Source organism: Medicago truncatula, chromosome 6 (assembly GCF_003473485.1).
Source record: "Medicago truncatula cultivar Jemalong A17 chromosome 6, MtrunA17r5.0-ANR, whole genome shotgun sequence".
NCBI classification, from domain to species: Eukaryota; Viridiplantae; Streptophyta; class Magnoliopsida; order Fabales; family Fabaceae; genus Medicago; species Medicago truncatula.
Window position 1 is genome coordinate 20,898,698 of NC_053047.1, and position 72,089 is coordinate 20,970,786.

Below are 72,089 nucleotides of genomic sequence, written 5' to 3' on the forward strand. Positions count from 1 at the left end.
GAGTTTTTGCTTAGCTGATGCGTATATTGCTCTTGTGAAACTCTGTGTCTTCAGTCCCTTATATAGAGGTCTGAGAGAGACGTTGAATTGCTAGCACATCCAAAATAGAGTCGTTTGAAGCTTTGATAATTCACCATTGATCCTTTTCCTGATATGGTTATTGTCCTATGAAGGATCAATTTCAAATACGTTCCCAATGTGTATAAACATTGTCTGCAGGCAGAGCTGTTATTCTTGTCTTTTAGTAGAGACAAAAACAGAGTAGTGCAGATAGTGGTTGTACACTTCGTACAAACGCACTATGTCAACGCTCCTTGAGGAATAAGCATCCAATGCTTTTCAAAATAGATGTTGTTAAATTTCCAAGTCTGCTGCAATTTTCTGGCAAGCTTGAATCCTTGAAACAACTTTTGAAGCTTTAGGTTGAGCTTCTGGTGATCTGCAGCTTCTAATGAACTTGCTTCTGATGAACTTGCATCTGATGAACTTGCTTCTGACGAACTTGCTTCTAATGACGTCATCACTTCAGAAGCACTTTGTCTTCAGGAGCACTTCAAACTTCAGACGTAGTTTTCTTCAGACGCTATAAGCTTCCCTTTTTGTTGATGTATATGCTCTTTAATTGTTCTTCCAAGACCAAAAATAGATATCAATTTTTTTTTTTCTATAGTTCTGTACACTTAAAACAAATATTAGCGTGTCCAATTGACAATCTTAAATACTTTGTTATCATCAAAACTCTTAAGGATTATTATTGTTAAACACATTTTGTTCCAACAATCTCCCCCTTTTTCATGATGACAAACAATAGTATTTAAAATGTTCAATTGTTGTTAATCTAATTAACACGTTGACTCTTTGGGTAGGAGGTTTGTAAGCTCCCCTTGAGTCAAATAGTACTTTAAGGTGAGTTTTGTAAGCTCCCCTGAGTTCTATCCATGTTAATTAAATTCATCATTAAGTTCAAAACAATACTTAGAATAATCTCACAATAAATAGACTAAGAGTTCAGATTAAGGTCCTATTAATTTAACTTGATTAGCATTAAATTAATGGGACTCAGAGCCTTTAAATACTATACATTTACTCCCCCTTTTGTCATCAACAAAAAGTTTAAAATAAAGACAAAAGGAAAGATATGAGAAAATTCTGTAATAGTACCAAATGAAGGTAAAAAAAAAACAGTAATTAGCTACATTCAGAAGCAATCAATAAAAGAGAAAAAGGTTATTTCAGAAGAAGTTGTCATGTATTCATATAAAACAGAGCAAACAATCAGAGTAACAACTGTTCAGAAGAATAAATTTAGAAGTAAAAAAAAAATGTGCAACTAAGGTTGGGCTTGTTTAGAGGCTGCTGCCATCAAATATTTTACATGTTCTGATAGTTTCTTCAACTCTTCTGCTTTCTTAGAAACAACATCTTCCAGAACCTCTGTCTTCTGTTTCATCATCTTTTGCTTGGTCTTCAGCTTGAGTAGACAGAAGCTTCTGCTTCATTTGCTGGAAGATCTTAGCATCCCTTGTGACATACTCGCTTTCTGAAAAGAAACGAGCATTAGCTAGGAAGAGAAGTGGACCTTTAGCTTTCTCAGCTTTGTGAATTGCTGCCAGATGCCTCTTAAGAACCATAGCCTGAGTTCTTAGGCATTTTTGACTGATTCTGTCCAGCAACTCAACAACTTTCTTCTTCAGGCTCATCCATTGATCCTCATAGTGGATGGAAAGTATAGGAACTTTTATGAGGAGAACAAGTTCTTTTACCTCATCACTGATCCTTAGCAACTCATTGTCAATATATTCAGACTCTAGAATATTTGGTAATGGTTGTTGGATGATTATGGTTTGAGAAGATGATGGTTGGTCAGAAGCAATTTGTTGTTCAGGGATAATTTCATTCTAGGTTGATGTTAGGTTGATGATATGAGGTTGGGTTTCAGGGTTATTTTAGGGTTGGTTCTGAAATTCAATATGAACTTCAGGTTCTTCTTCTATAATGGGGCTTGGTGGTTGTTGATTTTCTAGAACAATCTTTTTAGGGACTGTTTTAGAGGCTTTTTGTGGGGTTATACACATCTAACCACCTAAATGTTTTTCTAGAGAAAACAGGGTTAATGGAGAGGATGGTTGTGGTTTGTTAGAAGAAGGGGGTTGAGATGATGATGGTTCAGTGGATTCATCACTGGGTATAATGTTAAGAGCTTGAATTATAGGTGGTGGGAAGGGATGATCAGCTGGCAATCTTTTACAGATTTCAATTCTCTTTTCAGAGAGGCTGATTATCCTTTCATCAACACTAGGAATGAAAGGTTCAAGAGAGGATGTTTGTGGTAGGTTAGAAGTTTTAGTTATTTTGGATTTGGGGAGAGGCTTTTTGTAACGCTGACTTAAAGGAATGTCATCTAAGTCAGTGGAAGATGATGATGAGGATGGGGAAGAACGTTGAGTCTGAATATTGACATGAGCTTTTAGATCAGATGAATTACTTGAGAGAAGAGCTTCTGATCCAACAACTTCTGATGCAGACCCTGAAGCAGTAGCTTCTAATATGTCGTTTCCTCTCGTCAGAGCCTCTTGTAACAGACCAGTTGCTTCCTTAACTGTCTATTCTTCAACTTCAGCAGATAAAGCCAGGATCTCAGCAGCTTTCTCAGCACCTTGAGAACCACACTCAATAAGCCCTGCAACTTTGAGTCTTTCATCTCGTTCCAACTTGTACTGCTCAGCCAGCTGTTTTTTTGAGCTATAGCATTAACAACATATTCCTTGGCCATACATGCTAAAGTAGGAGTGACTACCATCATTGGTGACACTATTTCCAGAGGCTGTTTAGCCTTTTTCTTCCTTGGCTCCAAAACATGCTCTTCTTCTTTTCCATTCTCTTCATCCACCCATTCTTCAACAGCTTCTTCAAAAACTTCCTTGATATCTTTATTTCCTTTGATTCTCCTCTTCTTGGAACCTTCAGGATTAGGATTAGAAGCCGTATCAGGAGCTGTAGAAGCTTCAGTCTTAGCAACTTTTGCTCTTTTGGATTTGGGGGCTGGAGCATCTTCCTTCTCAGTAATCTTTGTCCTTTTTCCTTTGACCTTGAGATGGGCTCCTCTCATTGTGTCAGGAATAGACGCAAGGCTGATTATCTCACCAGTCTCCTTGAAGTGAGCAGAGATAAACTGATACAGAACCTCAGGATTTTCTCTTTTGAGATGGAGTAAGGATGTTGGAAACTTTTTTGAGAAATCTTCCACCAACTTTTAAAGGAAGGTACGATCCTGATGGAGCTCAGAATTGGCTCAAAGAGGTTGAGAGAATCTTCAGGGTCATGCAATGCAGTGAGGTTCAGAAGGTGCGTTTTGGTACGCAAATCTTGGCCGAAGAGGCAGATGACTGGTGGGTGGGTGAGCTTCCAATTCTTGAGAACGGAGGAGAACCTGTGACCTAGGATGTGTTTAGGAGGGAGTTTCTGAACAGGTACTTTCCAGAAGATGTCCATGGAAAGAAGGAGATCGAGTTTCTCGAATTGAAACAGGAAGATATGTCAGTAACTAGGTGAGCTTGCTAAATTTTATCCACATTACACTGCCGAGACTGCTGAGTTCTCCAAGTGCATAAAGTTTGAGAATGGTCTGCGTGCTGATATTAAGCGGGCCATTGGTTATCAGAAGATTAGGCAATTTTCTGAATTGGTGAGCAGTTGTAGAATCTACGAAGAGGATACCAAAGCTCATTACAAGGTTATGAGTGAGCGGAGGAACAAAGGCCAGCAAGGTCGTTCGAAGCCCTACAGTGCTCCTGCTGACAAAGGGAAGCAAAGATTGAATGATGAGAGGAGACCTAAGAGAAGAGATGTTCCTACTGAGATTGTTTGCTACAAGTGTGGTGAGAAGGGCCACAAGAGTAATGTTTGCAATGGTGATGAGAAGAAGTGCTTCCGATGTGGGAAGAAAGGGCATACGATAGCGGAATGCAAGCATGGTGATATTGTTTGCTTCAATTGTGACGAAGAAGGTCATCTTAGTTCGCAGTGCAGGAAGCCTAAGAAGGCTCAGGCAGGTGGAAAGTTGTTTGCATTGACTGGTACGCAAACATTTAATGAGGACCGACTTATCAGAGGTACTTGTTTCTTTAATAGTACTCCTTTAATTGTTATTATTGATACTGGTGCTACACATTGTTTCATTGCTGTTGATTGTGCATATAAGTTGGGTCTGGTCATGTCAAGTATGAGTAGAGAAATGGTTGTTGAAACTCCAGCTAAGGGTTTAGTAACTACTTCTCTTGTTTGTTTGAGTTGTCTGTTGTCTATGTTTGGTAGAGATTTTGAAGTTGATCTAGTATGTTTGCCTGACGGGTATGGATGTAATCTTTGGGATGAACTGGTTGGAGTATAACCATGTTCATATGAATTGTTTTAGTAAGACGATGCATTTTTCTTCTGCTGAGGAAGATAGTAAAGCTGATTTCTTGACTACTAAACAGCTGAAGCAGTTAGAACGTGATAGGATCTTAATGTTTTCTTTAATGACATATTTGGCTGTAGAAAACCAAGCTATGATTGATAGGCTGCCAATTGTGTGTGAATTTCCATAAGTTTTTCCTGATGAAATTTCTGATGTGCCAGCAATGAGGGAAGTTGAATTTTCAATTGATCTTGTTCCGGGTACGAAGCCTGTGTCGATGGCGCCTTACCGTATGTCAACGTCTGAGTTAGAAGAGTTGAAGAAACAGTTGGAGGATTTACTTGATAAGAAGTTTGTAACACTTGCTGTTTGGTTTTTATCATAAAGGGAAATATCTGAAATTTGCTAAAATAAGAAAAAGGTAAAAATATTAAAATTGGTATAAATGGAATTTTGGAGATTTGTTTTGAAACCACAATGAATAAGAATCCCTGTATACAACAATCATTGTCATGTGCCAACAAGAGACCAATCATCATATATATATTTTGAAATCAGTGTTCAAGAACATAGTTTCAGAGTACGGCCTTTAGGACACGATATGGACATTACGAATATTCAGTGATGCCTTTCGGTGTTACTAATGCGCCTGGTGTGTTTATGGAGTACATGAATATGCTTATTTGGATCGGTTTGTGGTTGTTTTTATTGATGACATCTTGATTTATTCTAAGTCTGAAGAAGAGCATGCAGAGCATTTAAAGATTGTGTTGCAAGTGTTGAAGGTAAAGAAGTTGTATGCCAAGTTGTCCAAATGTGAATTCTGGTTAAGTGAAGTAAGTTTTCTTGGCCATATTATTTCTGGTAGTAGTATTGTAGTAGACCCGTCAAAAATTGATGCAGTATCACAATGGGAGACTCTGAAGTCAGTTACAGAGATTAGAAGTTTTATAGGTTTGGCTGGTTATTACCGTAGATTTATAGAAGGATTTTCGAAGTTGGCACTTGCATTGACTCAGTTGACCTGTAAAGGTAAAGCTTTTGTGTGGGATGCTTAGTGTGAGAATAGTTTCAATGAGTTGAAGCAACGGTTGACGACGGCTCCAATTTTAATTTTACCAAATCCAGATGAACCTTTTGTTGTATATTGTGATGCGTCCAAGTTGGGCTTAGGTGGTGTGCTTACGCAAGATGGCAAGGTGGTAGCTTATGCTTCGAGACAGTTGAGAATTCATGATCGGAATTATCCTACGCATGATTTAGAGTTGGCTGCTGTGGTTTTTGTGTTGAAAATTTGGAGGCATTATTTGTACGGCCCCATATTTGAAGTGTTTAGTGACCACAAGAGTTTGAAATATTTCTTTGATAAAAAAGAATTGAATATGAGGCACCGAAGGTGGCTTGGATTGTTGAAGGACTATGATTTTGGTTTGAATTATCATCCAAGTAAAGCTAATGTTGTTGCAGATGCTTTGAGCAGGAAGACGTTGAATATGTCTGCTATGATGGTTAAAGAGTTTGAGTTGCTTGAACAGTTTAGAGACTTGAGTCTAGTTTGTGAGTTGTCGCCTCAAAGTGTGAAGTTAGGTATGTTGAAGATCAGCAGAGAGTTCTTGAATAGTATTAAAGAAGCGCAGAAAGTTGATGTTAAGTTTGTGGACTTGTTGGTTGCTAGTAATCAAACTGAAGATGGTGACTTCCAGGTTGATGATCAAGGTGTGTTGAGATTCCGAGGCAGAATTCGTATTCCTGATAATGATGAGTTGAAAAAGTTGATTTTAGAAGAAAGTCACAGAAGTAGCTTAAGTATTCATCCGGGAGCTACAAAGATGTATCATGACTTGAAGAAATTGTTTTGGTGGTCCGGATTGAAACGTGATGTTGCACAGTTTGTATATGCATGTTTGATTTGTCAGAAATCTAAAGTTGATCATTAGAAGCCTGCTGGGTTGTTGACACCATTAGATGTGCCGGAGTGGAAATGGGATAGTATATCCTTCTTATTGATTCCATTTCCCTCATTTGTTTTTCCATAACCTATGCTTTGCTAAAACAGGAAGTATCTGTTCATTCTTATTTCCTTTGAAGTGGTGGATTTTTGTTGAGAAGGAAAAGAGATTGGACGAGATGCCATTGTCTTAAACTAGTCAAATAAACAAGCACTAATCGAAAATCAAAGATTGATCCGGTATCCTCCCATGATTTGTTATCTCGATCGGTATATATGATACTAAGCATTGATTAAATTGATATTACTTATTGAATTGCTCAGTTTAGAGAAGCCTTGTCGAGCAATTGACTATCGTATATTTTTTTTGATCAAATTTTCGTAAATTAGTGATTATATTAATATTTAGGGTTTGAACTCTAAATACCCGACTTAAAACTAATTGACATCTCTTAGTTCACCAATCGAATTACCTACTTAACAAGAAATTCATCATCATACAATTATTTATGTACATGATAAAAAATCTTAAAGTAAAGACGAAAATAAAAATTCTACCACCTTGAAGCTTAATTGGAGGATAAAATTTAAAAGCTAGCAAAGTTGAAGCTCAAATTCAACCTGGTCTAGATCCTATCACCATGATCATAAATCAAATTCAAATTCAGATTAGTTAGAGAGAGAGAGAGGGAGAGAGAGAGAGAGTGAGACCTTTAGAGAGGAAGAAGAGGAAGGGGGAGGTTTGCAAGGAGAATGAACATATGTGCCATCTTTTTCCGCCACTTTGGGTTTCACGACTTCTTTCCCTTTTCTCTGACTCATCACGAATCACTTGTATGCGTATATTTTTGTGAATGACAAGGATGCTAATGTGATTTTAAGAATTACAAGTTTTTGATTGATTTTCTGCCCCTTAAAAGAAAATCAATGACCCGTTTCACCAACATTGAATTTTATTAATCAAAAAGCCCTAGTTTTACAAGTTTTTTTTTTTTCATGTAGCGTTGTCACACCATGTCACTTGCAGTCGTGAGACAGCTGCCTTGACCACCACGTGTCGCACATTAACTCATCCAATAGTAATTATGTCAATCCTTTGGTCAACAAGTTTTTTTGTTGGCCTCTAGGCGTGTGGGGAATAAATTCACCCAAAGCATTAATTCTGGCAATGCGTTAGTTAACAATCAAACCCATTACCTGTAGTTGCGAGATTCTCTCGGGCTTCCATGTGTCCATGTGAGTTTGAAAATTGCGAAAAAAATAATAGAGTGACTCTAATGGTTTACAAACCACGCTCCTTTGACCTACAACACATACTTCTCTAACCCTGGGATATCAAACGCTTGAGCAATAATAAGCATTCAATAAACATAAGTATTAACATTGAGTGCAAAAGAATAATTGAACACAAAGAAAACAGATAGAGAGAAAGAGAAAGAGCATACACAAACAATTTATACTGGTTCCTCCCACAACATAGGAGTAGTCCAGTCCCCTAGCATTTCCAAGGAATTTCATTATTATCTCACATATATTAAAATTGCTCAAGAACTCTTCCAAGAGACTTCCAAATGCTCAAGCACTCTTGCAAGAGACTTCTCATGCTCAAGATCACTAACAATAGACTTCCACTGCTCAAGGACAACTCCAAGAGACTTCTATTGCTCATGTATGCAGGAAAGAAACTTCATGTGCTCAATGTTAACCCAAAGAGACTTTTATTATTTCTCAATCACAAGTGAAAAAGAATTTTGGTGTTCAAGATTTGCTGACAAGAGACTTATATTTGTTTACACCGGATAAACAATTTTCGGTGTAAATTGAGAAATGTTGAATAGATTCTTTATGATTTCAGATTTCTAAGATTCAAAGTTGAAACGAAAGTCCTAAGTTTATTTGCGCTATTTGATTTGGAGAGTAATGGCACAGTAAAAATATTAGAGTCTTCTTAATCCTCTTCAGGTCTTCAGTTCCATATATAGCCACGGATTTGAGAGACGTTGCAGAGAAGTGCCAGCGCATTAAGAGTCATTGAGAATCTTCGAATCAAGGACGTTGAGCCATTGCATGATATGGATAATTTTGATGGATATTCATTTGAAAATCCTTTGCTGAAATAGGAAGTATCTGTTCATTATTATTTCCTTTTGAAGTAGTGGATTTTTATTGAGAAGGAAAAGAGATTGGAAGAGATGCCATTGTGGTTTATCATCCAATTGTGAACACAAACAATTATCTTAAACTCCGATTTAGATGGCATATCAAAGATGACCGTTCAATTTTTAGGTCTATGTCAAATGTCAATGATCACATGTCTCTGCATCAAATGTCATTTAAGGTTTTGTTCGGGAGTTGAGAGGAAAAAGAGGGAGGACTTTCGAGGAATGGAGAAAAATGGAAAGATAGGGTATCCCTTACTCTCTTTTTTTATATAGTGTTTTTGAAGGGAGTGAAATGAAAAATACTTATGACTGTTTGTTTTTATTTTGAGAAAACTAATGTATTTAAAAATTATTCAAAATCCTCCAAAGTCCCTCGATGCATTTTCCTCCAAGCCTTAGTGACAAAAAAAAAAAAAAAAAATCATACCAATAAAGTATGAGATAAGAACCACCATAAGTTAACAGAAATGATAAAGAACCATCATCAAAACATAATCCAACCCAAAATGAGGAGAAAAGACAATGACGGAATATAATAATAACCAGTATTACAAAAATTATAACTCAGGGTTCGTCCTTGGCAAAGAAACTCTGAGGTAACCTAAAATCTTCTTCATTATTAAGCTCATCGATCTCATCGTCGTCTGATTTCTGAGGTCGAATGATAAACAAATCAAACGTACCATGTTAAAACATAAGCCAGAAACTAACATGTTACTTGAATGTGAATAATTGAAACTTATTGATAGCAATACCAGCATTTCTATGTTGTAGAACCGTCCCACCAATTCAAGGACCTCTTCAGCAGTGAAGTGTCTATCAAAACTGAACGAAGCATATATAGTTGTAAGATCAAACACATCATGATCTCTATAATCAAACATGTTTAAAAGTGGAACGAAGAACAAACCTCCTCTTTAGATATTCCATCAGACCATAAAGGACAAAGTGACGATGTACTCCTTCATGAAATGAATATTAATTGTAAGTATAAAAATGGATGAATCTCAAACCCGAGAAAAAAATATATATAAAGAATTGTGATCTCTTATGAGTTATTACTAGTCTTAAACTATCTAACAAAGAAAAGATTCGCAAGAAAAAAGTGATCATATGGCTTACCACAACTACTCAAATAAACAATATCAAAGATTGATACGGTATCCTCCCATGATTTGTTATGTCGATCGGTATATATAATACCAAGCATTGATTCAATTGATATTACTTATTGAATTGCTCAATTTAGAGAAGCCTTGTCGAGCAATCGACTATCATATATATTTTTTTGTGACCAAATATTCGTAAATTAGTGATTATATTAATTTTTAGGATTTGAACTCTAAACATCCGACTTAAAATTAATTGACATCTCTTAGTTCACCAATCGAATTACCTACTTAACACTAAATTCATCATCATACAATTATTTATGTACATGAAAAAAAAATCTTAAAGTAAAGACGAAAATAAAAATTCTACCACCTTGAAGCTTAATTGGAGGATAAAATTCAAAAGCTAGCAATAGTTGAAGCTCCAATTCAACCTGGTCTAGATCCTATCACCATGATCGTAAATCGAATTAAAATTCAGATAAATTTAAATTGAAATTAAATATGAAAGTTAGAGAGAGAGAGAGAGAGAGAGAGAGAGAGAGAGAGAGAGAGAGAGAGAGAGTGAGACCTTTAGAGAGGAAGAAGAGGAAGGGGGAGGTTTGCAAGGAGAATGAACAGATGTGCCATCTTGTTCCGCCACTTTGGGTTTCACGACTTCTTTCCCTTTTCTCTTACTCATCACGAATCACTTGTATGAGTATATTTTTGTGAATGAGAAGGCTGCTAATGTGATTTTAAGAATTATAAGTTTTTGATTGATTTTCTACCCCTTAAAAGAAAATCAATGACCCGTTTGACCAACATTGACTTTTATTAATCAAAAAGCCCAGGTCTTACAAGTTTTTTTTTTTTTTTTTTTTTTTTTTTTTTTGCATGTAGCGTTGCGCACCATGCCACTTGCAGTTGCGAGACAACCTCCCTAACCAGCACGTGTCGCACATTAATTCATCCAAATAGTAATTATGTCAATCCGTTGGTCAACAAGTTTTTTTGTTGGCCTTTAGGCATGTGGGGAATAAATTCACCCAAAGCATTAATTCTGCCAATGCGTTAGTCAACAATCAAACCCATTACCTATAGTGGCGAGACTCTCTTGGGCTGCCATGTGTCAAAGTGAGTTTGAAATTGCGAAAAAAATAATAGAATGACTCTAATGGATTACAAATTTACAATCCACGTTCCTTTGACCTACAACACATTCTTCTCTACCCTAGGGATATCAAACGCTTGTGCAATAATAAGCATTCAATAAACATAAGTATTAACATTGAACACAGTTGCAAATATGTTTGTTGCATGAATCTTTTCTCAAAATACTAGGAAAATTGGTTTTAGCGATGGTTGGAATCCGTCGCAAAATAGGCTAAAATTCATCGCATACAATTTTCTAACGGAATCTGCTGAAGAAATATCTTACGACTGTTCATATTCCGTTGCAAATATCATTCTTTTTGGCATAAAAATAATTTTGGGAAATTTCCCAATTCATTCTCAAAATACTTTTGTAATATTAGACAAGATAAACCATAAATATCAAAACTTTTAACAAAACAAAATACGTATTAATCACATTAATATTAGATTAAAAAAACCTTTTTGGTTGCATCAAAATATATTGAAATTATTACTAAATAGTATTATAACATTGTACTTGAAACTAAAAGTTATAGTCAAATTCTCAAAATAATATGATAAATAATCAAGTAGGTGGACATGGAGTTGGATCCTAACTCGAAGGATGAGGTCGATATGGAGGTAGATGTGAATGTTCTTGTGAAAAAGACTCCATGAATTTATGGAACTGCTCTCGGAGCAAACATGAATCCTCTTGTGACTGCTCTTGAAGCAAACGTGACTCCTCCTGTGATGCAAGAATCAAATCTTCATGAGTCTTCAACGTCTCTGAAAATTCCGTGTTTTCAGCTTACATTATGGAAATTATAGTCCTCATATACTCATATTCATATGGTGAAAAGATTCAGAAGAGAAAAGTGATCATCTGGCTTAGCACAACTACTCAAATAAACAAGGAAACAAGCACTGATCGAATGTGATGGGTTCATATATGAAAATAAGTTGAATCAATGATGCTCTATTCATTATTGTTCTTGTAGGGTAGCCTCAGCAAATGCTTAATATTCACTTGAAAGGTTCATGGGTAATTGATGATTTTATATTGTTATTACGTAATGTCCAAACTGTAGCTAAATATCCCTTTGCTTAGGGTGTGTTTGAATAAACAACTTAATTTAGCGTTCAATGAATAAATGCATAATATATGAGAACTTATGTTTGAAATATTTCAATAATCAAAGATGAAATATGATTAAATTTTTTTCATTATAAGTTATAAGAATTTTCCTTTGCTATCAAAAGAAACTTACCGATATGAGCTAAAAATAAGATAGACATATCATTAATTGTTTTCATCAGTTGTCTCTTAACACTTTGCACAATACATATGACATTAAACGAATATAAGGATGACATAGAAAAAAGGCAAGAGGTATCGAAATGGGTCTAACTACATTTTCCCCATAGGGCGTGACTGTCAATTACACATAAACTAAAAGATATCATGTATACATGAAGAAACTCGATTTAACTCCTCTAAAGTGACATCTTGCTAAAATTCTTGACGGCAGCCCCTGGTTGTTAGATAACAACATGGTAATTTTGAAGAAAGTTGCGGTTGGAGAGAACCCCTTGATGATGCCAATGAACACCACGGAGATCTGGGCTCAAGTTCATCAGTTACCTTTCGGCTTTATGGATGCTAAAGTTGGTGCATTAGTCCGAAGTCATATCGGAAGGATGGTCAGGTATGACGAGGAAAACAGTATGGTCCGTGGAGGAGATTCATGCGAGTTTGAGTTGAAATTGCCTTGGAGGAGCCGTTGCAGCAAAGTCTCGTGATTGAACGGGAAGAAGGTGAGGATATCAAACTTGTTCTTAAATGTGAGAAATTAGGCAAATTCTGTTTTGTCTGTGGTGCTATAGGCCATACGGAGAATTTTTGCACCGACAAATTTGAAACCAGCTCTGCCAGTAGTGAGAGAAAATGGGGGCTTACCTCCGTGCTGAAAATTCTTCTTCTCGTGGTGGTAGCAAGGTGACGAGTAGATGGATAGTTGACGGCCGGAGCAAGAATTCCAGTGGTCGGAATGACGAAGGTACATCCATTAATGGCATTAAAAGCAGCCATTTAACGGCAATTGATGGTAATTCAAGTCATAAACTTTATTGTCGCATTAAAGTTGGCATTGATGTGCAATCAAGAGCTTTAAAATTTTTCAAATTCATGGAATGTCAACGCTCGGATGGAACGGGGCTGGTAAGTTGGTGGACAGAAATTGATCCAACAGAGGAGATTAATTGTGGGTTCAAGAAAGAAGAGGTCACAACAAAGAAGAAGATTTTTGCTCCGAACCTCACAAAATCGGATCAAATAAACCAAGCATTAGCAGAAGGAATGACGGAGAAGGACGAATTTCTGTATGAAAATGGGGGAGGTGCAAAAGCGCTTTGGAAGCTGATAGATTTGGAGGCCCAACAAAAAAATGCAAGCCCACAAAATTCTATGGTGGGAGACAATCAGAAGGGCCCACGTGGGGCCAAAGGAAAGGAAGAAGAGGAAGGTGTGCTCAGCAGGGTCCCACAAAGGGACAGCCGCCAGACAACACACGCAAAACAAGGTCAGCTTGTCTTGTGTGATAACACTCAACAGCAGGTGGTCCCACAAGGACAGAAATCAGCACAACAATCATTAAGCATTCATTACAAAATGATTGGCACGGATTACATGAGACTTTTTACTAAGGAATTTGCACCAATGCCAACCAATGTCGCTTTTAGTAATAATAATTGTGTCATACAGGTACAGAAGGTGGACCAGCTTCAAACTTTGATGAGTAAAGGCAATAATGACCAATCATCAGCTTTGTCCCCTATCTTTACTACTAATGATTACCGTGCAACTTTTTCCACAAAGGACAAAACCTCTCAGCCAAGCCGGTTAGAAAGGACAAACCTGCAGCAGCTGTACAAACTCATGGGAAGCAGCACAAGCCTCCTCTGTTGTGCAACCCAGTGCAGCCTGGCTCTTTCTTGGCTAGTGCACGTGGGGCCAGCAGAGCTAGTGGACATGAAGAAGAAAATGGGCCCGAAAAAAGGTCCGTAACAGATTTTGCTAAGGAAGGTGAACAACGAAAGGAGGGGCAGAAAGCAGTGGCTGTTTTTAACAATCCAGTTTTTGAAAAAATAACGAATCGGCGGGACCTGATCACCAGGCCTACCGGGACCAATGAGTATTGTAGCATGGAATTGCCGAGGCCTGGGAAACCTGCGTGTAATTCATAAAATCAAATTCCTTGTTCGATATTATAAACCGGATATCCTTTTCCTTACTGAGACTATTGTTGAAGTTAATAAAATCGAGGAATTTCGTTATTTGTTGGGCTATGATTCTTGCTTTGCTCATGATAGTGTTAGTAGAGGAGGGGGTGTTGCTTTATTTTGGCGTAATACAATAAATTGTAGTATAGTCAATTATTCTTCGAATCACATTAGTGCTAAAATTGAAGAAAGTAATGGGAATTGAATTTTTACTGGCTTTTATGGTTACCCGGAAGTTAGTAGAAGAAGAGGCTCTTGGAATTTTCTTCGTCGTCTTGCTAGCAGTATTAATTTACCGTGTTGCCTAATTGGGGATTTTAATGATATTCTTCATGCCGACGAGAAAAAGGGAAGAGTCACTAGACCTAATTGGCTCATCAGAGGTTTTAGGCAAGCTGTTCAAGATGCGAATCTAGTAGATGTTCATATGGAAGGTTATCCGTTCACCTGGTTCAAAAGTTTGGGTACTCCTCATGTTGTAGAAGAAAAGTTGGATAGGGCTTTAACAAATAATTCTTGGATGCAGTTGTTTCCCAATACTAAACTGGAAAATCTGGTTGCTCCATCTTCTGATCACTTCCCAATTGTATTGGATAGAATACCGGTGGTAAGATCTTACAGAGTTAAAAGGTCTTTCAAATTTGAAAATGCTTGGAGAATAGAAGACGGTCTTAATGAGGTGGTCCATAATAGTTGGCTCGGGAGTGCGGGAAATAGTGTCATAAATAAATTATCCACATGTGCAGAAGATTTGATGCATTGGAACAAAACTCATTGCAACAAGCTCCAAAAAGACATTGAAGAATGTCGACATCAGCTTAGTAGAAGTCGTGGTGTTAATGGTATTCAGGATGAGGTTCAGTTCGACAACTTAAGGAAAAAACTAAACCACCTACTTGTTCAGGAGGATATGTACTGGAAACAGAGAGGCAAGACACACTGGCTTCGTGATGGAGATCTGAATACAATGTTTTTTCATACTGCAGCTACTTCGAGAAAGAAAGTTAACAAATTACTTTCTCTTGCAACTGACGAAGGAATCCGTGTTACAGAGGATGCAGGAATGTGATCTATTGCGAAGAATTATTTTGAAGAACTGTTTGAGGGTCAAGAAAGTGTTTGTTCCCCAGTGGTTAACTTGTTGGATCCAGTCTTAGATAATGAAGACAATGACCAGCTAACAACCCCATTTTGTATAAAAGAGTTTAAAGAAGCAATGTTTTCCATGCAACCTGACAAATGCCCGGGACCTGATGGATTCAACCCTGGTTTCTACCAACACTTTTGGTCGGTATGCAGTGATGATATCTATAATAAGTGTTGTCAATGGTTTAATGAAGGGAAATTCTCTCCTTCTTTGAAGTCCAGAAATATAACTCTAATCCCTAAAGGTACTGATAAAAAAACTATGAAAGATTGGAGACCTATAGCTTTATGCAATGTTCTATATAAGTTGTTGACTAAAGTCCTTGCAAATCATCTGAAGAAAGTTCTACACAAGTGTATTGCCGATTCACAATTAGCCTTCGTACCTGGAAGATCCATTCTGGATAACGCTTTAGTAGCTATTGAAGTGGTCCATTATATGAAGACAAAGACAAAAGGAAATGACAAGAGTGTTGCATTGAAGCTAGATATCAGTAAAGCCTATGATAGAATTGACTGGTCCTATCTCAAGGATGTTATGCACAAGATGGGATTATCTGATAAGTGGATTTAATGGCTTATGATGTGTGTAGAAACAGTTGATTATTCAGTTATTGTGAATAAAGAAATGGTGGGACCTATTATTCTAGGACGTGGTCTCAGGCAAGGTGATCCGTTATCTCCTTACTTATTTATTATGTGTGCCGAAGGTCTTTCTGCGTTGATCAGAGATGATGAAAACAGAGAAGATCTCCAAGGTGTACGTATTTGTCGTACTGCACCTAGGGTATCCCATTTACTCTTTGCTGATGATTGCTTCTTCCAAAATGCTAAAGTTGGACACTATTCCTATTATTAATGAGCCATGGATTGGGGAAGGGTCTACTATTCCTCCTATTGGACCTGACATGTTGGCTCTTCAATCTTACTCAGTTGGACACTTAATGGATCAAAATGCTAAAGTTTGGAATGAACAATTGATTCGACAGTTATTTGTAACAGAAACAACCAATAATATCTCTAACACCCCTTTACACCTACAAGTCCACACACATAAGTTGATTTGGAAAGCGAAGAAGAATGGATGTTATTCTGTAAAAAGTGCTTATCGCATGTGTATTGAAGAAATAATTAATAATGATCATCTGCGAAAGCCTGGTTATTGGAGTGGTATATGGAGACTCAAAGTACCTGTAACACCCCGTTTTCCCAATATACAAATTTCTTAAACAATTATCAGAGTAAAACCATAAACGGGATATCACATAGAAACGTAATCCAAAGACAGTTAAGTAATAATTTAACCTTCACAAAATATCTTTAACATAGCAGCGGAAAATCATAAACATATATCAAAAACGTTTTGGCACGCAGGCCCAACAAGTATCTCAAAAGAGTTTATCAAAGCATAATTTATCATGGCAGTTCACGTAAAAGAATGAAGCATGTTATAGTATTAACCCCATCCCGTTACGTATCAGAGCGACCTAGACGACACAGTGAGGCAAGGCCACTCACAGAAGCAACTGCACACTAAGCACGATCACCTGCAAGTTACCCATACGAAGGGCAACATTTTCAAGCAGAAGGGGTGAGATTTCATAATAAAATAACATTAATCAATGTAATTGCGAATCATAAATTAACATTATAATCATTTCTTTATTAACTTTGCATAAATGCTAAACAGTTATCACGTAATCATATATCCAATCATTATAAACAACATAACATAATCAATGAACACTTATCACGTAATCACATATCCATTCATCATCAACAAGGCATCTTAATCATGACAATGTGACAATGCTCCTAGACTCCTTATATGCATGTGGTACCAATCGTCATCATAAGTATTAATATACTTTAATCGTGCGGAGGACAAAGCTCCTATAAAACGTGTGGAGGACAAAGCTCCTAATTTTCGTGGTGAGGACAAAGCTCAATGATATGCTATGCATGGACACATATGAACAAAACAACGTAATCGACTTATCAACATGCATCCAATAATTTGGAGCTAAACTTCATCATATACTTATGCACTTAGTTAAACAACGGAAGCAGCATAAACAAGTCACATATCAAGATGATATCATTATATCAATAGCACATAAATTGCATTATTATCACATCTTCTCATTTTGCATGAATATACAATACAATAGTTCTTATCCAATTAATATTATTATAACTTAAACAACTCTACAGTCTGCATTAAACAACATCACTAGGTCTCATTACCAGTTAGGGGTTCACTCTTGATCAACAAGTGCGACACAGATCGCACAAACACATAATCAAGTTCATCTTGGTTGTACTCGCGAGGCGAGAGCTCTTACTCGCCATGGCGAGTACCACTCAACTCCCAAACTAAGGTCGTTCTGGGTTCCCTCTGATCCTACATTCATTCCTAATCAATACTAGGTATGTTCAGGTACTCAAGGGTATACAAGGTTCAACTAAAAAGGTCGAAACACGAAACATGACATGCTCTCTGCCTGAGCTCGCGAGGCGAGAAAGGGTTGCTCGCCATGGCGAGTTGGACCAAACAACTCGCGAGGCGAAGGAAAGGGGCTCGCGTGGCGAGCGATGAAGTTCATCACTCGCGAGGCGAGGATCATCACTCGCCGTGGCGAGCGATGAACAGAAGCACGGGCAGACTAGGGTTTTTCTCAAAAATCCATCACACAACATGGTTCAAAGCCTAATTTTGATTCCAGAATTCATCCTAAACATATTCTAAGGTTAAAGGACGGTTTCTACATCAATCTAAACAAGTTTTACCTTTTGATCATCAATTTTTAGGGTTTTAACCTAATTCCAAAACTTTTCTAAATCAATCCTAACTTTGTCAGTTAATCATCAGAATTACAACAATCAATGCTATTGAATTACTAGTCTCACCCTTACCTTGAATGAAGAAAATCGCAGCACTCTACCTTGATTCCTCTAGACTTGGCTTTTCTCCCTTCTTCCAAAAGTTTTCACGTACAATGAGTTTCTAAAATATTAGGTCTTCTCCTATTTATATCTTTTTCTAATTACTTATCTTATCTCACTTTCTCCCCCAAAACTATCTAAAATATCAAAACAGCCCTCAACTAAATATTTTATATTATTTTCAAATCTTTATTTTATTTAACAATAAAATAATTCCCATATCATAATCAAATCCTTCAATACTCATAACTTAACACGTCATCGATCAAATCATCAAAATCACCACAAATCATCAAAACATATCAAAATCATGTATATATTATATAATTATAATATAATTGCATGAACTCGATTAAATAACGATTAAACGAAAGTGGGCGTTACAACTCTCCCCCACTTAAAAGATTTTCGTCCTCGAAAATTTACCTTAAGTAAACAACTCTGGATAAGACTCCAGCATCTTACTCTCAAGCTCCCACGTCAAGCTTTCACCAGTCGCTCCCGTCCAAACGACTCTCACGAGAGGTATCTCCTTGCCTCTCAACGTCTTCACTTTACGATCATCAATCCTTACCGGTAAAGTCTCTACCGTAAGGTTGTCTCTAACTTGCACATCGTCACTTTGGATTACATGAGATGGATCCGGAACATACTTTCGAAGTTGCGACACATGGAAAACATTGTGCAAATTCGAAAGGTGCGGCGGTAAACCCACTCGGTAAGCCACCGTTCCAACTCTTTCCAATATCTGATACGGACCAATGAACTTCGGGGTCAACTTCTTTGACTTCAAAGCACGTCCTACACCAGTCATAGGAGTGACTCTCAAAAACACGTGGTCTCCTTCCTGAAATTCAAGATCTTTTCTACGCTTATCATGATAACTCTTTTGTCGACTCTGCGACGCCTTCATTTTCTCTTGGATCATCTGAACTTTCTCAGTAGTTTGCTGAACAATCTCTGGTCCTAAGACCACTCTTTCTCCTGATTCAAACCAACACAACGGAGTTCTGCATCTCCGACCATACAAAGCCTCGAACGGTGCCATTCCAATACTAGAATGATAACTATTATTATAAGTGAACTCGATCAACGGAAGATGACTATCCCAAGTTCCTCCTTGCTCAAGAACACAAATTCTCAACAAATCCTCTAGCGACTGAATTGTCCTCTCCGACTGACCATCTGTCTGTGGATGATACGCCGAACTCAATCTCAACTTCGAACCCAAGGCCTCTTGCAAACTTTTCCAAAATCTAGAAGTAAATCTTGGATCTCTATCTGATACAATGCTCGAAGGAACACCATGCAACTTCACAATCTCCTTGATATAAATCTCTGCCAACTGGGCAACAGGGAAACTAATATTAATAGGTAGAAAATGAGCTGACTTTGTCAACCTATCAACAATAACCCAAATTGCGTCGTTCCCTCTAGGAGTATTTGGCAAACTCGTCACAAAATCCATCGATATACTATCCCATTTCCATTCTGGCACATCTAAAGGTACCATCATTCCAGCAGGTTTCTGATGCTCAACTTTCGACTTCTGACAAACTAAACAGGAATACACAAACTGTGCCACATCTCGTTTCAAACCAGACCACCAGAAAATCTTCTTTAAATCATGATACATCTTCGTAGCTCCCGGATGAATACTCAAGCTACTTCTATGACTCTCTTCAAGAATCATCTTCTTAATCTCTTCATTGTCTGGGATACAAATTCTTCCTCGGAATCTCAACACACCTTGATCATCGATTTTAAAATCACTGTCTTCAGTCTGATCTCTAGCAATCAACAAGTCCACAAACTTTACATCAACTTTCTGTGCTTCCTTGATACTTTTCAGAAATTCACTATCAATCTTCAGCATACCCAGTTTCACACTCTGAGGTGACCATTCGCAAACCAAACTCATATCTCTAAACTGTTCAAGCAATTCGAACTCTCTGACCATCATGGCGGACATATGCAATGTCTTCCTACTCAAGGCATCTGCAACAACATTAGCTTTACCTGGATGATAATTCAACCCAAAGTCATAATCTTTCAACAATTCGAGCCATCTTCGCTGTCTCATATTCAATTCCTTCTGATCGAACAAATACTTCAAACTCTTGTGATCACTAAACACCTCAAACCTCGAACCATACAAATAATGTCTCCATATCTTCAATACAAAGACTACAGCCGCCAACTCGAGATCATGCGTAGGATAATTCTTCTCATGAACTCTCAACTGTCTTGAAGCATAAGCTACCACTTTACCTTCTTGCATAAGTACACCTCCTAAACCCAACTTGGACGCATCACAATAAACCACAAAAGGTTCATCTGACTTCGGCAAAATTAACACTGGAGCAGTTGTCAAACGCTTCTTCAATTCACCGAAACTTTTCTCACAATGGACGTCCCACACAAAAGTTTTACCTTTACAAGTCAACTGTGTTAGCGGAAGAGCTAACTTAGAAAACCCTTCAATAAACCTTCTATAGTAACCAGCTAAACCCAAGAAACTTCTAATTTCAGTAACTGACTTAGGAGTCTCCCACTGTGATACCGCTTCAACTTTAGACGGATCCACTGCAATTCCATCACCAGAAATAACATGGCCTAGAAAACTCACTTCTTTCAACCAGAATTCACACTTAGACAATTTGGCATAAAGTTTCTTCTCTTTCAACACTTGCAAAACAATCTTCAGATGCTCGGCATGTTCTTCTTCAGTCTTGGAGTAAATCAAAATATCGTCGATGAACACAACTACGAACCGATCCAAAAATGCATGGAAGATGCGATTCATATACTCCATAAACACTCCAGGTGCATTGGTAACTCCAAAAGGCATAACTTTATATTCATAGTGACCATAACGCGTTCTGAAAGCTGTCTTCTGCATATCCTCATCCTTTACTTTAATCTGGTGATAACCTGACCTCAAATCAATCTTGTTGAAAACTCGTGCACCCACTAGCTGATCCATCAAATCATCAATTCTCGGAAGTGGATACAAATTCTTGATAGTTACCTTGTTCAACTGTCGATAATCAATACACAACCGCATACTACCATCTTTCTTCTTTACTAGCAAAACCGGCGCTCCCCAAGGTGAAACACTTGGTCTAACAAACTTCTTCTCAAGCAAGTCTTCTAACTGTTTCTTCAACTCAGATAACTCAGAAGCAGACATACGATAAGGTGCCATCGAGACCGGCTTCGTTCCAGGAACAAGATCAATAGAAAACTCAACTTCTCTCTCTGGAGGCACATCAGGAATCTCATCTGGAAAAACTTCAGGAAATTCACACACCACCAGTAACCTGTCAATCACTGCTTGATTCTCAATAGATATAGTAGCCATTAGCGAAAACATCAAGATACCGTCGCGTTCCAGTTGCTTCAGCTGCTTAGTAGATAAAAACTCTGCACCACTTTCCTCTTCGACGGAAGAGAAATGTACTGACTTGCTAAAACAATTAATAAGAACGTGGTTGTACTCTAACCAGTTCATACCCAAAATCACATCCATACCACTCAAAGGTAGACAAACTAAATCCATTTCAAAATCACGACCAAACATAGACAAAGGACATTTCAAACATACGAGAGAAGTAGTCACCGAACCCTTAGCCGGAGTTTCGACAACCATCTCTCCATTCATATCAGACAAATCAAGACCCAAAGCAGAAACACAATCGAAAGCAATAAAACAATGCGTAGCACCAGTATCAATAATAGCAACTAAAGGAGTATTATTAATATAGCAAGTACCTCTGATCAAACGATCCTCGTTCTCTGTCTGAGTCCCAGTCAAAGCAAAGACCCTACCAGTAGTCGGCGCCCTCTTAGGCTGAGTACAGTGTGAACTAATGTGACCCTCTCCATTGCAATTAAAGCACACAATGTCTGTACGATTGCAATCAGCTACAACATGACCTTTCTTGCCACACCGAACACACTTCTTGATTTCCTCAGGGCAGACGTTGCTCTTGTGGCCCTTCTCACCACAATTGAAACACACAATCTCTGCAGCATCCTTCTTCTTAGGCCGCCTAACATCGACCATCTTCTGTTTCCCTTTATCAGCAGGGGCACTGTACGGCTTAGGACGACTCTGCTGTCCCTTGCCCTTCCTTTCATTCACTACCTTATAGTGAGCCTTCGTATCCTCTTCATAGATCCTGCAGCTATTAACCAAATCCTGAAAAACTCTCAGCTGTTGGTATCCAATCGCCCTCTTGATGTCGGGCCTCAAACCGTTCTCGAACTTGATGCATCTCGAGAACTCAGCATTCTCTGCAGTATAGTGCGGATAGAACTTAGACAGCTCCACGAACTTGGCAGCATACTCTATCACGGACATGTTTCCTTGCTTCAATTCAAGGAACTCGATCTCCTTCTTCCCGCGAACATCTTCCGGAAAGTATCTTCTCAGGAACTCTCTCCTGAAAACAGCCCAAGTCACAACAGCTCCCTCCTGCCCAAGGGTAGGCAGAAGAGCAACCCACCAGTCATCAGCTTCCTCGGCCAGCTGATGAGTACCAAACCGCACTTTCTGATCCTCCGTGCACTGCATAACCCGGAAAATCCTCTCAATCTCCTTAAGCCACGTCTGGGCTCCATCAGGGTCATAACGTCCTTTGAAAGTCGGAGGGTTCTTCTTCATGAACGTCTCCAACATCCTAGCTTCAGCATTCGCACCAGCATTCACGTTAGGTTGTTGTCCCACAGCTTGGGCAACAGCTTGTAGAGCAGCAGCTAACGCAGCATCATTCCTTCCAGCCATTTCTGATATTCTACAAAAGTAGCAACAACAACATAAGATAGTAATATAAATATTACTAAGACTCGACACGACTCTCTAATTGACCGGACGGACCGACCTGCTCTAATACCAATTGTAACACCCCGTTTTCCCAATATACAAATTTCTTAAACAATTATCAGAGTAAAACCATAAACGGGATATCACATAGAAACGTAATCCAAAGACAGTTAAGTAATAATTTAACCTTCACAAAATATCTTTAACATAGCAGCGGAAAATCATAAACATATATCAAAAACGTTTTGGCACGCAGGCCCAACAAGTATCTCAAAAGAGTTTATCAAAGCATAATTTATCATGGCAGTTCACGTAAAAGAATGAAGCATGTTATAGTATTAACCCCATCCCGTTACGTATCAGAGCGACCTAGACGACACAGTGAGGCAAGGCCACTCACAGAAGCAACTGCACACTAAGCACGATCACCTGCAAGTTACCCATACGAAGGGCAACATTTTCAAGCAGAAGGGGTGAGATTTCATAATAAAATAACATTAATCAATGTAATTGCGAATCATAAATTAACATTATAATCATTTCTTTATTAACTTTGCATAAATGCTAAACAGTTATCACGTAATCATATATCCAATCATTATAAACAACATAACATAATCAATGAACACTTATCACGTAATCACATATCCATTCATCATCAACAAGGCATCTTAATCATGACAATGTGACAATGCTCCTAGACTCCTTATATGCATGTGGTACCAATCGTCATCATAAGTATTAATATACTTTAATCGTGCGGAGGACAAAGCTCCTATAAAACGTGCGGAGGACAAAGCTCCTAATTTTCGTGGTGAGGACAAAGCTCAATGATATGCTATGCATGGACACATATGAACAAAACAACGTAATCGACTTATCAACATGCATCCAATAATTTGGAGCTAAACTTCATCATATACTTATGCACTTAGTTAAACAACGGAAGCAGCATAAACAAGTCACATATCAAGATGACATCATTATATCAATAGCACATAAATTGCATTATTATCACATCTTCTCATTTTGCATGAATATACAATACAATAGTTCTTATCCAATTAATATTATTATAACTTAAACAACTCTACAGTCTGCATTAAACAACATCACTAGGTCTCATTACCAGTTAGGGGTTCACTCTTGATCAACAAGTGCGACACAGATCGCACAAACACATAATCAAGTTCATCTTGGTTGTACTCGCGAGGCGAGAGCTCTTACTCGCCATGGCGAGTACCACTCAACTCCCAAACTAAGGTCGTTCTGGGTTCCCTCTGATCCTACATTCACTCCTAATCAATACTAGGTATGTTCAGGTACTCAAGGGTATACAAGGTTCAACTAAAAAGGTCGAAACACGAAACATGACATGCTCTCTGCCTGAGCTCGCGAGGCGAGAAAGGGTTGCTCGCCATGGCGAGTTGGACCAAACAACTCGCGAGGCGAAGGAAAGGGGCTCGCGTGGCGAGCGATGAAGTTCATCACTCGCGAGGCGAGGATCATCCCTCGCCGTGGCGAGCGATGAACAGAAGCACGGGCAGACTAGGGTTTTTCTCAAAAATCCATCACACAACATGGTTCAAAGCCTAATTTTGATTCCAGAATTCATCCTAAACATATTCTAAGGTTAAAGGACGGTTTCTACATCAATCTAAACAAGTTTTACCGTTTGATCATCAATTTTTAGGGTTTTAACCTAATTCCAAAACTTTTCTAAATCAATCCTAACTTTGTCAATTAATCATCAGAATTACAACAATCAATGCTATTGAATTACTAGTCTCACCCTTACCTTGAATGAAGAAAATCGCAGCACTCTACCTTGATTCCTCTAGACTTGGCTTTTCTCCCTTCTTCCAAAAGTTTTCACGTACAATGAGTTTCTAAAATATTAGGTCTTCTCCTATTTATATCTTTTTCTAATTACTTATCTTATCTCACTTTCTCCCCCAAAACTATCTAAAATATCAAAACAGCCCTCAACTAAATATTTTATATTATTTTCAAATCTTTATTTTATTTAACAATAAAATAATTCTCATATCATAATCAAATCCTTCAATACTCATAACTTAACACGTCATCGATCAAATCATCAAAATCACCACAAATCATCAAAACATATCAAAATCATGTATATATTATATAATTATAATATAATTGCCTGAACTCGATTAAATAACGATTAAACGAAAGTGGGCGTTACAACTCTCCCCCACTTAAAAGATTTTTGTCCTCGAAAATTTACCTTAAGTAAACAACTCTGGATAAGACTCCAGCATCTTACTCTCAAGCTCCCACGTCAAGCTTTCACCAGTCGCTCCCGTCCAAACGACTCTCACGAGAGGTATCTCCTTGCCTCTCAACGTCTTCACTTTACGATCATCAATCCTTACCGGTAAAGTCTCTACCGTAAGGTTGTCTCTAACTTGCACATCGTCACTTTGGATTACATGAGATGGATCCGAAACATACTTTCGAAGTTGCGACACATGGAAAACATTGTGCAAATTCGAAAGGTGCGGCGGTAAACCCACTCGGTAAGCCACCGTTCCAACTCTTTCCAATATCTGATACGGACCAATGAACTTCGGGGTCAACTTCTTTGACTTCAAAGCACGTCCTACACCAGTCATAGGAGTGACTCTCAAAAACACGTGGTCTCCTTCCTGAAATTCAAGATCTTTTCTACGCTTATCATGATAACTCTTTTGTCGACTCTGCGACGCCTTCATTTTCTCTTGGATCATCTGAACTTTCTCAGTAGTTTGCTGAACAATCTCTGGTCCTAAGACCACTCTTTCTTCTGATTCAAACCAACACAACGGAGTTCTGCATCTCCGACCATACAAAGCCTCGAACGGTGCCATTCCAATACTAGAATGATAACTATTATTATAAGTGAACTCGATCAACGGAAGATGACTATCCCAAGTTCCTCCTTGCTCAAGAACACAAATTCTCAACAAATCCTCTAGCGACTGAATTGTCCTCTCCGACTGACCATCTGTCTGTGGATGATACGCCGAACTCAATCTCAACTTCGAACCCAAGGCCTCTTGCAAACTTTTCCAAAATCTAGAAGTAAATCTTGAATCTCTATCTGATACAATGCTCGAAGGAACACCATGCAACTTCACAATCTCCTTGATATAAATCTCTGCCAACTGGGCAACAGGGAAACTAATATTAATAGGTAGAAAATGAGCTGACTTTGTCAACCTATCAACAATAACCCAAATTGCGTCGTTCCCTCTAGGAGTATTTGGCAAACTCGTCACAAAATCCATCGATATACTATCCCATTTCCATTCTGGCACATCTAAAGGTACCATCATTCCAGCAGGTTTCTGATGCTCAACTTTCGACTTCTGACAAACTAAACAGGAATACACAAACTGTGCCACATCTCGTTTCAAACCAGACCACCAGAAAATCTTCTTTAAATCATGATACATCTTCGTAGCTCCCGGATGAATACTCAAGCTACTTCTATGACTCTCTTCAAGAATCATCTTCTTAATCTCTTCATTGTCTGGGATACAAATTCTTCCTCGGAATCTCAACACACCTTGATCATCGATTTTAAAATCACTGTCTTCAGTCTGATCTCTAGCAATCAACAAGTCCACAAACTTTACATCAACTTTCTGTGCTTCCTTGATACTTTTCAGAAATTCACTATCAATCTTCAGCATACCCAGTTTCACACTCTGAGGTGACCATTCGCAAACCAAACTCATATCTCTAAACTGTTCAAGCAATTCGAACTCTCTGACCATCATGGCGGACATATGCAATGTCTTCCTACTCAAGGCATCTGCAACAACATTAGCTTTACCTGGATGATAATTCAACCCAAAGTCATAATCTTTCAACAATTCGAGCCATCTTCGCTGTCTCATATTCAATTCCTTCTGATCGAACAAATACTTCAAACTCTTGTGATCACTAAACACCTCAAACCTCGAACCATACAAATAATGTCTCCATATCTTCAATACAAAGACTACAGCCGCCAACTCGAGATCATGCGTAGGATAATTCTTCTCATGAACTCTCAACTGTCTTGAAGCATAAGCTACCACTTTACCTTCTTGCATAAGTACACCTCCTAAACCCAACTTGGACGCATCACAATAAACCACAAAAGGTTCATCTGACTTCGGCAAAATTAACACTGGAGCAGTTGTCAAACGCTTCTTCAATTCACCGAAACTTTTCTCACAATGGACGTCCCACACAAAAGTTTTACCTTTACAAGTCAACTGTGTTAGCGGAAGAGCTAACTTAGAAAACCCTTCAATAAACCTTCTATAGTAACCAGCTAAACCCAAGAAACTTCTAATTTCAGTAACTGACTTAGGAGTCTCCCACTGTGATACCGCTTCAACTTTAGACGGATCCACTGCAATTCCATCACCAGAAATAACATGGCCTAGAAAACTCACTTCTTTCAACCAGAATTCACACTTAGACAATTTGGCATAAAGTTTCTTCTCTTTCAACACTTGCAAAACAATCTTCAGATGCTCGGCATGTTCTTCTTCAGTCTTGGAGTAAATCAAAATATCGTCGATGAACACAACTACGAACCGATCCAAAAATGCATGGAAGATGCGATTCATATACTCCATAAACACTCCAGGTGCATTGGTAACTCCAAAAGGCATAACTTTATATTCATAGTGACCATAACGCGTTCTGAAAGCTGTCTTCTGCATATCCTCATCCTTTACTTTAATCTGGTGATAACCTGACCTCAAATCAATCTTGTTGAAAACTCGTGCACCCACTAGCTGATCCATCAAATCATCAATTCTCGGAAGTGGATACAAATTCTTGATAGTTACCTTGTTCAACTGTCGATAATCAATACACAACCGCATACTACCATCTTTCTTCTTTACTAGCAAAACCGGCGCTCCCCAAGGTGAAACACTTGGTCTAACAAACTTCTTCTCAAGCAAGTCTTCTAACTGTTTCTTCAACTCAGATAACTCAGAAGCAGACATACGATAAGGTGCCATCGAGACCGGCTTCGTTCCAGGAACAAGATCAATAGAAAACTCAACTTCTCTCTCTGGAGGCACATCAGGAATCTCATCTGGAAAAACTTCAGGAAATTCACACACCACCAGTAACCTGTCAATCACTGCTTGATTCTCAATAGATATAGTAGCCATTAGCGAAAACATCAAGATACCGTCGCGTTCCAGTTGCTTCAGCTGCTTAGTAGATAAAAACTCTGCACCACTTTCCTCTTCGACGGAAGAGAAATGTACTGACTTGCTAAAACAATTAATAAGAACGTGGTTGTACTCTAACCAGTTCATACCCAAAATCACATCCATACCACTCAAAGGTAGACAAACTAAATCCATTTCAAAATCACGACCAAACATAGACAAAGGACATTTCAAACATACGAGAGAAGTAGTCACCGAACCCTTAGCCGGAGTTTCGACAACCATCTCTCCATTCATATCAGACAAATCAAGACCCAAAGCAGAAACACAATCGAAAGCAATAAAACAATGCGTAGCACCAGTATCAATAATAGCAACTAAAGGAGTATTATTAATATAGCAAGTACCTCTGATCAAACGATCCTCATTCTCTGTCTGAGTCCCAGTCAAAGCAAAGACCCTACCAGTAGTCGGCGCCCTCTTAGGCTGAGTACAGTGTGAACTAATGTGACCCTCTCCATTGCAATTAAAGCACACAATGTCTGTACGATTGCAATCAGCTACAACATGACCTTTCTTGCCACACCGAACACACTTCTTGATTTCCTCAGGGCAGACGTTGCTCTTGTGGCCCTTCTCACCACAATTGAAACACACAATCTCTGCAGCATCCTTCTTCTTAGGCCGCCTAACATCGACCATCTTCTGTTTCCCTTTATCAGCAGGGGCACTGTACGGCTTAGGACGACTCTGCTGTCCCTTGCCCTTCCTTTCATTCACTACCTTATAGTGAGCCTTCGTATCCTCTTCATAGATCCTGCAGCTATTAACCAAATCCTGAAAAACTCTCAGCTGTTGGTATCCAATCGCCCTCTTGATGTCGGGCCTCAAACCGTTCTCGAACTTGATACATCTCGAGAACTCAGCATTCTCTGCAGTATAGTGCGGATAGAACTTAGACAGCTCCACGAACTTGGCAGCATACTCTATCACGGACATGTTTCCTTGCTTCAATTCAAGGAACTCGATCTCCTTCTTCCCGCGAACATCTTCCGGAAAGTATCTTCTCAGGAACTCTCTCCTGAAAACAGCCCAAGTCACAACAGCTCCCTCCTGCCCAAGGGTAGGCAGAAGAGCAACCCACCAGTCATCAGCTTCCTCGGCCAGCTGATGAGTACCAAACCGCACTTTCTGATCCTCCGTGCACTGCATAACCCGGAAAATCCTCTCAATCTCCTTAAGCCACGTCTGGGCTCCATCAGGGTCATAACGTCCTTTGAAAGTCGGAGGGTTCTTCTTCATGAACGTCTCCAACATCCTAGCTTCAGCATTCGCACCAGCATTCACGTTAGGTTGTTGTCCCACAGCTTGGGCAACAACTTGTAGAGCAGCAGCTAACGCAGCATCATTCCTTCCAGCCATTTCTGATATTCTACAAAAGTAGCAACAACAACATAAGATAGTAATATAAATATTACTAAGACTCGACACGACTCTCTAATTGACCGGACGGACCGACCTGCTCTGATACCAATTGTAACACCCCGTTTTCCCAATATACAAATTTCTTAAACAATTATCAGAGTAAAACCATAAACGGGATATCACATAGAAACGTAATCCAAAGACAGTTAAGTAATAATTTAACCTTCACAAAATATCTTTAACATAGCAGCGGAAAATCATAAACATATATCAAAAACGTTTTGGCACGCAGGCCCAACAAGTATCTCAAAAGAGTTTATCAAAGCATAATTTATCATGGCAGTTCACGTAAAAGAATGAAGCATGTTATAGTATTAACCCCATCCCGTTACGTATCAGAGCGACCTAGACGACACAGTGAGGCAAGGCCACTCACAGAAGCAACTACACACTAAGCACGATCACCTGCAAGTTACCCATACGAAGGGCAACATTTTCAAGCAGAAGGGGTGAGATTTCATAATAAAATAACATTAATCAATGTAATTGCGAATCATAAATTAACATTATAATCATTTCTTTATTAACTCTGCATAAATGCTAAACAGTTATCACGTAATCATATATCCAATCATTATAAACAACATAACATAATCAATGAACACTTATCACGTAATCACATATCCATTCATCATCAACAAGGCATCTTAATCATGACAATGTGACAATGCTCCTAGACTCCTTATATGCATGTGGTACCAATCGTCATCATAAGTATTAATATACTTTAATCGTGCGGAGGACAAAGCTCCTATAAAACGTGCGGAGGACAAAGCTCCTAATTTTCGTGGTGAGGACAAAGCTCAATGATATGCTATGCATGGACACATATGAACAAAACAACGTAATCGACTTATCAACATGCATCCAATAATTTGGAGCTAAACTTCATCATATACTTATGCACTTAGTTAAACAACGGAAGCAGCATAAACAAGTCACATATCAAGATGATATCATTATATCAATAGCACATAAATTGCATTATTATCACATCTTCTCATTTTGCATGAATATACAATACAATAGTTCTTATCCAATTAATATTATTATAACTTAAACAACTCTACAGTCTGCATTAAACAACATCACTAGGTCTCATTACCAGTTAGGGGTTCACTCTTGATCAACAAGTGCGACACAGATCGCACAAACACATAATCAAGTTCATCTTGGTTGTACTCGCGAGGCGAGAGCTCTTACTCGCCATGGCGAGTACCACTCAACTCCCAAACTAAGGTCGTTCTGGGTTCCCTCTGATCCTACATTCATTCCTAATCAATACTAGGTATGTTCAGGTACTCAAGGGTATACAAGGTTCAACTAAAAAGGTCGAAACACGAAACATGACATGCTCTCTGCCTGAGCTCGCGAGGCGAGAAAGGGTTGCTCGCCATGGCGAGTTGGACCAAACAACTCGCGAGGCGAAGGAAAGGGGCTCGCGTGGCGAGCGATGAAGTTCATCACTCGCGAGGCGAGGATCATCACTCGCCGTGGCGAGCGATGAACAGAAGCACGGGCAGACTAGGGTTTTTCTCAAAAATCCATCACACAACATGGTTCAAAGCCTAATTTTGATTCCAGAATTCATCCTAAACATATTCTAAGGTTAAAGGACGGTTTCTACATCAATCTAAACAAGTTTTACCGTTTGATCATCAATTTTTAGGGTTTTAACCTAATTCCAAAACTTTTCTAAATCAATCCTAACTTTGTCAATTAATCATCAGAATTACAACAATCAATGCTATTGAATTACTAGTCTCACCCTTACCTTGAATGAAGAAAATCGCAGCACTCTACCTTGATTCCTCTAGACTTGGCTTTTCTCCCTTCTTCCAAAAGTTTTCACGTACAATGAGTTTCTAAAATATTAGGTCTTCTCCTATTTATATCTTTTTCTAATTACTTATCTTATCTCACTTTCTCCCCAAAAACTATCTAAAATATCAAAACAGCCCTCAACTAAATATTTTATATTATTTTCAAATCTTTATTTTATTTAACAATAAAATAATTCCCATATCATAATCAAATCCTTCAATACTCATAACTTAACACGTCATCGATCAAATCATCAAAATCACCACAAATCATCAAAACATATCAAAATCATGTATATATTATATAATTATAATATAATTGCCTGAACTCGATTAAATAACGATTAAACGAAAGTGGGCGTTACAGTACCACCTAAAGTTAAGAGTTTGGTCTAGAGGATTTGTAGGGATTGTTTCCCAACGAGGGTAAAGTTACGAAGCAGAGGCGTTAATTGCCCTTCAGATTGTGTTATGTGTGAAGATCCCCATGAAGACAGTTATCATATATTGTTTCACTGTAAGGCGACTATCGATGTTTGGAATGCGGCCAATGTTTGGCACCTGATATCTCCATCTTTGGACCAGTTTGACAATGCATCAGATATCATATTCCATTTGTTACGAATATTGTCTACAACCCAGATAGAGTGTTGGAATAAGCCCTAATAGCCAATCTATATTGATTGGGTTTGGCTTTGTATCATGATATTGATATAAATATATATTGTGAATATATATAATAACAAGGCATTTCTTTATTGATTTTGTTTTGTTTCAAAATAATAAAGTCCCTAGAATAGTTAGTCCGTTTAATGGAACATTAAGTATAACTTAATTGTGAGACCCCATTAAACATAAGGAAACTATTCTCAAAGTATCCGTAGTCAAGCTTTGTTGAGAAGTGGGATATCATTAAAGCATAGAGACTATTATGTAGGTAGACTGATGATCACATCTCACAGATCATGGATAAAGAGTTATCAAGTCTTCACATAGATATAAATATTAGGAGTAATATTTATATTGGATTGATCCGCCATGAGAATACTACATAGTAAAAGTTATGAAAAGTGTCATAAGATATTCTCATAGTGATAGTGGTGTATTCCACCCTTCGACCTGAAACCACTATGTACCCTAGATGTTGGAGTCGAGTGCTTTGTCACCATTCAAACGTTGTCCGTAACAGGATGACTATAAAGTTGGTTGATGGGTACTCCATGAATCATGCTGAGGGACATGAGTGACCTAGATGGAATTTGCCCCTCCTACATAACAGGAGAAATGTCTACGGGCCCAATATTGAACTAGACAAGGATGGCACGGTCTATGCCTTGTGTTCAATATAGACATGAGGGCAAAAGGGTAATTATACACATGATCATTATCACAGAAAGGTTTCGTCAGATCACATGACATTCTCGTCACTTGGGTAGCAGTGATGTGTTGCTAGATACCGCTCACTGTTTATAATATTAAATATGTGATTTAATATTATTGCCAACGTTACGGGAACCTATAGGGGTCACACACAAAGGACAGATAGATGAGAGAAATAAATAGGTAAGACTTATTTATAAAATAATAAGTGAGACTTATTATTAATTAAATAATTAAATATGATTTTATTATTTAATTTACGAAAAATAGAGAAACGCGGTCCACCGTAAGGTACGGTGTATTTAAGTGTTGTCTTGTTGTCCACACAAGTGATTCTATAAATAGAACCCTTGTGCTGAAGCATTACCAACTTTTTGTGAGTGCTTAACCTAATTCACAAAAGTTGTGAAACCCTAGCCGCCGCTCTCTAAACTTTGTTCTCTCTGAATCTTCGTTGGAATTGGCTAGCACCGGTCATCGGAGAAGTTCTGTTCGTGTGGACTGAGTAGAGGCATCGCTGCTTTGCTTTGCTCGTGATCAGAAATATTTCTTCTACAAAGGTTCTGCTCTTCAAGAGGTAAGTAAACACATGAATCTTAAAGTGTTTAAGTTTCTGTTTGATTTGTGATTAATGATTTAATCAAGATCCGTTTCAATGGGATTTCTTCCGTAAAGAGGATTAAAATTTTGAAAAACCCCTCTTAAAATCCCTTCAGTGGTATCAGAGCATCGGTTGTGGTTAAGTCATTGTATTCAAATCTATTGTGTTTGCCTGTTACACGCTTTCTCGATTTCGAATATGATTCATATGACATGGCATGATGTTTCAATTTTGTATATGTGATATACGTAGGCAAAAATTGTTGATCTAAGAATAATCTGTGTTTTATTTTATGCACGTTTTGGATTTGATTCAAATCTGTTACGAATAAAGAGCATATCCACGAGAAGCCATAAAAATTGTTTTTGTTCTTGGTGTGTACGAGTTTTGATTTTGATTGGTCTTAAAATTGAATCAAAGTGAAAAACGCTAATATTACTCAAAAGGAAAATTGATTCGTGTTTGTAACTTTTATGAAACATTCTATTTTATTTTAACTTTTGTCAAAGCGTTTTTCCGAGAATCAATTTTTGTTTTGTTATGTACTATGTGATAGTGCAATGAACAAACCTGCATCAAAAGGGGGACTATGTGATAGTGCTATCAAAATTGTTTTGAATCCCACAATTTTGATCAAATCGAAAATCACGATATGAAAGCCGGAATGTTTAAAGTCTACTGTTTTAATGAGCAAATGGATTCTATTGTAGGATCTTTACCTATTAAAGTTTATTATTTCAGACCTGAATCAATATTGTTTTATTTGGTCATATCTGAAAGGTTCAAGAATTAAAGTCAAAAATTGAATTTCTTTTGCTTCATATTAGCACACAATCTTTTAAATTTAATTAGGAAATTCAGTTTCCAATTAAGAATAAAATTGGTTTTATAATGGATATCATGTGCAGTTTTGGTAATTGATTTGAAAACGGTTTTCAATTGCCATGAATTGGTATTATAATTGTTATAATACCAAAGATGGATTTTATTTGTTTTTTTTTTTTTTTTTGGTCTTAGATGAAGTGGTAATCCACTGAAAATAAACTCACACACAACTGTGAGGTCCCGGGTTCGAACCCGGGTCATGACGTCCGGCCTTGCAATTTCGGCATTTGCCAGTTGAGCTAGGACTTCTAGACCCAAAGATGGATTTTAAATTGCCAATGAAAGTGCACAGGTTAATTTTGGATCAGCCATACCAAATTATTTTCAAAGTGATTAGATCGAAATGCCATTTGGAAATATCATTTTGTTAAGAAACATTTTCTTTATCGAAAATCCCCCACTTTGAAAGTTAGTTTCTTGGTTGCGGAAACCATGTACTAAAAATGCATGCATCGTGGATATACTAGTTAAAATTGTTTTAGTTATCAATTAATATTATTAATAATAATAAAAATAATAAAAGGTTTATTATTATTTGTTATTAAATGTATGGTGTACGGTTATGACCTTAGATTTTGGTGTTCGATTTATTTAAATACGACTTGCGTGTCGTGATTCATTTTATTATATTTAAATACGACCTGCGTGTCGTGGTTTACTTTAATTATTTTACTTAAGTGTTAAATAATGTAAATGTTCAAGTTGAAGAAAAGACGACGCCAAATGATGATTCCAGTTAGAGAGCTTGTGAAGTTTGCTCGTGGGTCAAAGAAATGTAATAAAATAGTTTATTTAATTCTTACGCGTTAGGAGGTCATAACCATACTACCTAATTTATTTTATGTATGTGATGCATGAAATGTATGTTTAGTTAGCGCATGTATGAGATGTATGCTTAACATGTTTTAGATGTATGTTAGCATGTATATATTTTATATGTTTTATATACTTGCTTTCTATGAGCATGAATGTCATGCATCTTTAAAGACGTGTGTATGAGATACACATGTCAATGAGATTAAACTTAATTAAAATCCTTCAAATATAATATGAAGTAAATTATTTTCCAAAGTATAACACACTTCAAGACTAATATCGAAATGTGTAGTTTTCGCCTCCGCGAGGTGCACTTTCTATACTAGTAAGTTGTGGTGCGGTAATTCTATTTACCGACTGTTATTTTGGATCTAACTTAACGAGATTATTTTAATAAGATTAAAATACATATATTTACTTCAAAAGAATATTAAGTTAATTGCTTTCCAAAGGATGACACCCTTCAAGACTAATATCGAAATGTGTAGGTTTCGCCTCCACGAGGTGCACTTTCTATACTAGTAAGTTGCGGTGCGGTAATTCCATTTACCCGACTGTTATTCTTTGGGTCCAACTTAACTAAATTATTTTAATATGATTAAAATAAATTTAGAAGCAATGTTTGGGAACATCTATATGATAGATTAGAGTAAAGAGTTATTCACTCAAATGATTTGAAAGTTGTATGAGATACAATTGGAAGGAGTTCCTACCTAAATAACTGAGTTTTGAGTACAGCCCCCGTTGACTTAAAGCAAGGTGAAATATGGATTTCAATCCACTAGAAAATCTTCCAATGAGATTTTCCGATTCAAATGTTGAAGGTCATTTGTTTTGAGTAAAATAGTGGGAGCATATTTAATTTAAGACCTAATTAATTATGTTCTTAAATTATGATACATTTATTTTATTTATTTTCTGTATTTAGAATTTCTTTAGCATATGCATTTTATTATACTGTTAAATGTTCTTATGAAGAACAAAATCTTCAAGAAAGAGTTTTTTAATTGGTATTAAGAATTGTTCTTAAGAATGAGAAAAACTGTTAATGTTATCAAAGAGTCAAAATAGAAGTAAGACTTCTTATTTGCCCATATAGTTATAGAAAGTTAAATTTCTACTTCTGCATCATAAGTTGTTATACCCTGTTTTTGGACCTAAAAATACTGGGCCCAATTTCATTTCAAACTTTGTCAATTATCAAATTTCAACTGCACAGTTCAAATTGTCTCTGCCTCGCAGTATTTTCAATCACAATTTTACCTATGTTTTTCTTGCATAAAACCTTTCGAAATGTCTTTACTTGTCTTGTAAGTCATTCAAAAGTGTCTCTGAATCATTACATTGATTTTTCTACAGTTTATTTCAAAATTTGCAAAAAGTCGTACAGAAGGGTATTTTGGTCATTTCCTGCAGTGGGACCCATTTTCATCCTTGTGACTGTCTCTGAGTCTTTTCAGATTGTTTTTAACATTTCATCAGTAAACCTTGTTAAATTCATTTCAAACTTGCATCTGAGTCAGTGACAGGTCAATTTGAATCTGTTTAGGTCATTTTTAGCTCTAGGGGCATTTTGGTCATTTCACACAAAATTTCGGCATAGAGAGGTTACTTTGAAGTACCTCATTTAAGCCATTGGTTCGTTTTAGTCCGTTTTGTCAATTTTATTTTTTTATTTCGCTTTACGTTTGGTCAAATTACGTTTTTTATTCAATTTTATTTTTAATTGCATTTTGGTCCCTCAATTGAGGTCCCAAAATTGCGTTTTTGTCCAAACAATTTTTAATTTCATTTCAGTCCTTACTTTCATTTTTCAGTCCAGTCCATATTTTTTTTAAATTCGCAAATAGGTCCTTCAAGTTAAAGTTACAGGGCAGCCCTTTTTTTTTTCAGTCCAATGCCACATGTCAGCTTTCTATTGGTCCAAGATCACACATGTCAGCTATAAAAACAACACAGTGTCAGATTTTCAGGATCAGATACACAATCATTGAAATCATCACAAACAGATTTTTTTTCTCTCTCCATTCAGTTACAGATCAAAACAGAAAGTTCTCCAAGAACAAGCAAGAACAACCAAAAACCCTAACTGTTTCCAGAACCAGATTCAGCAACAAATTCACCAATTCTTAGAGATTCACTGATGAATCTTCATCATTGAATTGATTCCCCTGCAATTCAAGGTACGAATCCCTCACCGGAGGCGAAGGACTCCAGCACTGATCACAGAGAAGAGGAAAAACGTGAGGAAACGGAAAGCCAGAACCGAATCGCAAAACACAGAGAAGAGGAAAGAAGAAGAAAGCTAGAACCGGAAAGCCAGAAACACAAAGCCGGAAACGCAAAGCTAGAACCGGAAAGTCAGAAACACAAAGCCGGAAACGCAAAACGTGAAGAACCGCAAAGCCAGAATCGCAAAGCACAGCGGAAAGGTAATCCTCTTCACTTTCCTCTTCCTTTTTTCTTCCTTTTGTTTAAAAAAAGTTTTCCTCAAAAGTTCAAACTCAGATCTACTCCGATTGAAACTTTTTTTGAAAAAACTAAGCTCGGATTCGAGAAGTAGAAGAAAAAGGATGTAAGAAAACGAAGGAAATTTTTGAAACAGAGGAGTTTTAAAGCTCCGGCGCGGCGGCGCCACCACCGGCCACCGCGCCGGAAAACCACTGCTCACCGGAGAAGAAGAAGCATATTTCAGAGCTTCTCTCTCTAGGAAACCTTAGAGAGAGAAGTGGTTATGTTTTGTGTTGTTTTTTTGTTGAAAACTCCTTTTATAATGCTTTCTTTTTGTCCGTTCCTATGTGCGCGCGTGTACATTAATTCAGCACTTCATCGCGTTAATAACCATTCGATCTGGATCTTTCCTTGATCTAACGGCTACAACGCGTTGTGATTCTGAATCGTATGTATTTTCTCCTGCGCGAAATTTGGTGCGTCCTCTGTTTGAACCGTTAGATCTTTGATCTAACGGTCACTGTGCTTCCCGCATTTTTACACTATCTTTTATGCTTTTTTCTGGACCCTTTGATCTTTGATCAAATGGCTGTGATGTGATCTTGAGGGCTTGATCTGGACCTCTGGATTCATCCAACGGTCCAGATTAAATCCTGCTGAGTTTTTTTTTAATTGCTTTTTAATTGTGTTTTAAATACCTTTTTTACACTTTCTTGGTGTTTTATGCTTCTAAAAAATTTTCTAAAAATATTTCCCCATCATTTTAATTTTTCCTCTAAGTATTAGAATTTATTTGCTTATTTTTGCATTTATTTCCTTTACTTTGTTCTTTAATTTTTGCTCATTAGAATTCCATATATGTTCTTGATGCATTTTTACATATTGTGATTGATAAATTCTCATGTTTTTACCCCTTTTTATTGCATATTCATTTGGTGCATTTTTCATCATTCCCATTATATTTTTCCTTGTTTCACTAACATTTTGTTCCTTATGTGACTTCACTCATAGCATTTCACTATCTCCTCCACTTTCTTTAGCTTAGCATTTATTTTTGCAAATTTTAATTCATTCGGTGATGTAATTTGTTATCATTGGTTTGTAGCTTGGCAAAGAGGCCATAGAATGTATTTAGGCAATTTTTGTAATATGGACTATGGACACTATGGCGCACCGGCACGCACACACTCACCCTAGATGTATGCCTAGGATTGCATGTGTAGATGTATGGCTATGATTGCGTGGTTAGATGAGCGCTTAGGTTTAAACACTTAGAGAAAATCCAACTTTTTTCCAAAAAATATGCAAACAAATTCGCTTCAAATATTTTTCATAAAAATGGAGTCAAAACTCCAACAATTTTTCACCTTTTATTTTCTTAATAAAATTCTCAAATAAATCTAATCATTTAGACTTTTTTTGCAAAATCACTAAACAAACCCCCACTTTTTCATACTCTAATGCTCATGAAGCCTCTCAATCCCCTTCTTCAAATCATTTTCAAAATTTAAAATCAAACAATTAAAACAAAAAAAAACAACAAGTCTTTTTAGCAAGAACTACGCCGGTTTTGATCCCGTAAAACGGTACGTAGGCAAGGGACTTTAACCCCTCCAAGCCGAAATAAAATCAAATTCTACTTCTTCTCACCCCCATTCTTCACTAATCACACCTTCATTTTTTTACAAATAGTCTCTAAAAATAAAGCGTAGAAATAAACTTAGGAGAACGGTTCTTATGGAATACCATAATCGCTCCGGGTGCCTAACACCTTCCCGTAGCGAAAACGACCCCCGAATTCGGAAAATCAAGGGTTTTTCTCCTTTTACCCTTCCCAAGAAAAAAGAGAGATATCAACGGTCAAAAGGTTCAAGTCCAATTAATGGCTTGGCACCCAAAAACCATGATAACAGAAATGGCGACTTCACTGGGGACACTTTTAGCGGGTCACGCCTAGTTTTCCTTAGTTTATATTTACGCTTTGTCTTATTGCTTACATATGTGAATACTTGTTTACTTTCATTCAACGTGTGGGGTGAGAATATCAAAAGTCCTATACCCGGGCTGAGTGAACTTATGTTTAGGTAGAGATATAATCGACAATTCGATCCGGGGGTTGCCTCGTGTATTGGATTATGCGATCAATCTCACATAGCTGAGGCATTTTGAAGGTGATATTGTCGGCGTGTGTTGTCATGCTTAGGCACTTCACTTTCAATTGTTCGACGAAGCTATGAACCGTAGTTACCAAACCCATCCTAGCCTTTTTAGGACGTAGTGCGGTGGCTAAACCGAGTGTTGTCTCGAGTTTTAGTCGTCACGCGATACTACACTCAAACTAGACCTTCTTTCGAATAAACATGGAACGGACGTTGTCCCGTGCTACCATGATATACGTAAGAGAGGTTGCAGTTTGGGAACTTGATTAGAACCTTGGTTACTATTATCCTAAGCCTTAGTTTACCGGGCACCGTGTCCGCCCTTGGCTCCTCGACTTTAATCTCAACCCTCCATGTTTTCTCTGCAATTAAAAAAACAATCATGCATACATGCATTCATGCATAATTTTTTTCTCATGCATTCATCGAAGGATTGGACAAATTAAAAACTTTGTAAACATTACAGGTATGAATTTGCTTGTTTAGATATTGTTTACAAAACTCCTAATTTGTCTAAAAATCCTTCGATGTCCAAAAACAACTTTTGCATTTGCATTTGTACATATCATGCATCATGTGCATCATTCATCAAGCCACAAGAGGTTTCCAAGTGCTCACTGCCTCCTGGTTCTTCTGCCACAGATTGAAAGGTGGCTCGTGCTCGGAAAGTTTACGAATCAGGCAGAATACACCGGACTAGACTCTACAGAAAGAAGAATTCGGCAGCCATGGAAGAGGAAAATGCTCAGCTCCGCACCGAATTAACTTCTCTGAGGGAAGAATTGGCTAAGGCCAATGACACCATGACTGCTCTGCTAGCCGTCCAGGAACAATCATCCACCGGTTCACCAACAACGACAGCAGCAACAAGCTAGACCTACCTTTCCTCTGATACCAATGCTATATGCTGAGTTGCTCCCGACTCTACTTCTCAGAGGGCACTGCACAATCAGACAGGGGAAGCCTCCACCTGATCCGTTACCTCCCAGGTTCCGGTCTGACCTCAAATGTGATTTCCATCAAGGTGCTTTGGGTCATGATGTCGAAGGATGCTATGCTTTGAAATACATTGTGAAGAAGCTCATTAACCAAGGAAAGTTGACTTTTGAGAACAACGTCCCTCATGTCCTCGACAACCCTCTTCCAAATCACGCTGCTGTGAACATGATTGAGGTATATGAGGAAGCTCCCGGACTTGACGTCCGTAATGTTACAACTCCTCTGGTGCCACTACACATCAAGTTATGCCAAGCCTCTCTGTTTGACCATGATCATGCCAATTGCCAAGAATGATTCTGTAATCCTTTGGGTTGCTGCGTTGTTCAAAATGACATCCAGAGGTTGATGAACAACAATCATTTGACTGTCAGCGACGTCTGTGTGATTGTGCCAGTCTTTCATGATCCGCCCGTCAAGAGCGTGCCTTCAAAAGAGAATGTTGAGCCTCTAGTGATAAGGCTGCCCGGACCAGTACCTTATACTTCTACAAAGGCTATTCCTTACAAGTACAATGCCACATGAATCTTCTACAGTGCTGAGTTTATCAATGCAATTACTGAAGAGGCGACTGGATGTAGTCCTAGGCCTATGTTTGTTATACCAGGAGGCATTGCGAGAAATTGTGATGCCATCAACATTCATTCAATCATGCATGTTTCCGAATAATGTGTCTTGTTGCTTAAGTGTTTTGTTTTTCAAAATAACCATCCTCTCGCTCTGCCCGAAGCGAAAGTGATATTTCTGGAAGGGCGTGTTTGTTTCGGCATCGCCGTTATTAACAAAAATCGTCGTTTCTTTCACGACTTTTATTTTTTTGTGATTTTTTTTTTTCTTCTTCTTTTTTTCTTGGAAATAATGGTAATACCAGAAAAAATCAAAATATCTTTATTTTTCTTATCAATTTCAAAGAACTGCATAAAAGAAAAAAAAAAACATTTTCTAAAATCATTCAACCATTCTATGCAGTTTGAACCATAATAAACCCGTTGAACACAGTAATCCTACGGTTCCTCCAAATTTTGAATTCCCTGTGTATGAAGCCGAAGATGAAGAGGATGATGATATACCATATGAGATCACTCGACTGCTTGAGCAAGAATCAGCATATTGTATGGAACGATGAATGCCAGGAAGCTTTTGATAGCATCAAGAATTACCTGCTGGAACCACCTATCCTTGTCCCTCCCGTGGAAGGAAGGCCTTTGATTTTGTATTTGTCAGTGTTTGATGAATCTGTGGGATGCGTGCTTGGTCAACAAGATGAGACTGGAAAGAAAGAACATGCTATCTACTATCTGAGCAAGAAGTTCACCGACTGTGAAACTCAGTATACAATGCTTGAGAAGACTTGTTGTGCTCTAGCTTGGGCTGCCAAACGCCTGCGTCATTATTTGGTGAATCATACAACTTGGTTGATATCCAGAATGGATCCGATAAAGTATATCTTTGAGAAAGCTGTTGTTACTGGGAAGATTGCACGCTGGCAGATGCTTTTGTCTGAATATGATATTGTGTTCAAAACTCAAAAGGCAATCAAGGGTAGCATTCTTGCCGATCATCTTGCCTACCAACCTCTTGATGATTACCAACCAATTGAGTTTGATTTCCCCGATGAAGAGATCATGTATTTGAAATCAAAAGACTGCGAAGAACCGTTGATTGATGAAGGTCCAGATCCCAATAGCAAGTGGGGTTTAGTCTTTGATGGTGCTGTCAATGCTTATGGTAAAGGAATTGGGGCAGTCATTGTATCCCCACAGGGGCATCACACTCCTTTTTGCCGCCCGAATTCTGTTCGAATGTACCAACAATATGGCTGAGTATGAAGCATGTATCTTCGGGATCGAGGAAGCCATTGACATGAGAATCAAACACCTCGACATCTATGGAGATTCTGCGCTCGTCATCAATCAGATAACGGGAGAGTGGGAGACCCACCATGCTAAGTTGATTCCTTATCGTGATTATGCGAGACGTCTTCTGACATATTTTACAAAGGTTGAGCTGCACCATATTCCTCGTGATGAGAACCAAATGGCTGATGCTCTTGCTACTCTATCCTCCATGTTTCGAGTAAACCATTGGAATGATGTGCCATTAATCAAAGTGCAACGCCTTGAAAGACCTTCACATGTGTTTGCTATTGGGGATGTGATCGATCAGGCTGGCGAAAATGTGGTTGACTATAAACCCTGGTACTACGACATCAAGCAGTTCTTGCTGAGCCGTGAGTATCCGCCGGGTGCTTCCAAACAAGACAAGAAGACCTTGAGAAGATTGGCTAGTAGATTTCTGTTAGATGGGGATATTCTGTACAAGAGAAACTATGACATGGTATTGTTAAGATGTGTTGATGAACATGAAGCAGAGCAGTTAATGCATGATGTACATGACGGTACCTTCGGGACCCATGCTACAGGGCATACTATGTCAAGGAAGTTGTTACGAGCAGGTTACTACTGGATGGCCATGGAGCATGATTGCTACCAGCACGCCAGAAAGTGCCACAAATGTCAAATCTATGCTGATAAGATTCATGTGCCTCCGCACGCTCTCAATGTTATTTCATCCCCATGGCCGTTCTCGATGTGGGGCATCGACATGATTGGAAGAATTGAACCGAAGGCTTCAAATGGTCATCGTTTCATCTTAGTGGCAATTGACTACTTCACCAAGTGGGTTGAAACAGCATCTTATACCAGTGTGACCAAGCAAGTGGTAGCTAAGTTCATCAAGAACAACATCATCTGTCGATATGGTGTTCCTAGCAAGATTATTACCGACAATGGTACAAACCTGAACAACAATGTGGTGCAAGCTCTTTGTGAAGAATTCAAAATTGAGCATCATAACTCTTCTCCTTATAGACCTCAGATGAATGGTGCAGTTGAGGCCGCCAACAAGAATATCAAGAGAATTGTCCAGAAGATGGTAACCACTTACAAGGACTGACATGAGATGTTACCCTATGCTCTGCATGGCTACCGTACTACTGTGCGCAGTTCAACCGGGGCAACCCCTTTCTCTCTTGTATATGGTATGGAAGCAGTTCTTCCTTTGGAAGTGGAGATCCCGTCTCTCCGTGTGATCATGGAAGCAAAGTTATCTGAGGCTGAATGGTGCCAAAGCCGGTATGATCAGTTGAATTTGATTGAGGAAAAACGTATGGATGCCATGGCTCGTGGACAGTCATATCAAGCAAGAATGAAGACTGCCTTTGACAAGAAAGTCCATCCTCGAGAATTCAAGGTAGGGGAACTTGTATTGAAAAGGAGGGTAAGCCAGCAACCCGACCCAAGGGGCAAGTGGACGCCTAACTATGAAGGTCCTTATGTTGTCAAGAAGGCCTTCTCCGGTGGTGCTTTAATCCTTACACACATGGATGGTGTGGAACTTCCAAATCCAGTGAATGCCGATATAGTCAAGAAATACTTTGCCTAAAAATATGAAAAGAACAGCGTGGTAGGTCGAAAACCCGAAAGGGCGGCCTAGGCAAAAATGCGCTTCCCGGTGGATCGAAAACCCGAAAGGGCGGTCCAGGCAAAAATAAGGGACAAAAAATATGTATGAAAAAGCTCGCTAAGATTGTACGCAGCTCAGGCAAGAATGAGCGTCTCGATGAGCCGAAAACCCGGAAGGGCGGTTCATGCAAAAATGAGATTGAAACAAAAGGCAAGTAACTATATCTGGCCAACCATCGTCCCCCTTGGGGCATCTGCAGCTGTTAATGACCATTTTCATCAAAAGCTCTTATGCTTGCGAATTCAAAGTTTCTAGGAGATGTCATGATTACTGTGTTCAATGTACCACCAACCAATAAAATTACCATTTTCTAAGCTTTGTAAATCCGTGGAGTCACGCCTTCGGCTGACCACCACTCTTATACATCAATTTGAGCCTGTGCTTTTGATTAAAACTCTATTTTCTTCTACTTTCAAAGCTATATGCAAAACATTTTCTTTCTATTTTGATAATGACAATGCTTGAAACAAACATTTTTTGAAAATTGAAAACTTTTTGTCTATTTTGAAAAGCAAACCTGAGCAACAGGGTACATTCAAATGAAACATGCATGAGCGAGAGTATGTTGATGTCTATTTCAATATATGTTACAAGCAGGTTCTCCTCCAGGATAGTCTGTGGTCAATGGCAAGAATGAAAAAACAGAATGAAAATGCATGAAAATGAATAGGCTCGCTAAGTTGAAAACCCGAAAGGGCGACTTAGGCAAAAATGAGCAACCCGCTGGATTGACAACCCGAAAGGGCAGTTCAGGCAAAAATGGGGCACTGAAAAGAATTTATTTCCCCGGTGGATCGAAAACCCGAAAGGGCGATCCAGGCAAAAATGGGATGCAAAAAATGATGAATGAAAATTGAGAAAATAACATGCAAAAAGCATTGACCACAGATGCGACGTCCTCGATACATCCGGCATTATTCCCAGTAGAGTCTCCCGAGATCCTATCCCCAGCAAGTTGCATAGCTACCGGTCCTCAGCCTAGGTCCCGATACGTCTCCCAACGACGTCATCTCCAAAGAGGATTTCCAGGAATGAGTAATATAGCACGAGCCACTACGTGCCCAATACTCCAATGTCTTGTCTGTCTCTGCGAAACTGTGTCTACAAACTGCCAACAGTCATGCATTACAAGCATTCATACATGCATAATCATGCATATTACGTGCCCATGCATTTAATGAAACTGTTATATCATCCATGCATATTGCATTTCCAATGTCAACATCAGTCTCAATTCAATACTCATGTCAGGTTCTCTGTCAAAACCTTGTGAGCCAATAATATCGGTCAATTTCTACCTTTCAAATCAAATCGACGTCAAGTCAATCTCAATCTATATTTTGTCAAAAAAACTAATCCCCTGTGAATTTGTTTCTGTTCGGTCAAGTGGCTAGTTCAAGTCCAAGAACAGCTTGTACCTATCAATTTGCTTATGTTAACGGTCGAGTGCCCAGCTCAATCCAAGAGCAGCTTGTACCTGTCAATATGTTTCTGTTTGGTCAAGTGGCTAGTTCAAGTCCAAGAACAGCTTGTACCTATCAATTTGCTTATGTTATCGGTCGAGTGCCCAGCTCAATCCAAGAGCAGCTTGTACCTGTCAATATGTTTCCGTTTGGTCAAGTGGCTAGCTCAATCCAAGAGCAGCTTGTACCTGTCTATCTGTTTTTGTCCGGTGGAGTAACCAGTTCGCATCCAAGAACAAGCTCACACCTGTTTATTTGCCTTTGCTTTTCCATGACCCCGGTCGAGTTACCAGTTCGAATCCAAGAACAGCTCGTGCCTGTCTATGTGTCTATGATTTTGGTCAAGTGGCTAGTTCAAGTCCAAGAACAACTTGTACCCGTCTATCTGTTTCTGTTCACTCAAGTGGCTAGCTCAATCCAAGAGCAGCTTGCGCCTGTCTATTTTGTCGTTGTCTCCGGTGGAGTAACCAGTTCGAATCCAAGAACAACTCGTACCTGCCAATTTTACATGTTTTCAGTCGAGTCACCAGTTCGAATCCGTAAGAACAACTCGTACTTGCCAATTTTCTCTTTTTCCCAGTCGAGTCACCAGTTCGAATCCATAAGAACAACTCGCACTTTCCAATATCCCCAAGTGAGTTACCAGTTCGAATCCATAAGAACAACTCATGTTTGTCCAGTAACCTCTATCCCCTGTGAAGTTACCAGTTCGAATCCATAAGAACAACTCGCAGTTGTCTGTTTGTTTCATTCCCGGTCAAGTGGCTAGTTTGAATCCAAGAGCAGCTTGTACCTGTCCAACTTGTTTCTAGTTTCCCGTTACTCTGCTATTCACTATCTTTGTCAATGTCTACCAATCCCGCAATGGATACGACATATTTTGTTAATTCCAATCCTCATGAGGTCTTACATTCATAATCCAAATGATGCATGGCATGCATATTATTTGAAAATGGGTAGGCGTATTTTTACGTCCAAACACAGTGCAAATGCTAATATTTAAGTATCTTCGTCCTGTCAAGCCAAAGACTCCGTCTCTTGACTCTCCAGACAAAGAAACTTAAATAGGGGCAGCTGTTATACCCTGTTTTTGGACCTAAAAATACTGGGCCCAATTTCATTTCAAACTTTGTCAATTATCAAATTTCAACTGCACAGTTCAAATTGTCTCTGCCTCGCAGTATTTTCAATCACAATTTTACCTATGTTTTTCTTGCATAAAACCTTTCGAAATGTCTTTACTTGTCTTGTAAGTCATTCAAAAGTGTCTCTGAATCATTACATTGATTTTTCTACAGTTTATTTCAAAATTTGCAAAAAGTCGTACAGAAGGGTATTTTGGTCATTTCCTGCAGTGGGACCCATTTTCATCCTTGTGACTGTCTCTGATTCTTTTCAGATTGTTTTTAACATTTCATCAGTAAACCTTGTTAAATTCATTTCAAACTTGCATCTGAGTCAGTGACAGGTCAATTTGAATCTGTTTAGGTTATTTTTAGCTCTAGGGCATTTTGGTCATTTCACACAAAATTTCGGCATAGAGAGGTTACTTTGAAGTACCTCATTTAAGCCATTGGTTCGTTTTAGTCCGTTTTGTCAATTTTATTTTTTTATTTCGCTTTACGTTTGGTCAAATTACGTTTTTTATTCAATTTTATTTTTAATTGCATTTTGGTCCCTCAATTGAGGTCCCAAAATTGCGTTTTTGTCCAAACAATTTTTAATTTCATTTCAGTCCTTACTTTCATTTTTCAGTCCAGTCCATATTTTTTTTAAATTCGCAAATAGGTCCTTCAAGTTAAAGTTACAGGGCAGCCCTTTTTTTTTTTCAGTCCAATGCCACATGTCAGCTTTCTATTGGTCCAAGATCACACATGTCAGCTATAAAAACAACACAGTGTCAGATTTTCAGGATCAGATACACAATCATTGAAATCATCACAAACAGATTTTTTTTCTCTCTCCATTCAGTTACAGATCAAAACAGAAAGTTCTCCAAGAACAAGCAAGAACAACCAAAAACCCTAACTGTTTCCAGAACCAGATTCAGCAACAAATTCACCAATTCTTAGAGATTCACTGATGAATCTTCATCATTGAATTGATTCCCCTGCAATTCAAGGTACGAATCCCTCATCGGAGGCGAAGGACTCCAGCACCGATCACAGAGAAGAGGAAAAACGTGAGGAAACGGAAAGCCAGAACCGAATCGCAAAACACAGAGAAGAGGAAAGAAGAAGAAAGCTAGAACCGGAAAGCCAGAAACACAAAGCCGGAAACGCAAAGCTAGAACCGGAAAGTCAGAAACACAAAGCCGGAAACGCAAAACGTGAAGAACCGCAAAGCCAGAATCGCAAAGCACAGCGGAAAGGTAATCCTCTTCACTTTCCTCTTCCTTTTTTCTTCCTTTTTTTTAAAAAAAGTTTTCCTCAAAAGTTCAAACTCAGATCTACTCCGATTGAAACTTTTTTTGAAAAAACTAAGCTCGGATTCGAGAAGTAGAAGAAAAAGGATGTAAGAAAACGAAGGAAATTTTTGAAACAGAGGAGTTTTAAAGCTCCGGCGCGGCGGCGCCACCACCGGCCACCGCGCCGGAAAACCACTGCTCACCGGAGAAGAAGAAGCATATTTCAGAGCTTCTCTCTCTAGGAAACCTTAGAGAGAGAAGTGGTTATGTTTTGTGTTGTTTTTTTGTTGAAAACTCCTTTTATAATGCTTTCTTTTTGTCCGTTCCTATGTGCGCGCGTGTACATTAATTCAGCACTTCATCGCGTTAATAACCATTCGATCTGGATCTTTCCTTGATCTAACGGCTACAACGCGTTGTGATTCTGAATCATATGTATTTTCTCCTGCGCGAAATTTGGTGCGTCCTCTGTTTGAACCGTTAGATCTTTGATCTAACGGTCACTGTGCTTCCCGCATTTTTACACTATCTTTTATGCTTTTTTCTGGACCCTTTGATCTTTGATCAAATGGCTGTGATGTGATCTTGAGGGCTTGATCTGGACCTCTGGATTCATCCAACGGTCCAGATTAAATCCTGCTGAGTTTTTTTTTAATTGCTTTTTAATTGTGTTTTAAATACCTTTTTTACACTTTCTTGGTGTTTTATGCTTCTAAAAAATTTTCTAAAAATATTTCCCCATCATTTTAATTTTTCCTCTAAGTATTAGAATTTATTTGCTTATTTTTGCATTTATTTCCTTTACTTTGTTCTTTAATTTTTGCTCATTAGAATTCCATATATGTTCTTGATGCATTTTTACATATTGTGATTGATAAATTCTCATGTTTTTACCCCTTTTTATTGCATATTCATTTGGTGCATTTTTCATCATTCCCATTATATTTTTCCTTGTTTCACTAACATTTTGTTCCTTATGTGACTTCACTCATAGCATTTCACTATCTCCTCCACTTTCTTTAGCTTAGCATTTATTTTTGCAAATTTTAATTCATTCGGTGATGTAATTTGTTATCATTGGTTTGTAGCTTGGCAAAGAGGCCATAGAATGTATTTAGGCAATTTTTGTAATATGGACTATGGACACTATGGCGCACCGGCACGCACACACTCACCCTAGATGTATGCCTAGGATTGCATGTGTAGATGTATGGCTATGATTGCGTGGTTAGATGAGCGCTTAGGTTTAAACACTTAGAGAAAATCCAACTTTTTTCCAAAAAATATGCAAACAAATTCGCTTCAAATATTTTTCATAAAAATGGAGTCAAAACTCCAACAATTTTTCACCTTTTATTTTCTTAATAAAATTCTCAAATAAATCTAATCATTTAGACTTTTTTTGCAAAATCACTAAACAAACCCCCACTTTTTCATACTCTAATGCTCATGAAGCCTCTCAATCCCCTTCTTCAAATCATTTTCAAAATTTAAAATCAAACAATTAAAACAAAAAAAACAACAAGTCTTTTTAGCAAGAACTACGCCGGTTTTGATCCCGTAAAACGGTACGTAGGCAAGGGACTTTAACCCCTCCAAGCCGAAATAAAATCAAATTCTACTTCTTCTCACCCCCATTCTTCACTAATCACACCTTCATTTTTTTACAAATAGTCTCTAAAAATAAAGCGTAGAAATAAACTTAGGAGAACGGTTCTTATGGAATACCATAATCGCTCCGGGTGCCTAACACCTTCCCGTAGCGAAAACGACCCCCGAATTCGGAGAATCAAGGGTTTTTCTCCTTTTACCCTTCCCAAGAAAAAAGAGAGATATCAACGGTCAAAAGGTTCAAGTCCAATTAATGGCTTGGCACCCAAAAACCATGATAACATAAGTATATGATACTTGATGGTTAATCTCATATTTGTTGAAATATAGAGAGTTTTAAAGAAGCGGGACATTAACTATAAGCGAAGTCCACTTACGTCTAGAATGAGACAAATTGTTTCATTGACATAGGAGCTAATGCTTGGACTTAAACTTAACTTGATATGGAACCAAATAATTGTTATTAAATTCCATATAAAATAGAAGCATTAAATCATAAATCTTGTATTGAGAAGAGAATGATTGTGTAGTTGAATAATAGACAAACGTTGTCCTATTATGCAAATTATGTTTTCTATATAAGTATGCTAATCAAGTAATGGATTTGAGTTTCATGATCTTGATAAGCTGATCTATAACTTATGAGAAAAGGATGAAATGAGATTAGAACCTTTTATATATCATTGGCATTAGTGTTTAGTACAAACAAGTGTGATTCACATTTCCAAAATCCATGGATATGGACTATTGGACTCATTTGATTTTATATCATTTGAAGGATGTGAGTCCCATCTTTCAAAATAGATTAGTATACCGGTCACCAACAAAGGTGAAAGGACACGTAATTTATTTGAGTTTATATACATATGAGATGTATACGGAGAACTAAACATATTTGCTAGATATTGTTTCTATTACTTCATCTGACATTACTAAATCATTTAGTAGATAAGAAAAGTGTATTTGACACGATTCATGAAAACTTTGAAATCGTTCAAAGATTTCAACAATGAAGTAAAAGGAATAAGTTTGAAAAGTATAAAGACTATACGAGTAAGTCGTGATGGTAAATGCTTGATTAATGAGTATAATGATTATTTATATCGTTTCATTTTTGACATGACTCGATCTAAAATAGTTTGATTATAACTCAAAGACTCTTGAAATTAATTAAATTACAGTTATTCTTCACCCACAACAAGTTCTAATTGAGTAATCATAAATGCACCATATTAGATATGGAGGTAAGAGTACCTATTTTTGACTTTATGATAATTTGAGGTTATATGGTTTATTAGATAAACTAAACTTCAAATTAAATGAATGTATACTTGTGGAGGTTCCCTTAGGAAACTAAAGGATACTATTTCTACATCTTCTTCCTTGACAAAAGTTGTTTGTCGCTAGTACTGGAGTATTCTTTTTCAAAGGAGTATAACTTTGCAAGAGCTAGTGGGAGTGATGTAGAACTTGAATTAAGTCAAGTACCACAAAATACATGTTTCTCTAAGAATGGAACATGAACTGATTCAACAAAGGGTTGTTGGTAAATCGGTAGTTCGAGTAGCACATGATCTAGACGAGTCTGATATGTCATAACACTAGGATGAGAAACATGATTTTGTCATGACTCAACAAGGTGATATGATGCTCATGGAAGATGAGCACCTGACGTACTAGAAGGTCGCAAATGACCTGATTTTTGAGAAGTGGCTAGTTGCCATGGGATCTTATAAAGAATCCATGTACACAAACCATATATGGATATTGGTTATATCATCCAAATGAGTATGACTCATTAGATGAATGTGAGTTTTCTTGTAGAAAACTAACATGGATGGTATTATGAATACCTTTAAGATGTGATTGATTGTAGAAAGTTTCATGCAACTCATGATGCAAATCATGACGAAAACTATTACATCATCGTAATACTTAAATCTAACGATCTCAATTTGTCATTGTTGTATAATACGAATTCTAGGAGATGGATAACGATGTTGCATTCTTTAATTAGAATGACCTTATATATGTATTTGACATATATGTAGGGTTTCGTTAATCCAAAGGATACTAGAAAGGTAAATGTATTACAAAATTTATTTATTAGAGAAATCTTCTCGAAGTTAAATTGTTTATTTTATTAACAAAGTTTTATGAAAACTTTGATCAATAAAGAAATCTTGTGCACATAAGAAGATTAGTGGGAGCATTGAAATTAGTTTGGTGGAGTATGTAGATGACATACTAGTCACCAAAATAATTTATCTACACATGTAAGACATGGTTAGAAAATTATTTTCAATATGTACCAAAATTGATTATAGTGTTCGACACTATAATACCTTCAAGAATATCCTTGGATGTCTTAAAGGACTATAGATTGTTTCTTGAACACAGATGAAAGAAACATTGTAAATGAGTTACAATGATGTTGACTTTCATATCAGTGTACAGTATATCCAGATCGTAATTTGGAATAAATGTTATGCTAGGATATCAACTATGAAATTTGTAAAAGTACAAGCTTCAAATAGTTGTTGTTTCTATTACAGATGTCAAATATATATGATTTGGATTGTTTAGCTCATAACTCATTGAAAACATGTGTTTCTTGCGTTGCGGATTCCATTGATCTCGTATGAGGTAAAATTGTTTTAAATCTTGCGAGCAATGAAAACTTGATCTCACCAATGATCCAAATGTATAATTTGACACTTCAATTTCTTTTCGATAGAAGATCGAAAGCGGAAATTGAAAGAAGTATAACCTACCAACATAGGAAAGAGTTCCTTATCTGCTAGTATTGTATCTTATCAAGAGTGTGCTTGATGCTAACACTTGACCAATAGATATTGAGTTAATATTTGATTGGCTTTTAGTGCTAGTGGGAGATTGTTGGAATAAGCCCTAATAGCCAATCTATATTGATTGGGTTTGGCTTTGTATCATGATATTGATATAAATATATATTGTGAATATATATAATAACAAGGCATTTCTTTATTGATTTTGTTTTGTTTCAAAATAATAAAGTCCCTAGAATAGTTAGTCCGTTTAATGGAACATTAAGTATAACTTAATTGTGAGACCCCATTAAACATAAGGAAACTATTCTCAAAGTATCCGTAGTCAAGCTTTGTTGAGAAGTGGGATATCATTAAAGCATAGAGACTATTATGTAGGTAGACTGATGATCACATCTCACAGATCATGGATAAAGAGTTATCAAGTCTTCACATAGATATAAATATTAGGAGTAATATTTATATTGGATTGATCCGCCATGAGAATACTACATAGTAAAAGTTATGAAAAGTGTCATAAGATATTCTCATAGTGATAGTGGTGTATTCCACCCTTCGACCTGAAACCACTATGTACCCTAGATGTTGGAGTCGAGTGCTTTGTCACCATTCAAACGTTGTCCGTAACAGGATGACTATAAAGTTGGTTGATGGGTACTCCATGAATCATGCTGAGGGACATGAGTGACCTAGATGGAATTTGCCCCTCCTACATAACAGGAGAAATGTCTACGGGCCCAATATTGAACTAGACAAGGATGGCACGGTCTATGCCTTGTGTTCAATATAGACATGAGGGAAAAAGGGTAATTATACACATGATCATTATCACAGAAAGGTTTCGTCAGATCACATGACATTCTCGTCACTTGGGTAGCAGTGATGTGTTGCTAGATACCGCTCACTGTTTATAATATTAAATATGTGATTTAATATTATTGCCAACGTTACGGGAACCTATAGGGGTCACACACAAAGGACGGATAGATGAGAGAAATAAATAGGTAAGACTTATTTATAAAATAATAAGTGAGACTTATTATTAATTAAATAATTAAATATGATTTTATTATTTAATTTACGAAAAATAGAGAAACGCGGTCCACCGTAAGGTACGGTGTATTTAAGTGTTGTCTTGTTGTCCACACAAGTGATTCTATAAATAGAACCCTTGTGTTGAAGCATTACCAACTTTTTGTGAGTGCTTAACCTAATTCACAAAAGTTGTGAAACCCTAGCCGCCGCTCTCTAAACTTTGTTCTCTCTGAATCTTCGTTGGAATTGGCTAGCACCGGTCATCGGAGAAGTTCTGTTCGTGTGGACTGAGTAGAGGCATCGCTGCTTTGCTTTGCTCGTGATCAGAAATATTTCTTCTACAAAGGTTCTGCTCTTCAAGAGGTAAACACATGAATCTTAAAGTGTTTAAGTTTCTGTTTGATTTGTGATTAATGATTTAATCAAGATCCGTTTCAATGGGATTTCTTCCGTAAAGAGGATTAAAATTTTGAAAAACCCCTCTTAAAATCCCTTCATAGAGAACATTGTAACTATTATATGGAGTATAGGGAAAGCTAGAAACCTTAAGTTGTGGCAACAAGTGTCAAACTCAACCACAACAATCCTGGCAAGAGCTATCCATCTTTTCGAAGGTTGGAGAAGTGTTAATCGTAAGCAAAATCCGACAAGTCAAGAGTCACACTCCTACCACTCTTCCCGTAATCACAACAATCAGGCAGTAAATGGAGATTTAAATGTAGGAAACCTAGAAGTGGCAGATTTAAATGTAATGTTGATGCCTCTTTTTCAGGCGTCAACAACAAGGTTGGCTTGGGCATGTGCATTAGAGATTCAACAAGATTCCATGTTCGCTCAAAAATCATGTGGTTCTCTCCGTTGTGCTCTGTTGATGTTGGAGAGGCGCTGGGACTTTATCATGCAACTCGGTGGATTCATGAACTTCAACTTGAAAATGTTGATTTCGAAGTTGACTCGAAAAGAGTAGCTGATTACTTCAACAAAGGACGAGGAGATGTCACCGAATTTGGTTCCATAATGGAAAGTAGTATCCAATTCTGTAGGTCGTTTATAAAAAACTCTCATCTCGAGTTTACTAGGAGGCAAGCAAATGAGGTTGCACATACTTTAGCTAAGGAAACCATATCTAGTTCTAGCTTCCGTACCATTGATGAAATTCCAACATGTATTACTGAATTAATTTTTATTGAAATGATATAAGTTACTTTCTCTCAAAAAAACTCCTCTAAAGTGAGGAATTATCAAAGTACGAAAATCAAAGATTGATACGGTATCCTCCCATGATTTGTTATGTCGATCGGTATATATAATACCAAGCATTGATTCAATTGATATTACTTATTGAATTGCTCAATTTAGAGAAGCCTTGTCGAGCAATCGACTATCATATATATTTTTTTGTGACCAAATATTCGTAAATTAGTGATTATATTAATTTTTAGGATTTGAACTCTAAACATCCGACTTAAAATTAATTGACATCTCTTAGTTCACCAATCGAATTACCTAATTAACACTAAATTCATCATCATACAATTATTTATGTACATGAAAAAAAAATCTTAAAGTAAAGACGAAAATAAAAATTCTACCACCTTGAAGCTTAATTGGAGGATAAAATTCAAAAGCTAGCAATAGTTGAAGCTCCAATTCAACCTGGTCTAGATCCTATCACCATGATCGTAAATCGAATTAAAATTCAGATAAATTTAAATTGAAATTAAATATGAAAGTTAGAGAGAGAGAGAGAGAGAGAGAGAGAGAGAGAGAGAGAGAGAGAGTGAGACCTTTAGAGAGGAAGAAGAGGAAGGGGGAGGTTTGCAAGGAGAATGAACAGATGTGCCATCTTGTTCCGCCACTTTGGGTTTCACGACTTCTTTCCCTTTTCTCTTACTCATCACAAATCACTTGTATGCGTATATTTTTGTGAATGAGAACGCCACTAAAGTGATTATAAGAATTACAAGTTTTTGATTGTTTTTCTGCCCCTTAAGAGAAAATCAATGACCCGTTTGAGCAACATTGAATTTTATTAATCAAAAAGCCCTATTCTTACACGTTTTTTTTTTTTTGCATGTAGCGTTGTCACCACATGCAACTCGCAGCCGCGAGACAGCCTCCCTGACCACCACGTGTTGCACATTAATTCATCCAAATAGTAATTATGTCAATCTGTTGGTCAACAAGTTTTTTTGTTGGCCTCTAGGCGTGTGGGGAATAAATTCACCCAAAGCATTAATTCTGCCAATGCGTTAGTCAACAATCAAACCTATTACCTGTAGTGGCGAGACTCTCTCGGGCTGCCATGTGTCCATGTGAGTTTGAAAATTGCGAAAAAATAATAGAATGACTCTAATGGAGTACAAACCGCGTTCCTTTGACATACAACACATTCTTCTCTACCCTTGGGATATCAAATGTTTGTGCAATAATAAGCATTCAATAAACATAAGAGTTAACATTGAACACAACTGCAAATATGTTTCTCGCATGAATCTTTTCTACTACTAGGAAAATTGGTTTTAGCGACGTCTGGAATCCATCGTAAAATAGGCTAAAATACGTCGCAAATGATTTTCTGACGGAATATGCTGGAGAAATATCTTACGGCTGTTCATATTCCGTTGGAAATATCAGTTTTTTTGCATAAAAATAATTTTGGGAAATTTCCCAATTCACTCTCAAAATACTTTTGTAATATTAGACAAGATGAACCACAAATATCAAAACTTTTAAGAAAACAAAATACGTAATAATCACATTAATATTAGATGAAAAAAAAAACCATTTTGGTTGCATCAAAATATATTGAAATTATTACTAAATAGTATTATAACATTGTACTTGAAAGTAAAAGTTATAGTCAAAATCTCAAAATAATATGATAAATAATCAAGTAGGTGGACACGGAGGTGGATCCGAACTCGAAGGATGAGGTCGATATGGAGGTAGATGTGAATGGTCTTTTGAACTGCTCTCGGACCAAACGTGAATCCTCTTGCGACTACTCTTGAAGCAAACATGACTCCTCCTGTGATGCAAGAATCAACTTTTCATGAGTCTTCAACCGCTCTGAGAGTTCTGTGTTTTCAACTTACATTATAGAAATTATAGACCTCATATGCTCATATTTATATGGAGAGATGCCGTCGGATGATCTGGATGAATAAGGCTTGTATTTTCTTGCCTCGAGTCCCAAACCATATATGCATCCCTTCTTATCGACTCCTCCAACTACGTCTAAGATGATGAAGCTGTCAAAATGATGGTCATTAGACATATCATCCCCCTCTGGTTGTTGTGAGTTCCTTTCAAAAATCCAACTTTCATATTCATCCTACAAAATTAGAGTTCATCATAATTGTTTTCGTAGCCGATACATTGTATTTTGGTACCCATCGGATGCCTTATGATGATATGCCTTCTTTATGTCTTGCTCATGATTAGGAAGCCACTTATATGTCCTCTGCAATACAAGCAATGTAAGGATAAATCGAACATCAAACTAGGAGCTGCAAAGTAGTTGAACCTGTAGGAATTACACCGCAAACATAAAATTTTAATCGTCTACCTTCTTTTCAATATTAACTACTATAGTAATAGACTACCTTGCCTCTACATTTTTTAAGAGGAATTGGAGGTGGAACTAAATTTTAGTTAAAATCAAACATATATACACAAACATAGATGTACATTGTTGTGTCTGTGGCATGTAAACCATTTTATAGCAGGGTAATACATGACTCCTTAAGTGATAGAAGAATGCCGAACATAAGTTGCAAGAAGATCAAATAATAAGAGAATTCCTACCAACTTAATTTATGATAATATTATTCACATTTCCATGATATGGACTAACAAGTACTCCACTTTCAAACAAGTAACTTAATTTTATGATTTCACAATCTAACTTAATTTTTCTTTTACTAATATAAAAAGATTTTCAACCAGCAACAAAAGTTGAATCAAATGATTGTAGCGAAGAAAGCAACCTAATGACAATGATTGTGGATACTATGTGATGAAGAATATGCTAGATATCATCTCTGCTAATATTACTAAGTTTTGGATGGAGATATTTTAATTTTATGATAACATGTTTATACTATATGTATTGCCAAATATAAACATATCCTTATTAATATTAATTACTTATATTAACCTACACATTGTAGGTATTCAATGATCCAACGACATTAACTGAAGATGACTTATATGATTTGTGAGACCAATGGGCAACTTGTTTTCTTGACTTGTATAAAGCTTAGGATTTACATGGTATGTTTCAAAGCCAATCTCATAATTTGACATTTGTAGAGAGAGTTGAATTTTGAACGGACTTGTATCTGTCTTAATGTGTGGTGGTTTTGGTGTGTCAAGTGTGTTTCTGCAGTTGAGATAACTTTTTCAATTGATTTTGTTTTTTGTAGCTGAAAATTGATTATGATGTGGCTGAGATGAGACATTGCCGGTGCTTACGACTGAGATGAAATGAGATGCTTTTTGCAGCTGAAGCTTAGCATATTTACAATGATGATTTGCTGTGGATTTTTTTTTGTTTGAAATTTCTGCCTAAATTTGTTTTATTGGATTATTTCTAGCTATATTTTATTCATATGCCTCTTTTATAGATTGGAATATTGGCGTGGAAAATAGAGGATTGATTATGTAATATCCAATTAGATAATATAACTTTTTTTTACACTAAAATTATCCATAATTTGTTTTCATTTTGTTACTATAACAAAAAAATAAAATAAAGAGCAGGTGTCAAGCTTATTTGATAAGCCATTTAAAATAAATATTTAGACAAAAAAAAATTATTATTTCACTACAGTGATTTTGAAAACTGATGTGAAATATACATATTTAACTTCAGTGTTAAATTTTAAAGTGGGTCTATTACAACAGTGGAAGCGAAGCTGATGTAGAAATTCAAGATTTCACATCAGTCGCAACCTGATGTGAAAGGATGTGGACTTACCACATCATATCACCTTACATCGGTTGCAAACGGATGTGAAAAATCATTTTCAACTGATGTAAAAAATCATTTATGTAGTAGTGATTCTTCTCTACCCCAGGGATATCAAATGCTTGTGCAATAATATGCATTCAATAAACATAAGTATTAACATTGAACACAGTTGCAAATATGTTTGTTGCATGAATCTTTTCTACTACTAGGAAAATTGGTTTTAGCGATGGTTGGAATCCGTCGCAAAATAGACTAAAATTCATCGCAAACGATTTTCTGACGGAATATGCTGGAAAAATATCTTACGGCTGATCATATTCCGTTGCAAATACCTTTTTTTTTTTTTTGCATAAAAATAATTTTGGGAAATTTCCCAATTCATTCTCAAAATACTTTTGTAATATTAGACAAGATGAACCACAAATATCAAAACTTTTAAGAAAACAAAATACGTAATAATCACATCAATATTAGATGAAAAAACCTTTTTGGTTGCATCAAAATATATAGAAATTATTACTAAATAGTATTATAACATTGTACTTGAAAGTAAAAGTTATAGTCAAATTCTGAAAATAATATGATAAATAATCAAGTAGGTGGATACGGAGGTGGATCCTAACTCGAAGGATGAGGTCGATATGGAGGTAGATGTGAATGGTCTTGTGAACTGCTCTCGGAGCAAATGTGAAACCTCTTGTGACTGCTCTTGAAGCAAACATGACTCTTCCTGTTATGCAAGAATCAACTTTTCATGATTCTTCAACCGCTCTGAGAGTTCCATGTTTTCAGCTTACATTATTGAAATTATAGTCCACATATTCATATGGAGAGATGTCGTCATATGATCTGGATGAAGAAGGCTTGCATTTCTTGCCTCTAGTCCCAAACCATATTTGCATCCCTTCTTGTCGACTCCTCCAACTACGTCTAAGATGATGAAGCTGTCAAAATGATGGTCATTAGACATATCATCCCCCTCTGGTTGTTGTGAGTTCCTTTCAAAAATCCAATTTCATATTCATCCTACAAAATTAGAGTTCGTCTTAATTGTTTTCGTGGCCGATACATTGTATTTTGGTACCCATGAGATGCCTTATGATGATATGCCTTCTTTATGTCTTGCTCATGATTAGGAAGCCACTTATATGTCCTCTGCAATACAAGCAATGTAAGGATAAATCGAACATCAAACTAGGAGCTGCAAAGTAGTTGAACCTGTAGGAATTACACCGCAAACATAAAATTTTAATCGTCTACCTTCTTTTCAATATTAACTACTATAGTAATAGACTACCTTGCCTCTACATTTTTTAAGAGGAATTGGAGGTGGAACTAAATTTTAGTTAAAATCAAACATATATACACAAACATAGATGTACATTGTTGTGTCTGTGGCATGTAAACCATTTTATAGCAGGGTAATACATGACTCCTTAAGTGATAGAAGAATGCCGAACATAAGTTGCAAGAAGATCAAATAATAAGAGAATTCCTACCAACTTAATTTATGATAATATTATTCACATTTCCATGATATGGACTAACCAGTACTCCACTTTCAAACAAGTAACTTAATTTTATGATTTCACAATCTAACTTAATTTTTCTTTTACTAATATAAAAAGATTTTCAACCAGCAACAAAAGTTTTTGACTCAAATGATTGTAGTTTAAGGAACCAAACTGACTGGCGAAATATAAAATTAAAACATAACTAACGAAAGACATATTTAGGAATATTTTTGGTTTTGATACATTCAACGCCTTTAATAACAACCCTTTCAACTTTAAAAACTAAAATGGTTGTTTAGTCTCAAATAATCCAATCAGATAAGAAAATTTTAGCTTATATAATACACAATAAATCCTAGTGCTAGACTAAAGTGCATATGGTCCTTAATTTAAAATTGTTCTATTATTAAAGGTATGTATTACAAGGGAGTTAAAGCAGGGTACTCATAGTAAAGGAATTTATAATTCTTTAATATTAGTTGGACGGTGTCCTGTCGGTTTCAGACACCGGCGCGTGTTTTTAGATGATAAAATATCTTGCCTTTACTATAGTTTATTTTCAATATGAACTACTAGAGTAGTAGAATACAATTCCATCACATGTTTTTAGAAGAATTTGTCGTGGAACTAAATTTTAGTTAAAATCAAACATATATACGTAAACATGGATAAGTTATTATGGAATTAAACGAAAATTTTATAAAAATCTTACATTAATTGTGGTCCCGAACGGATCCATATACGCCTATCAGTAGGATCTATACTCCCAGCTATCTGATATGATTCATCACATGATGATGCATGTGGATAACCACCGGATACAACACCAAATGGTAAATATATATGGCGGGCAATGTGTATTAGAAAGATGTGGACTTGGAGTATAGTGGGGAGATTGGATATTTGTAGGTATTTCAGAAATGGAGTATGAATAGTAGAAATTTGTCGACTTGGAGTAAAGTGGAAAGGTTATAAAGTTGTAGTTGTTTGAGATACGAGATGGTGTGTAGGCGGAGGTTGAAAATTTGAAGGTATTTTAGATGTAAGATGATGTGTAGATTTCCTTGTAGAGTGGTGTTGTTGATATTTGTAGGTTGCCTTGTGGCGTGGGAAGGTTGCATATTTAAGGGTATTTTAGATGTGAGATGATATGTAGGTTGCCTTGTAGAGTGGGGTTGTTGGGTATTTGTAGGTTGCCTTGTATAGTGAGGTGGTTGGGTGTCTGCAGGTGGTTGAAATATGGAAGAATATGACAAGTAGTTTTATGCTCACCTCTCCCTTTTTCCCTAACTTTTTTTATGGCTATACCAACACCTTTTCCACTACCGCTTGATTTGATACACATGTTATAATATAAAACAAAACATCCGATCCAACATGAAAATTTGTAGAAAAAGAAATCAAGCATAATAAGAATGGTACGATAATAATAAAATCAAAAGTAAAACTTAAGACACTTAATTTAAGAACATAAGGTTTATAGAAAAAGAAATAAAGCTAATGACTAACCATTATCGCTATGGCTCTGACAACACATGTAGAAGCTTTAGTTAAGCTCAATACTCCTTTGGACTTCAAATTTGGTCTATCCAATGAATTACAAGATCCTCTTGCTCCGTAACCTAAGATCCAATGTTTCAGGTATAATTTACTGAATAAACGACGTTGCGAATCATAACATTGGCATAAAGTTTAAAATCTTCACCAATTTTCTCTTCTCTTGCCTCCAATGGATAATTTCCCAGCAGTGACATGATTCTAAGATTCAGGCTTCAATCTTACAATCTATTCACTGCTGGGAAATTATCCATTGAAGTATGGGACGCAGGAGCAGGGAAAATCGGTGATGTTTTTCAACTTTATGCCAAAGTTAGGATTCCCAGCGACATCGAGTCGATAAATTATACGTAGTCCATTGGATAATCAGTTACGGAGCAAAAGAGGGTTCAACGTAGTCATCAACTTTAAGATTATATAGTGACTTAGAAGGTTAGTTAAAAAAAATATAGCATCAAATGGTAAAAATTTACCAAAATATTAAGGATTTAAAAAAGAGTACTGTGTAGAAACGAAGCATCATTTTTCCCTTTATTGGTCCTTGTACACTCCTTCCTCTTTTCTTCTCTTTTCTCTATTGTTTCTTTTCATCTTATTCTCAAACACAATTACTAATGTTTCGGGGATGGCGGTTGAATTTCGTATCGACTGGAAATGACGGTAAAATGTCGGGGAGGATATTGTATGTCAAACAGGCTATACTTTGATCTTCTCAAATCTGGCTTAGTACAAACAAGTCTTTGATGAAATATTATCCATATTTACAAGGTTAAATACAAAGGGGATTTTTGTAATTCAATTGTTTTAAGCTAAGGGATAACGAGTTAGAAATGCTATGTTTAAACTCGGACAAGCTATGAAACATCGATTCCGATCCAGTCATCTGATAGGACATTGACATGTAAAAAACATAGGACATCGATACTGCTACATATATGTTAATTTATTTATAGACGGTATAAAATTAAAATCAAAATACATACATAAGGCATCTAACTTGAAAAATTGATTTCATTGGAAAAAATTCTAAAACAAAATATCTTAGTATTTGTCCTTTATTTATTCATCTACTATCAAGAATGCTAAAATTGTTATAATCAACTTTAATATCTCTAACCCTTAATTGTTCAATATTTCTCAAAACAAATGTAACTCTTGTATGTACGGTTATGTGGAAGCAAGAGAGAAAAAAATGTTTTAGATAGTTGTATTCGGTACTGCTCATATGAGTGGTATATAGGTGCCAGACATGAGTCCAGGAAGAGAGAAAAAACAATTTTATTTAGTTATCGGTCTTAATTGTCCGACACATGTAGCACAAATGCCGTTTAAGTGTCGGACACCGTCGCCTGTTAGGACACCGAGACATGGCTAGTTCTAGAGGTATCCGTGCTTTATAGCGGATAAACAATACATATTAATCTAATAACCAACAAGATAATTTTCAATGGAAAGGATATGAGTTCTAAATTTGTTCAAGGCTTCTCTGATATTTTCCACGTATATCTTCGATACAAATATGTTTGATAGCTTTTATGGTGATAATTAAGGAGATTTTATAAATAAAGTTGTACCACTAAAGCAAGAGCCGTTGTCAATGTGAACAGTGTTTTGATATTTACATTACTCATCGTTCAATTAGACACCGGTAACTTTGTTCTTCAACAATTTCACCCCAATGGTTCAACAAGTGTTTTATGGCAGAGTTTTGATCATCTCTTACACTGTTGGATTCCAATGATGAAGTTAGGTATTAACCGAATAACCGGACATAATTGGTCTTTAGTTTCATGGATGACTCCTTCGCTATCAACTTCAGGTGAATTTAGTCTTGAATGGGAACCAAAGCAACGTGAATTGGAAATCAAGAAAAGCGGCAAAGTGTATTGGAAAAGCGGAAAACTTAGAAGAAATGGGTTATTCGTGAACATACCGGCGAATGTTCAACGTGTGTATGAATACATTATTGTTTCTAAGAAAGATGAAGATTCCTTTACTTTTAAAATTAAAGATCAGAATTATAAGAAGTTTCCAGGGTGGACATTGTTCTCGGAGGGCAGGTTAGCGAGTGAAGACGGAGATATTGGAAATGCAGACTTGTGTTATGGATATAATATCAACGGAGGGTGCCAAAAATGGGAGGATATACCAAGTTGTAGGGAACCTGGTGAGGATATTTATAAAGGAGGTTTTTTAATTTGAAGCATAGAATTAGGGTTTGGCATCAAGATAATGTTGGATTAATTATTTAGTTAATCAATTATGGATTGACAATAATCAATTATTATAAGTTAATGTCATAATATAAATTATGTGTGATTAGGTTATTCTTTTTAAATGGGCCGTGATGGGTTGGACCATTTAACTAAGCCGAATGAGAGGTCCCTGCCCTTAGCCGTTTAGCTATTTAAACGTCATCCTATCAGACGGTTAAAACTATGCTGAACTTAACATTCTGGTGCTAAAGGGAATGAGGGTAGTCATCCTCTCATGGCAGATAATTCAACGTACACATATGCTATAACTTGTATCTACTGATCCATAGCTGAATCATAAAACTTTTATCAATTGGTATCAGAGCCAGTTAGATACAATTTATGGCTATACTTTTGCAATTTGTTATGCATCGTAAATTGATCTGTAAGTCGCTGTGCAAATTTTCTTTCCAACCCTAATATATGGCTTTAGGGTTTCATGAATAATATACTGCTGCGTGTACCAAATAGTTTTCGTCGATATGAATCGTCTTTGAATTGAATGAATTAATTCATTATACAGATAGGAACCGAACCTTATACTGTTATATGTCTATTGTTCTTTCAAATTGACGTGTTGAAATTCATGAACCTGATATACTGAACAAATTCTATCTACTAATGTTAAAGTTCATGAATCATGTATACCGCTGAATTATGAATATAAACACTCATGTGTTGATGTTCTTGATATCACTCTTTTTTGATTGCCATAAACTCTCTTAAATACGATCTATATGCAATTGTCAATCAAATACCGTTGATTATTCCATCAATTGACTGATTGTTATAAATTTCTTTTTTAAAGCCAAAGCCTAATTGGAAATCGTTTTCAAAAGATTATCTTCTTTTGACAGTAAACAATTTTTTTTAACCCCAAAAATTAACTTCTAAATATATTATCATTATTTGGTGAAACATTTTTTTCTAAAATATCTTATTCTCTTCTGTAATTTCCTTACTGTTCAGTGACACATCTTATTCTCTTGTGTAATTTCCTTACTGTTCTGTGACACTTATGAGAAATCTCACTCTTCCAAATAATCAATAGATCTTACTCTTTTGTGTTAGTAAGGAATTATTCATCCCTAATTAACTTGTAAATATTATATTATTTTGAATAAAAATATAATTTCTCTTGTATCCAAAATACTATTTAACAAGATTTGGTTTATTCTATACCCTTAAAATTTAGGATTTAAATTACTTCATGAAATCTTTTAATGTTTGATGCAAATTAATACGAGAATCATAAACTCTTTTAAATCATATATTCTCAATATTTAAGCCTAAACTGTAACACCACAATTTTATTTATTTTAATTAATTCCATGAATTTTAATAGGTGAAGTGTTGGTTAATATTATTATTGATGCTGCTTTAGCTTGAATGTTATTTTGTTTTTAAGAAGATAGAATATTGATGAGGATTGATAAGTAGTACGAGAATTTATTTTAAATAAAGAGAGGCATCAAAACAAAATAAAATAGTGTCGGAGGTGTAGAATATAAGTTTCAAATAAGTGGGGGAGGGGATGAGTAAAATAATAGTGAATAGAGGAGGAGAAAATTATAACAAGTGATTGACCCAATTATAAATAGAAACATTAGGAGTTAGAAGGGTCACTCTTGTTGAACGTTGAAAATAGAGAAGAGGGGAGGAGAAAAGGAGAAACCCTAGCTGCGACGGAATCAAGCCAAAACTGGAATTTTCGAAGGAATCGAGGTAAGGGGGAGAATCTTTGCACTTTAGGGTATCTTAATCTATGATATGAGGGTTGTCTTTTAATATGTTGTTGCTGTTATCATGTGAATTTTGATGAGAAAATGATGATGAAAGAATTGAAAGATGAGAATTGAGGAAAAACTAGTTTAGGTTTTTGAATTGAGTTTTAGTCTTAAAAAGAGTGGATAATCTGGTAGGTTAACGAAGAATTAGTGTTTGAATGATAGGGTGATGATGGAGTGAAGATTAGGGTCGGGTTTGGCGAGTTTAGGGTCGAAAACGCAGAGAAATAAAATCAAAAGCTGGGACTTTTCTGTTCCGAATTAGGTTTCGATGTCTTCTTCAAAGTTGTATATATGACTGTTAGCTTTAATTTGGCGTTTGTTTGACCTCATTCCAACATGTAGAACTCAAGATATGATCAAAATACTACACATAGGTCAGCTGGGTCGTGATCTTTTCAATTTCTGTAACCGAAAAAGAAAAATAAAAGCTGGCACTTTTTGGTTCATAATTAGGTTTTTATGTCTTCATGAAAGTGGTAGATATCGATGTTAGCTTTCACTAGCCTTTGGAGGGACTCTATTTAAGTATCTATAACTCAAGATATGATGAAAATAGTGCACAGGGGTCAGCAGGGTCGTCTTCTTTCCCCAAACATAGGAAAAGTCAATTTTTCTGCCACTTTATGTTCCAAATAAGGTTTGGGAGTCTTCATGGAAGTTGTATATGTGTGTGTTAGCTTTCATTCCCCATTATTCTGAATCCATTAGTCGCTCTATAACTTGAGTTATGATTTAAACACCACGTCTGGGTCATGCTGCGTTGTTAATGAAATTTTAGCACAATTCTTCTAGTGGACTCTTCAACTCCTATAAAAGCAATAGTAACTTTAAGAAATCCATTAGTGTTTAAAGTAAAAGTCAGGACCCCTAGGCTACATATCTATACGAGGGAATGTGTTCGAGCATAAAAGAAAGCGGTTGTTTCGAGATGAAAGCAAGTCTAAATATGAACCAAAGATAGTAACCTATGAGAACCTAATGATGCTAAAGACGGCCTAGCAATAGGGAGCGAAATACAATGATTGGAGGGGGGGACAGGGGTGACGTTTAAGATAGATGACTAAAACAGTGAAGTAGTTTAAGTATAGAAGGGGAAGTAGAAGAGGTATAGATAGGTTGTTCATGGCGGAGTGACAATGACGAGAGTAATCCCTTAGGGTATTTAAAAAAGTCTAATGTGGCAAGTCTATCACCAGAGCATAAAATAGGAAAGATATAAAGAAGTGAAAAAGACGATGATGAGCGAGGATATGAAATAGGTGCTTTTCGAGTAACTGACGAAGTCAAACTTAATGTCCGTAAACCAACGATGAGCTTAGGAGTATTGTTAATTGAAGAGTGAGATGGTAATCAAATAACTTCAGTCAAATGTTATATATGAACGTATGAAGTGTAAAAACAAATAAAGAATATAGTGTAGTCGAATTAGGGGATCGTAGAAGAAATGTAAGGAAGAATAGAGAGTTGTGAATTAAGTAATGAAAGATAATAAGAATGATGATATTGATGAGTAAGATGAGAATCGATTAGAAGAGACCAATTAAGATGAATAGGAAAGAAAGCAGATAAGAGGTAATAGTTATAATGTTTGACGATAATAATAATGACTGGTATCGAGAGAATGAAACCTTGAATTATAATGAAGTCTTGGTGAGGGAAGTTTATGAAGTCGAAAGTAATGATTAAGTGCGATAATAACTTTAAATTAGAACGAGGTTCAGATTAGGAGAATGGTTTACGTATAGATGACGGTCAATGTGAGGACGAAGTAATAAAATGTAAAGGTGAATTAATGAGATAATATGTATGAAGGAGTTAATGACGATGGTTAGGTAGAACCTATTTGTAAAGGGAGGAGATGTTATGATAACGAATAAGTAAACAACTTAAGACTAAGAATGAGAAATATGGTATAATATCATAATAAAGTATATATAGATCCTAGAATAGATGAGAGAATAGGGTATGTCTGTGAGATGGATAATAAAATAAAATAGATGGTTAATGACATGGAAATGAGTCGCGCGTAATGGTTGGATTAATGATGGAATAATATGGTGATATAAATGTCTTGATAGGAACAAAATGGTGAGGAGTCTTAGGACTATAATGAAGTGTGATGATGAGTAATGTTATGTAAACCTATAAATACGGGCAATGAAAGTTGATGAGGTTTGTATCATAAAGATGAAGAGAGTGATGATGTTTATATTATGATATGAGAACTGATGATGTTTATATTATAATGATGACGAGAATGGTGAAGTTTATTTCCAATAAAAGATGGGAGTGAGGAAGTTAAAGATCATAGAAATAAGAATAGGTGTTGTTTGTTTATATGAGTGATGAACTTGGAGATGTTTAAAGAGTATAAGGACGATAATGGTGACGTTTATTTTAGTTGATGAAGAAAATAAAGAGGTTCAAAATAATTACGGTGGCGACGTTGGTGATGTTTAACAATATTTGGTGATGTAAGCGGTGATGGTTATATATGGTGATGTTTAGAGAGTAAGGTGAGGAAATGGTTGAGAATATTTATAATTGGTGATGAAAATGGTGATGTTTAAATATGGTAATGTTCTTGTTTATGTTGTGTGTTTTGCATATTAGGGAGAGTCGTGCATTAATGAATGATGTGTTAATGATGTGTTGATGCGTATTTACTTGACGAGTCAGTCCCCATGCATGCATAGTAGAATTAAGTCTAGGAAAAATGGTGATGAATTGGTGATGAAAAGTCCAGTAATATATCTCTGGCAATTTGGTGATGAAAAGTCCAGTAACATATCTCTGGCAACTTGGTGATGATAGGTATGGTACCACATTCATATAGGTCTTAGGAATGAGTCCATATGCATTTAAATGACGTACTTGTTCTTGATATTTTTAAATGTGAAGTGTAATGTGTTGGTGTGATATACGATGTGTTGAGAAAGAATAATAGATGTTGATGATCTTGTAATGGTGAAATATTGTTCTTATGATATTTTAATATTGTGAATGTTTCCTTATAATATGTTATGGCTGGATTTCTCACCCCTTTATTGTTGTTGTATTTATGGTGTCTGTACCCGTGGGGTACAAATACTTAGGATGCGGGACGCCTAGAAGGTTGCGACGGGACTTATCTTCCGTCAATTTTATTTTAGTGATGATTAGACATGTAGTAGAATATGAGCTCTAATATGTAACACCAGGGTTGGCGTTGACGATGAACTTATTTATCTTTGAGTTTAAATCTTGAGAACTATAGTTATTTATATTTCGATGTTAAATGACAAGAGAAATTTTTATTAATGATATCAGAGAATTGTTTTTTGCTGTTGAAATTATTATTTAAAAGGAAAATTTAAACTACAATGTGATATCATGTGAAGTTTTGTAACATCATAATTATTAAATTTATTCTAATTATTTAATAATTATCGTCGGGAAATAGGGTGTTACATAAACTATTTTGAAAATTCTCTCTTCTATTAGTAACACTAACTATCTAATAAATTAAAATGTTACTATTGTGAATTTATAGAAGTCTCAATTTTATTAATTCTAATGCCAAATATATTGAATTTAATATTTTCTTTCTTTCATATTGTCTTAGCATAAAGATCCAAAGTTTTCTAATTGATCATTCTTTTTTTGCGACATGTATAAACAAAGACACTCGTCTTTGATTCTTGTCACAAATTATTTTAAAGGGTCCTCATGATATTATGTTTTCAAAAATAAGTATAGTGAGTTGTATATATGTCATTTATATTAATTTAATCTAAAATTGGCATACTTCTCTTTAATATACATTGTACTTTCTACTATACTCTCTAATCTAGACCCGTAATTTATTACTCTAAATTTTGTGACAAACACCATTAACTATCTAATTATGTGTCTTGTCGCAATGAAATATTTGGATCACAATAATATTAAACTATATATGTATAGTGAATAATGCATTGTTGCATTTTTTTGTGCTAAAATTCTAATTATGAATTAAAATTTGTACGCCTCTTTGTTGTTTATCCGTTAAATTTATCAAAACAACATATGAAGAATTCATACAATTTTAAATCATCCTTACAACTGAACACTTATATAAATCATAATGATTTATAATTAGAGTCTCATATATGATTAGTTATAATGATTTATTCCCTATTCATGATTATTTTGAGATGACTACATTATAAGATATTCACGTTAAGTCATTGGCTCTAAGCATAAGGATGAATGTCACACACTACGAGCTAAGTCGTGATTTAATTATTTTTATCCTCTTGTGACTTATCATATATTATTGCACATATGAAAACATTTATTCATTCTTCTCTTTTGTTGTGCAATTATGATATCCTATATAGAAGTGAAATCTTTTTTCCAGAATATTCTAAATAGAACTCTATAATTCTTATATATTTTACTAAAATATTCCATTTGTATTTATATTCTAATTCTAATTTATAGTGGGAGTATTTAAAGAGAAAAAAAAATATTCTAAGAGTTCTATTCTGGATATTGTGATGTGCTAGTTTAAAATATTCTTAAGCATGTCTTTCTATTATTTGAATATGATCAAAGTTGAGTAAATTATGTACAATTGTTTATGCATGATATTATTTTATCATATTCTCTTAAGCATAAACATTATTGATTTGTATAATTGTAATCTCACTTATCGTGGATACTATTATGCAAATTTTGTTAAATAAATTAGCATTATATTGGTGACAGTCATACCCTATTGCTGTGTTGTTATTAATATAATTGCTATTATTCAATGTACCTTAATTTTTATACTTATGTCAAATATAATTAGAGTACCCTATCAATATTTAAATTTTTTGAGACATAAGAATTGTACATTGTGATATATATTTCTTACTTATTATCCTTAAGATCCTTGAATGTGATTACAATAAGTAAGTTACTTTGTTAAAAGTCATGTAGAAAACTATATAGATTTTGCAATCCAAAATTATTCTAATTTTAAATTAAATTTCTACTTAAATGTTATATATATATATATATATATATATATATATAAATATTTTGGATTGTCACTATCCCTTTGTTATGTGAGTGACGGACATACCCTATCGGTGTGACGTTACTAAACATATCATTTTGTGATAGAGAAATAGTTGAATATTTTATTTAAAATATCTTTCAAACTTTTTAATTCAACTATCATTATCTCAAGTTGGAGAATCTTTGCTATGTATTGTGTAACGTGATGAACATACCCTATCGGTATGACATTACTTAACATAATCATCCTTTTGTGGGTAAGAAAAATACCTTATTAGTTTAACTATCATTCTCCACTAAGTGGAGAACATATAATTCCTCAACAAGCGAGGAAAATTCTACATGTCAATTATCTATATCTCATAAACAAATATATTTATTTGTTTCATAACTCTAGATATAAAATTATTGTAGAGACTTATATTGAGGATATTAATTATATTCTTTTCTCAATATAACCTATTATACACTTCCATATCCTTTTATATTACTGTAAACTTATTTTGTAAAAGTAATATGTCAAAATCACAAAGTTCTTAACTACTCCATTGAGAAACAAAAAATATTTATACCATTATTCTAAATAATTATAAATGGTATATATGGGATATTTAATTCTACCATTTTATTATATTTTGACATATTTTATATTATTGTCATTCTTTAATACTTATAGAAGCTTATGACTATTTTCTCTTATATCCTCAATAATAATAAATATAAGTCTCGTGTATTTCACTGCATGTAACCTAATCTTTTCTCAAATGTGTGTAATTATAATTGTAGCATTTGAGTTTTGAGTGAGCTACTAAAATTGTGAATAGAGTCTCATATCCTATTTGATTACACTAGAGACTTATCTCACTCGTATGATAAGAAACCCTTTATATAATCATCATACTCTATCATGTAAAGGTTATTACATTTATAAAATTCTTTGAAATTTTAATTGTGAAAAGGAGATATTGTGTTATAAAATTCTAAAATGAAAACTTACATTCAACTTAATTTTAAATGCAGAATATGTGATTAACTATGAAACTCAATTCTTGATAATCTCTGTCATTGATAAAACATACATACATCGAGTTTCATACTATCATTGAGTTACCACTTGTGTTAATAATTCTGCTATGCTCATGTGCAAAATATGTGGCTGAGTTCATGAAACTCTATTAGTTAAAATTACAAAACCACTTATGTTAATAATTTTGCACTAACAATTAAGTATCCCACTGTTGAATATTACATTATTATAATATTTTATATTAGTGATCACTAATGAGAATCCCACTTACTCTTGTTTATATATACGTGGGATTAGTGGGAGTGTGTACATTATGAGCTCAAATGAGAAATTTCACTCTTGTTTATATATATGTGAGATCA

General features: G+C 36.3%; 1 protein-coding gene and 1 pseudogene across 1 annotated transcript; both read right to left on the bottom strand.

Annotated features, from left to right (window-relative positions):
* Positions 1-8,944: 8,944 nt before the first annotated feature.
* On the bottom strand, positions 8,945-10,347 carry LOC120575953 (uncharacterized). Its single transcript, XM_039826869.1, has 5 exons — positions 10,193-10,347; positions 9,995-10,067; positions 9,420-9,471; positions 9,265-9,334; positions 8,945-9,160 (listed from the first exon to the last, which is right to left on the bottom strand). The coding sequence occupies exons 1-5, from the start codon at positions 10,301-10,303 to the stop codon at positions 9,074-9,076; spliced, it is 393 nt and encodes a 130-aa protein (XP_039682803.1). The 5' UTR covers positions 10,304-10,347; the 3' UTR covers positions 8,945-9,073.
* A 996-nt stretch (positions 10,348-11,343) lies between these two features.
* LOC120575918 (uncharacterized) lies at positions 11,344-56,918 on the bottom strand (annotated as a pseudogene).
* Positions 56,919-72,089: the final 15,171 nt, after the last annotated feature.

Coding starts and splice junctions, on each gene's coding strand:
- LOC120575953 (XM_039826869.1), bottom strand. CDS start 10,303: ATGAGTAAGAGAAAAGGGAAAGAAGTCGTGAAACCCAAAGTGGCGGAA. Junction 9,472..9,994: donor TCCTCCAATTAAGCTTCAAG/GTGGTAGAATTT, acceptor CATTTCATGAAG/GAGTACATCGTCACTTTGTC. Junction 9,335..9,419: donor ATGGAATATCTAAAGAGGAG/GTTTGTTCTTCG, acceptor TGCTTCGTTCAG/TTTTGATAGACACTTCACTG.